This window comes from Loxodonta africana, chromosome 7 (genome assembly GCF_030014295.1).
Source record: "Loxodonta africana isolate mLoxAfr1 chromosome 7, mLoxAfr1.hap2, whole genome shotgun sequence".
In the NCBI taxonomy this organism is placed as follows: domain Eukaryota; kingdom Metazoa; phylum Chordata; class Mammalia; order Proboscidea; family Elephantidae; genus Loxodonta; species Loxodonta africana.
In genome coordinates this window covers 80,473,520-80,541,029 of record NC_087348.1, presented here as the reverse complement: position 1 = coordinate 80,541,029, position 67,510 = coordinate 80,473,520, and the positions used below count along the sequence as shown (strand labels likewise).

The 67,510-nt window shown below is 38.8% G+C and overlaps 2 protein-coding genes and 2 pseudogenes across 2 annotated transcripts; 2 read left to right on the top strand and 2 right to left on the bottom strand.

The window, feature by feature from the left end:
* Positions 1–12,449: 12,449 nt before the first annotated feature.
* Positions 12,450–14,035, top strand: LOC100665575 (olfactory receptor 52E4). The gene has a single exon (XM_003423398.3). The coding sequence runs from the start codon at positions 12,465–12,467 to the stop codon at positions 13,419–13,421; it is 957 nt and encodes a 318-aa protein (XP_003423446.2). The 5' UTR covers positions 12,450–12,464; the 3' UTR covers positions 13,422–14,035.
* Positions 14,036–25,713: 11,678 nt separating this feature from the next.
* On the bottom strand, positions 25,714–26,685 carry LOC100663297 (olfactory receptor 52N2-like; annotated as a pseudogene).
* Positions 26,686–41,389: 14,704 nt separating this feature from the next.
* LOC100663579 (olfactory receptor 52N2-like) lies at positions 41,390–42,541 on the bottom strand. The gene has a single exon (XM_003423394.3). The coding sequence runs from the start codon at positions 42,475–42,477 to the stop codon at positions 41,515–41,517; it is 963 nt and encodes a 320-aa protein (XP_003423442.2). The 5' UTR covers positions 42,478–42,541; the 3' UTR covers positions 41,390–41,514.
* A 16,671-nt stretch (positions 42,542–59,212) lies between these two features.
* On the top strand, positions 59,213–60,381 carry LOC100663863 (olfactory receptor 52N1-like; annotated as a pseudogene).
* Positions 60,382–67,510: the final 7,129 nt, after the last annotated feature.

The following is a 67,510-nucleotide window of genomic DNA, read 5'->3' as shown; positions in this document are numbered from 1 at the left end:
TGATGGAATACTTGGAGGTTGGAGTAAGTCAGAGTTGAGAGGCAACCGTAAGAGATAAATGAAGATTAGTACACACTGTTTTAAATCCACAAGTGCCTGGCAAAAAGAAAAAAAAAAAAAAAACTGAGCTGATTTGAAGCATATGAAAAAATAGAAGAAATGATAGATAATTTGGGAAATTTTCTCAGGGAGGATATACACATAGGACTTAGAATATATATATGAGTGCTGGTGGTGCAGAGGCTAAAGCACTTGGCTGTTAACCAAAAGGTGGGCTGTTCGAACCCACCAGCTGCGTTAGGGGAAAAAGACGTGGCTGTATGCTTCCATAAAGATTTACAGCCTTGGAAACATGATGGGGCAGTTCTACTCTATCCTATTGTGTTGCTATGAGTAGGAATCTATTGGACTATTTGAGGTCAAGGGGTTTTCTTTGGATATATATATATAAACTTCAGTTACTGGATTGTTACTGGGGCTTAGGAGGGGATAACTGAAGTTTTTAGTGATTTTTTAATTGTAAAAATACAGAGAACACATTTGCCAATTCAGCATTTTTTGTGTGTACAATTCATTAAAACCAATTACATCAATCATGTTGCTCAGTCAACTGCCAGAGATAAGGGTACAATTCTCCTATTTCTCTTTAGTAGAAAAACAATGGAAGTGGAGGGGTATCTGTCATAATGTTTTCCATCAAATGTTACTGAACTCTTCTATGTGCCAGTCTTGATGGGCAAAGGATATAAATTTGAATAAGATCCACCATGTACCCTCAAGAGGATTACTTGTAGTGAGGAAGATACATTCCAAAGATAAAATTTGAAAACTGGATTTCAAGCGTTATGGTCAGAGTATGCACAGAATGTTTTAGAGTTGGGTTAATAAAAATTACATGGAAGAGGTTAGGCTTATACAAAGACTATTTTAAATTACAAAAAAGAAGAAAAGAAATTTCATGCCACTTGGAGAGAATAACAAGGAAAAGAAAGCAAAATGACCAGTAAGAATATAAAAAAGGAATTTGTTGTCATTTCTATGATCTTGTCCAAAGATTCAGTAGATTAATGAGCAAACTCTTAAGGGCTCAAGGCCAAATCAGCCATAGGGGCCACATACAGCAGAGACTCAGGAAAAAAAAAAAAAAAAAGTACATATATATCCCAAAAAACTAAACTACTCACTTATCCCTGTGGAATTTCCAGGAAGGTTCTCAAAACTGATGCTTTCCTTCTCTCTGTGAAAACACTGTTTCAAAAGTCAATAATCTTTGCTCTTGCTTAATCATTACATAAATGTATACTGATATCTTATTTCAAAATATATCCATATACCATCCCATCTGTGCTGGGTTTGGCAATAAGACTGTCCTAGCTCCTCCCAGCCCCTAAAAAATAAATAAATAGATGATTAAAAAAAAAAAAAAACACCCAGAGGGCTTTTGGGGAAAATGAGACTAGAACATAACTCTGAAACACTTTGTCAGGAGGGATCAGTCCCTGGAGAAGGACATCATGCTTGGCAGAGTACAGGGTCAGCAGAAAAGAGGAAGACTCTCAATGAGGGGGATTGACACAGTGGCTGCAACAATGAGCTCAAGCATAACAACAATCGTAAGGACTGTGCAGGACTGGGAACTGTTTCATTCTGTTGTGCATAGGGTCACTATGAGTCGGAACTGACTCAATGGCACCTAACAACAACAACATATATGTATATATCACCTCTATACCTGGTACAATTCTAGAAATTAGGGAAACAATAGCCAAACATACAGGATATAGAGGTACCTCTCCATCATCAGTTCACTGTCCCTGTGGCTGTGTGTGTGAAACTTTGCAGAGGTATAAAACCCACCACCCACTGCCAGAGGTATATGCATATATAAAAAAACAAGAGTAGACTTGAGGGGTTATCATTAAAAGAATGTGCTTTCTTTCTTCATCATTTTTTCATATTTTCACTCATCTAATCCTCCATTTCTCCATGCTAGCTTGGCATAAACCCTTTCCTCATCTCTCTTGCTATTTTTCACAGCCCAACCATAAGATGACTTACCTTGATCACCAAATCTCTAAGAGCAGAACTTTGAACAAAACCCTTGACACCTCTCTGGGGCACCCAATTTCCAATGCTTAAGAGAAGTACCTATATACATTGTTATTGCAGCCCTAGTTCCCTTGGGATGGGAACTATAGTATCTTTGAGAACTGGACATTTAATTAAAGGCACTGGAGAATTCTCTTTGCAATCTCCTTCTCCCTACATTAAGCCTGTTAGTGTTGTTGTTACGTGCCTTTGAGTAGATTCTGACTACTAATGACCCTACAGGACAGAGTAGAACTGCCCCAAAGGATTTCCTAGGCTGTAATCATTATGGGAACAGATCTCCAGGTCTTTTTCCTCACAGACCCACTGCTGTGTTTGAATAGCTTTCAATTAACAGTCGAGGGCTATAACCATTGCATTGTGGTCCTAATACTAAGGCTTGTTGTTGTCGTTAGGTGCTGTGTTTTTTTTTTTTTTTTTTTTTTTCTGTACAACAGAAGGAAACACTGCCTGGTGCTGCACCATCCTCACGATCATTGATATTTTTGAGCTCATTGTTGCAGCCATTGTGTCTTTCTACCTAGTTGAAAGTATTCCTCCTTTTCCCTGACCCTCTAATTTACCTAGCTAAGACTAATTTTTTTTTCTAAGACTAAAAAGCAAAATTTTTCATTACTTCTTTACTTTTACCAAATAATCCATTCCTTTACCAACACTGATAGAATTTGTGATATGATTTCTCCTTTCAAGATTTAATTTTAAAGTTCTTGCTTTTTGGCCCTGGCTCTATCATATCCTCATTACCTTATCCATTAATTCTCTCTCTCTCATTTATCTGGAAACTCTTTTCCCTAATCATAATAAAATATTCAAGTTGCCTGGACTAAACCAAAAGCAAAGAAATTTCCAGAATAAACTGAATGCTTTGAAGGCCAGCTTGATATAAGAACTATATCCAAAATCAACTATATTTCTTTACGGCAAAAATAAACAAGAAAAACTCTTTAAATTATAAAATCTAAAATAACACAAAATATCACTTACTTTGGGCTAAATCTAGCAAACAATTTGCAATATTTCTATAATAAAATTATAAAAATTATTGAGCATAATTTTTTTAAAAATAAATGCATAAGACATACACTATGTACATGGTTTGCAAAAACAGATAATTTTTTTAATTATCCTCTATACTGAGCTATGTATTCAATGTACTAAATATTCTTGAGGGCTTGTTTGTCCATTTGTTTTCAAACTGTAATATATATTAAAAAGCAGTAGGTCTCATGGTCTCGGGGAACATCCATCTCAATTGGCATAACATAGTTCATAAAGAAAATGTTCTACATTCTACTTTGGTGAGTAGCATCTGGGGTCTCAAAAGCCTGTGAGCAGCCATCTAAGATACTCCACTGGTCTTGCCCCTTTGGGAGCAAGGGAGAAAGAAGAAAACTAAAGATAAAAGGGAAAGATTAGCCCAAAGGACTAATGGACCATGTCTACCACGGCCTCCACCAGACTGAGTACACTACAACTGGATGGTGCCCAGCTACCACCTCTGACTGCTCTGATGGGGCTCACAATAGAGGGTCATGGACAGAGCTGAAGAAAAACATAGAACAAAAATCTTGCTCACAAAAAAAAGATCAGAGAAACCCTGAGAGTATGGCCCTTGGACACCCTTTTAACTCAATAATGAAGTCACTCCCAAAGTTCACCCTTCAGCCAAAGATTCGACAGGCCCATAAAACAAAATGAGACTAAAGGGGCACACCAGCCCAGGGGCAAGGACTAGAAGGCTGGAGGGGAAAGAAAAGCTGGTAACAGGGAGCCCAAGGTCAAGAAGGGAGAGTGTTGACATGTCATGGGTTTGTTACACAACGTCATAAAACAATGTGTGTACTAACTGTTTAATGAGAAACTAGTTTGTTCTGTAAACTTTCATCTAAAGTACAATTAAAAAAAGAATTGAAACAAACAAAAAGTAATAGGTCACAAATTACCAGACAATCTTCACGAATTTAGCTTCATTAATTAAAATTGTTGGATATTGGTTCAAGAATAGGTAAATGGGCAGCACAATAGTCTAGAAACAGAACCACATATACATGAATGCATGATTTATCACAAAGATAGCACTGAAGAACAGTGAAGAAGGAATAGACTTTTAGACAAATGGGAAGAGTCAATTTAATAGCCAATATGAATCAATTGGATATTTAAACATAATAAAATTTGACCTCACTTCCTTCCATAAAGAAAATTTAATTCAAAATGGAATGTTGATAAAAAGATGAAATATATAGAAATAAAGTTTCTAGAATAAACCATAGAAGAATGTCTTTATGATCTCAGTGTAGGTGAATATTTCCTAATAGGTGTACAAGTTGTAAAAACGACCTTAAATTCTTGCTTCCCTGAGGAGTGCCCTTTCAATATGATGTTTAATATCCTCTCATCAAGAGATGGAGCCATTTTTCCTGCCTCTTTAGTTTGGTTGGGTATGTGATGTGTCCTTTGATATTAGTAAACACAGTGTAACTAGAACATTCTGGATAAGATCGTGAGGGAAGAAGGCCTGTTGGCTTTGGACTATACTGTCAGAGATTAGCACCCTCTTCCACACCCCTGGAAAACTTCCCTCCAAAATGGTGGTGGTTGAACAACTTGATGAACGTAATTCATGTCATCGAACTGTAAATGTGAAGACAGTTGAAGAGCCAAATGCTTTGTTACATTTATATTTACATCAATAAAAAAAATGTTTCCAGAAGACACAGTAGAAGAATTTTGAATAGCAGAAGTATAGAATATAGGATCAGATTAGAGAACATAATGACAGCCTAGCAGAAATGCAGTTTTCATGTCCCAAAATAATGTAATTTGGCAATGCCTGAGCACCTCCTACATTCAAGTCATTTTGCTTGGTGAGAATCAAAGGATAGAACTGAGTTAAACTTCATTATAATATCAGTCTATTAAGAGAATGGGAATGTATATGACAACTATTTGTAAAAAGACATGCATATAACCTGTTGTTGTCAATTCCAACTCATGGTGGCCCATGTGTTGCAGACTATAATAGAGCTCCATAGGGTATTCAAGGCAGTGACCTTTCAGAACAGATTAGCAGGCCTTTCTTCTGAGATGCCTCCAGGTGGGTTCGAATAGCCAACCTTTTATTTAGTGGTTAGGCACTTAACCATTTGTGCCATGCAAGACTTCCTCTCTGTATGTATATACACTGTTTCCATTTTTTTGGTTGTGTGTGTGTGTGTATATATATATATTTATATATATAGATATATATATATATACACACCCATGTTTGTCAAGTTGACTTCAACTCATAGCGACTTTATAGGACAGAGTAGAACTGCCCCATAGGGTTTCCAGGTAGTGGCTGGTGTACTCAAACTGCTGATCTTTTCATTTGTAGCCCAGATCTTAACCACTGTGCCCACAGGGATCTCTTTTCTATATGTACATATACACATGCGTATACGTACACACACACATGCACACTGATGTCCTATGTCCTAGCATTCACAACTTGTCTGTTAGATTAATGCAGAGCCTACTCCCTTGTCTCCAGTCTGTTCCTCATGGTACTCATCCTCCCCATTATCTCAAATTTATGTTCCCAAATCAAGTCTGATTCTATGCAATCTCTGCTTAAAAATCTTTCCAGAGACTCCCATTTTCTGCATTGTATACTGTATGTAGGCATTATATGATAAAAATACAAACACCAAAATAATCGAAGTCCTTCACTTATTGCCCAATCAACTTTTTAACCTTTACTTGCACTTCATGGCTCCTTAATCCATATCCTGGTCTTTGGTCACCAAGTGACCTCCATAAAAGTTATCACCTCTCATTTCGATTTGCCTTCAACTCTTCCCTCAATTACTGCTTTCTCCACGATAATTTTCCATGTGAACCAACCAGGTGTGATCTCTCTGTCATTTGTATCTTCATAAGAGTTGTTACCACTATTTTAACATTATAACAGTGTATGTGTGAATACAGACATATGTATATACACGCATATGAATATACACACACATACACACACACACACACATATATATATATATGGAAACCCTGATGGCTTAGTGGTTAAGTGCTATGGCTGCTAACCAAGAGGTTGGCAGTTCGAATCCACCAGACTCTCCTTGGAAACTCTATCAGGCAGTTCTACTCCATCTTACAGGGTCACTATGAGTCGGAATCGACTCAACGGCAGTGGGTTTGGTTTAGATATATATATATATAATACAAAACACAAAACAGAAAGATTTGCTAATGACAGTTTCTTAAGTCACACCATGAAGACTTCATGCCATAAATTTAATGCTTTAATGGCTCTTGAGGAAGACGCAATCAATATCATCCCCCATCCAGCCTTCAACTCCGTAAAGGGTAGTCCCCTTGCTAGCAGCTAACCTTACACTTTCTCATGAGCTAAAGAGTTATATTTGACTTGGTGTTTCTCTGCAGCCATATTTATCTCCAGAGGATTCTGAAGACTAAGCTCAGGGATTTTGGGGCATATCCACACTTAGGAACACCATCACTGGCTTTAAAGTTTTTCTCCATGTGACTGGATAGACACTTGGGGCCCAGCAACTTGGAAGTGTTCCCCATCACCATTTTTAAGCATCTGCTCCCATGCTCATGATTCAGCTTCAGGTGAGAACAAGGAATAGAAGTATTACAGGGGTAAATCTCTCTCTCTCTGTCACACACACACACACACACACATACAGGTTCACACACACACACACATGCACGTGTACACACATACTCACACAGCACACTGCTCACAACTAGACCATGACAAATACAGTCTCGTAGTAACATGAGTTTACTTGCTGTCACACAATAGTTTAGATTTTTCTGGCCAGCAAATTAATTGTTGGCAGGGAACCAGTTCCTTTAACTGGACTTCCTGTGGTTCATCTGAAGGAAAAGAATGTTTGATGCAGACCACTGTTGTATGTCTGTGTTTGGGGAGGGGAGTGGAGGTTTGACCAGTGTCAATATTCAAAGAAAATGATCTAGGTGTTATCCATGTGGTCTTCACTATTTTCTTCTTTCCTCTCTCTCACAACCTTAGTGAATTTAGAGATTGTCAATTGTGGCTTGGACCCTGAGTGCCCATATTGTTTTATGAAGACCTATCCAAGCCTTTTTATTGTAAGACCAATATACCTACTAGATCACACAGAACTCAGGGATTTTGGGTCATCCCTACATTTAGGAACACCATCTCTGGCTATAAAGTTTTCTCCATGTGACCGCTCGAGCAGACTTGGGCGCCAGCAAATTGAAAGTTCTGACTCTGCTTCATGGCCCAATCATGAAAGTACCTGAATGGAGGTTGTTATTTACTCCTACAATTGCCGCTGCAGCAGTATATTGACAGGGAACTGCCAGAAATTCAGGCAGGATTCAGAAGAGGACATGGAACCAGGAACATCATTGCTGATGTCAGATGGATCCTGGCTGAAAGCAGAGAATACCAGAAGGATGTTTACCTGTGTTTTATTGACTATGCAAGGGCTTTCGACTTTGTGTATCATAACAAATTATGGATAATATTGTGAAGGATGGGAATTCCAGAACACTTAATTGTGCTCATGAGGGACCTTTACATAGATCAAGAGGTAGTTGTTCGGACAGAATAAGGGGATACTGAGTCAGGAAAGATGTGCATCAGAGTTGAATCCTTTCACCATACCTATTCAATCTGTATGCTGAGCAAATATCTGAGAAGCTAGATTGTATGAAGAAGAATGGAGCATCAGGATTGGAGGAAGACTCATTAACAACCTGCATTATGCAGATGACACAACCTTGCTTGCTGAAAGTGAAGAGTGCTTGAAGCACTTACTAACGAATATCAAAGACCACAGCCTTCAGTATGGATTGCACCTCAACATAAAGAAAACACAAATCCTCACAACTGGACCAATAAGCAACATCATGAGAAACAGAGAAAAGATTAAAGTTGTCAAGGATTTCATTTTACTTGGATCCACAATCCACACCCATGGAAGCAGCAGTGAAGAAATCAAAAGATGCATTGCATTGGGCAAATCTGCTGCAGGGGGCCTCTTTACAGTGTTGAACAGCAAAGATGTCATCTTGAAGACTAAGGTGTGCCTGACCCAAGCCATGCAAAGCTGGACCAAAAAAGAATTGATGCCTTTGAATTGTGCTGTTGGTGAAGAATATTGAATATACCAGCTACTGCCAAAAGAATGAACAAATCTGTCTTAAAAGAAGTACAGCCAGAATGCTCTTTAGAAGCAAGGATTGTGAGACTGGGTCTTACATACTTTGGACATGTTGTCGGGAAGGATCAAGCCCTGCGTTGCTGATGCCTATGCCTTTAATTGAATAAGGTTCTTGCCTCTCACTGGTTAAGAATGAGCAGGTAAGGCTCTGAGAATTTTTCCACACAAGCAAAGCTTTATTAAAAGAGGCTTGCAAGCAGAGACAAGGAGGGCCTAGGCAATGCTTACCCCCGTCTCCCAGAACAAAGAGCTTACATGGATTTTTAAAGGTTTTTGAGGGGGAAAAGATTTATGTTTACTCATAAGTAAAGGCAGGGTTTTCCAGAAAGTGGCTTTTGTGGGCAGGGATATGTTAAGTATGGTGCTTGAGCAGCAGTTTTCTAGGATGGCTTCAAGATAGCTCCAGTCCTGGGGGCTTCTCGGATTCATAGCAGGACTTATTTTAGGGTGCTGGAGCTGAACAGTCTTTTGGTCCCAGAGTTCGATTCCGCGGATCTGACTGTAGCTCTCTGTTCCCCTGGTGGAAGGTCACATAGCGGTCAGAGGTGGATGTCCTATTCATGTCCCTGGGACTGGTTCCATCCGTTTGCTCCTGAAAAAAGAAAAAAATAGCTTTGAGGAAACCTGTGAGTGTTATCATTAGGTCTCCTTGACTCGTTCCAGGATGTGTTTGGTCTGTTGGTGATTGTCTGTCCCTTATCATCTATTTGCAACTCTGGTTACATACAAGGCTAGAGTCGACCTCAGGAGCCTCCAGATTCCCTGTCTTACCTGGAGAAGGACATCATGCTTGGTAAAGTACAGGGCCAGTGGAAAAGAGGAAGACCCTCAATGAGATGGATTGACACAGTGGCTGCAACAATGGGCTCAAGCAAAACAATGATTGTAAGGATGGTGCAGGACCATGCAGTGTTTCGTTCTGTTAGCCATGGGGTCGCTATGAGTTGGAACCAACTTGACAGCACCTAATGACAACAAGAATTGCTCTGGTCCCACCCAGCTTGAGAAACCTGTGAAGAAAGAAGGGAATAAATTGTTTCTTTTCAAACCAAGAAGCATTAGGTTATATATGTATTCTTAGAAATCTAGAGAAACATAGATCTGAGTGGCTGTGTGCTACTCCTTCACTCTGACTTCTTCTGTGCCATCGCTCCCTCTACACCTCCTTCTCCTCACTTTATGGTTCATTGAATATAAAGTGTGGACTCTTTGTAGTGAAGTGATATTTCATCCATTAGATGAATGAGTTTTAGCTAACTGCAGCTAAAATAAAAATAAAATATTGGAGAGCATTAATAATTTAAATAACTAGCTTTTATTGAGGCTATGCTATGAGCCAGTCTCTTTACATATATTGGTTTTATTTATGTTTAAAACGAAACACGTTAGTTAGCATTTATTATCCTAATTTTACAAGAGAAGAAACTGTGCAGTCAGTTAAGGACGTTTTCCAAGATCTCCATCTAGTAAATGGCATCACAAAATTTCAAGCCTTGTCTTACTTCCAAGTCCACATAAACCACCTGTAATACATTGCCATTAGAGTAAACAGGAAAAACGGTCAGAGGGTAAAAACAAATCGCAAGCTCATAGAATTGAGAGATGTTGGGCGCTAAAGGAGGAGGATCTCTGGCTGAAAGATCTTATGGCATATAATGTATATATATAACTAAAGCTATTATCAATTTAGCTTTGGAAATGAACTTTCAGGCTGGGCTCTGTCAGTGTAAACATCTAGGAAAGGGTGGCCTTATTACTTTGCCTGCCAGGAGTGATCTTTGGGCTTATTAGTCACACAGGGTCTGCCATTGTCTATGGCACACAGCCGTGGAGAGACATTCTTGTCAAAAATCTGAGAGGGTGGAAGTCTCGTTGGTTTTGAACTCTACTGTAACAGATTGGTCCCTCTGACACTAGTCTGAATACTTTTCTTGATGCGGGAAAGTGTCACATTGAGAAAAAGCAGCACTGAAGAAAGGACTGACTCTAGACTGTAAATCTCATGATGTGTCATCCTACATAATTTCTGAGGAAACATCTCTTCAAGTCAAGACCCAGAAAGCACTGCCCTCTGATTTCCCAGCCTAGAATTTTCCCCTTAGCACTGGCAAACTCGGTGCTCTGCTCTACACAGGGACAACTTTCTCTCCAGCTCCTCTAGAGAGATTCTGCTTTCCTTCTCATAGAAAACAGAATACTAACTCACTTGCCTTGGTATTTCTACTACTCAATCACTATCTGCAAATTTGCAGACCAACTTATATGGTTGGTCTGCAAATTTGCAGATAGTGATTGAGTAGTAGAAATACATACTAAAAAATATTCTCTCTCTTTCGTATTCTCTCTCACTCTCTCTCTCCAAACACACACACAGATACAAACACACAACACTTGATTCAATTCAACAGCTGAATACCGAAGAACTAGAAGCAAACACTCATATGGCTGTGTTGGGAACATTAAAATCAATCCCTCCTGGTTTTTTGCCCCTAGTAACACTGTTTTGTTGATAAAGATAAGGAAAATACATAATGAATATTATATAATAGTATACAATTCAGGTTACATTAGTTGCTACAGAGTTGTAGGGGCAAAAAGAGTTTTTATAAAAAAGTAATTTCATTTACAGGAATCTAAGATTCCTTAAAAACTTTTTACTTTCTGTATCACTAAAATTTGCTATATTTTTAATCTGCTTATAAACTATGTGCAAATTTAGGCTGGTATAATTTTGTATGTGATTATTTGTGTTAGAGGTTGTGAGGAAGTTTAACTTGATTTGGCTGACAAGCTGAAGGCAATCTATTGGAAGGACATCAGGCTCACAGAATGAACAGAAGGCTGGAGAAATGGGATTAGAAACTAAAGCAATTTCAGAAGATGGTTGTTGTTATTATTGTTGTTGTTGTGTGCCTTTGATTCACTTATGACTCATAGCAACCCTATAGAACAGAGTAGAACTATGCACAGGGTTTCCAAGGAGTGGCTGGTAGATTTGAACTGCCAACGTTTTGGTTAGCCTGAACAATTAACCACTTTGCGATCAGGCTCCAACAGGAGATTAGTAAGCATCAAAAACAACATTGGTCTCAGAAAGAGTCTGCTCAGAATAACAGAATTAGAATAAGAAAATGACTAAAGGAGACCATCTGAGTGAATTTCCTTATCCACTTCACTGTCTAAACATTAGCGAGGCAAATGGCTAGATCTACATCATATCAAAACATAGACAATGGTGTAAGGCAGCAGTGCCCATTTGGACTTAGTATTCTTTAATACTTCTACAAATTATTATAAAACTCAAAGAGCTTTAGTTCATTTGAACTATATCTATCAAAATATTTACCACATTGGAATGTAAAACTGAAAATTCAAAAACATTTTATGTATTATTTAAAAATAGCACTGATAAACCCATTATATAAACATAAATTACACTTTTTTCTTTTAAAGTAAATCTATTTTTAAGAATAGTGAGAAGAATGATATTGTTTTACATTTTTCAAATTGCCGTAAAGTCTGATTTAATAGAAGAGAGCTGGAATCTCTTTTTTACATCTGCATTTTGTCTATTATGATGTCACATTTCACATAGGCTCTGAAAATCTCCAGGGTGCGCTAATGACAGTATGATAGTAAAAAGGGAATATAATGTCTTATTATGAAATATAATGTCTTATTGTGAAAACAGCTTTGACCTTACAGACTCCTTGAAAGAGTTACCAAGACCGCACTTTGAGAACCACTGGGTAAGAAAATTTTCCAAAAGTACAAAGGGGTTATTTGCAAAAGGAATAAGAGAGTGCCGAAAAAAAAAGTAAACATCCACTTTTATATTCCTCTTGAATATTGCCAGTTCTTTCAAAGATATCAAATATTAAAATAAATAAAGCCTGGGGACAATATTTCCTATGATGGATCTTTAAAACAATAATGGGTGTTGAAGGCTTTGCTCAGTTATCTAAAAAAGAAGAAATCTCCAATGTTAGTAAGTTAACTATTTCTACCATTACCTCCAGCACACTGATTAGAGGTCTTCCCATCCCTCCAGGACCTTGACAACAGAAAATATTAAAGTAAGTGAGATCCTTCGTTCATAACAGGATTTCAATGACATTTGCTAGGAGAATGCCTTCAATCAATGACACCCAGTTCCATCCTCCCTCCTTTCTCCTACTGGGAATACCAGGCCTGGAAGCTGTGCATATCTGGATTTCTTTGCCAGTCTGTATTGTGTACCTGGTCACCCTTGTGGGGAACATCACCATCCTCTTTGTGATCAAGACAGAACACAGTCTCCACCAGCCCATGTTCTACTTTCTGGCCATGTTGTCTATGATTGATCTGGGTCTGTCCACATCCACGATACCCAAAATGCTGGGGATCCTCTGGTTCAATCTCCAGGAGATCAGCTTTGGGGGATGCCTTACTCAGATGTTCTTTATCCACATGTTTACAGGCATGGAGACTGTTCTACTGGTGGCCATGGCCTATGACCGCTTTGTTGCCATCTGCAAACCTCTCCAGTACACCATGATCCTCACCAATAAAGCCATCACCATTCTAGGCTCCGTTGTTGTTGGAAGGAATTTAGTTCTTGTGACCCCATTTGTGTTTCTCATCCTGAGGCTGCCCTTCTGTGGGCATCACATCATCCCTCACACTTACTGTGAGCACATGGGTCTTGCCCGATTGGCCTGTGCTCCCATCAAGGTCAACATCATCTATGGGCTCATGGTGATTTCTAATATTATTGTGGATGTGATCCTGATTGCCTCTTCCTATGTGCTCATCCTCCGAGCCGTTTTTCGCCTTCCCTCTCAGGATGCCCGACTAAAGGCTCTCAATACCTGTGGTTCCCATGTTTGTGTCATGCTGTGCTTCTACACACCAGCATTTTTTTCTTTTATGACCCATCGTTTTGGTCAGAACATTCCCTGCTATATCCACATTCTTTTGGCTAATCTATATGTTGTTGTCCCACCTGCTCTTAACCCAGTCATCTATGGAGTCAGGACCAGGCAGATCCGGGGACAGGTTGTAAAGACATTTGCACAGAAAAAATAGTTCTAAAGAGTGAAAACATATATGCATACCCTACCCAAAATAAATAATCTGAGCTGTCTTTTACATCTTCTCTAACACAGGGTAGTGCTGGCCAAACTTTTCATTTTGATTGGCAGTAGTTTAGGGTTGGCAGACAAAGGAAAGCTATTTTACTCCTTCTGTGTGTAACTGGGCAAAGGACAGAGAGTAATGGAGAAAACCGATGTCGTGAGAGCAGTGGTTTTGAAGTAGAACAACAGATGGAGAAGAGTGCAATGTCTTCATTTCTTCATATGTCTTCTCTTATACGTAAGATTAAAACTTGAAGGAACTCTCAACTAATAAACTAATTTTTATGCATAAAATAAGCTTATCCATCAGTTTGTGACAATGTCTGAATTAGAACATCTCCTGATCCACACCTTTACATTATTTATAGTATTCCTCAAATTTCTTCCCCCTTCTTTAGAATAATTGACGCATTTATATTTTTATATTCTCTAGTCGTGTTCTCATTGCCATTCTTGCTCTCTTTCCTCTTTTTTCTTTCCCTTCAATCTCTGTCCCTTTCCTTTATTCACTCTTTTTCCAATAAACTAGTTTTTGTGAATTGAGGAATATGAGAGACTAAGGTATGGGCATTAAGGAGACATGATATTGTTTCCTCACTCGAAGCAAAGTTGTTTTAGATGTAAGTAATTGTATGTGTGCCCAGGTCTAAGTCTAACTGACTTTTGTCTTACAATTTTCCTTCTCTTCTATACCATTTACACAGGACTTTAGAAAAATCATAAAATGAAATCATAGTTTCTTAGGTTCAAGCGTAAGTATCAGTGTGATACCAAAATCAGAATAATCTAAGTATATTTATTAATCCTGTAGATACTCAATATTTAGTTCCATTTCCAAACTGCAGATATACCTGGATAATAAGGTGTCCTTAAGTAAATTGAAAGAGGTATTCAGCTGAGATTTGTAACTGAGCAGAGCACTCTTGCTGAGAAATGAGAAGCCTCCATATTGTTCCGTGATTTAGCTCCACTCTTTAGACCTGCATGATGATAACAAGCAATTAGCAGCACACCACGGTAGGGTACTAAGAAATGGGGGCATATGCAGCCAAGTAGACAAGGATAGCAACATTATCTGTGCAATTTCTGTGAACCTGGTCAGGCCTTCATCTGAACTTCGATACTGGCTAAAGCACAATTCCAGCACTGAAAAGCACCTTGTGAGATTTTGTTATGTCTGTGAGCATGGGTTAAAATTTGTTTGTGTTTTTGTTTTTTCTTCTCTCTACCTCCTGCCCCTAAATTTTATCAGAACACAGAATATTAAAGATGGAAAAAATGTTGAGGCTCAACTGATCTATCCTCTTCATTCTACAAATGAGAAAACTGAGTTGCAAAGAAAGACAGGAACTTATTTTCACAAAATATATAAACTGCACCCATCCTTAATATCATTTTCAAGTAACAAGAGGTGGACAATCATGCAGATAAATTCTTTTGACCACACACTCATAACTATTTGGAGCAGAAAATATTTTATGTATGTATGTGAGGCTCCACCATTGGGCCCAGGTGGGGATATCTAGAAAAGCAGGAGATAAAGCAAGTAGCCTGGGCCCGGGGTTAGTAATGAGAAAATGGAAGTTACAAAAGTTCTGAGTGCAAGTGCAAGTAGGGTAGTACCAAAGAGTGGCAGAAATTGGTATAGCCTTCATTACTGCATTTGTAAGTGCTGAGTGGCAAGAAATGACCAATTCCCTGGTCTGCAACACATGTACCACACATAACATGCTAAATAAAGGCTATGTTTTTTCTACTGGCAATGATAAGAAGGGGTCTGTGGCATGTATAAAGCAATCTTCTGGTTAAATCTGTAACTGGGAGTAGGAAAAGATTCAATATAAACATAACAATGTGCACAATGTGGATTAGAGTGCACAATAATGGTGGCCATGAAGAAGTTCACAAATTGCAGTATCCTGCTTAGTCCTGGGTGAGCAGAGCCCCTGACCTGGACACCCATCTTAGGGATCCTCTGTGCTTTGGAGTAGATTACTCAAAAACAGTTAAGTCCCCTTCTGGTGCTTCACAGTAGCTGGTGTCATCAATGCCATCTGGGTGGGGTACCCGAAGCCCAGAATAAACATGCATAGGTCAGTCCCCATTTCTCCTCTTCTGAGAACTCTATAACTCTCTTTCCCCAATGTCTACTAGCTCATGGGGTTGATCATTTGTCTTAAGATGCTCTGCAACCCACATCTATAGGTTTTTCCAAGGGCTTTGTGTCTGGGACCTGATTTCAAGGGGGCGGCCTGGAGAGCAGAAAACTCCCTCTGGACACCATAGTTCTTTCATGAAATCTATATAAAATGGGACTGCCAGAATTGTGCTGACATGTTGATTTAGGGTGAGTCTCACTCGTGTCAAGGAGCCCTGGTGACGCAGTAGTAAAAGTGAACAACTGCTAACCAAAACGTCAGCACTTTGAAACCATCACTGGCTTCATGGTAGAAAGATGTGGCTGTCTGCTTCTGTGGAGATTTATAGCCTCAGAAACCCTATGGGGTTGCTATGAGTTGGAATCAGGTCCACAGCAGTGGGTTTGGTTTTCTTCATCCCACTCATGTCAGGCATAAGATGAGTTCAGGCCTCTGGGCAACCCATGATCCACTACTCATCTCTAGCCTTTAGCCATGAGCATAGAGCTGTATATTGGCTCTCACCTACCTGCATTCTGACTCTGGTGCTGTCTCCTATCTACAGCATCCAACAATAGCAGTTACAACAGCAGAGATTGTTTACCCTATCTCCTCACCACCACTTGGCTCTGGTTACCAGGGATCATCCATAGGCTCACGCCAACTCTTAGGCAGCCCTTCAGAAGTGGCTACTCCAAGGATTTTCAAGGCTATCACTCTGAAATGCCATCAAATACTTTCAATCTTTGAATTGATGTGGTAGCATCACGCTTTCCTGATCTTAAGTAATACTAGCTGCGGCAGGGGCATTCCTGTATGAATGGGAACAGTCCTTTCACCCTGCCCACAGACCCATTGCCTATACTTCATACTGATGGCACTGGGTGAAAGTAAACAGTCAGCCAGAATTGAAAGAGCTTACATTCTAGAAATGCAGTGATTAAAGACCTAAAGATTTCAGATGGTTGGAAGGTGTATTTTTGCTATAAAGTTTCAGGCAGTAAATTTACGTGAACAGGAAAAAAATTATCAGGGGGTAGAGCCAAATGGCACTACAGACAGAAGCATCACACTTTCCTTCCAAACAAACACCTCAGAAACTAAGTAAAACAGAGACAAGTGTCAATCCTGGAACCCTAAGTGTCAAATAAAGAAATAAAAAAACTCGACCAAACACCAAATGGAGTAAGAAACTGACAGAGAGCAGACAGCAGTGAGAGATAAGCAGTGGGGGTCACCTATGAGTTAACATGGCTCAGATTCACCATCTTGAACTCCTCAGCCACCAAGATTAGCAGACAGGGAGTATGGAAGGCAGTCCACAGAGCTCTCAGCAAGAGTCAGGGCACCCTGTACCCAGGGATACAGGCTTTCCCACCCATACCCTTCTTCCCGCTGCTCAACCTCCACTGCATCCCAGCAGGCAATGGTCACTCAGCTGGGGAGGCACCAGCTCTGTGCCTCTTGGATTCACTCTGCCCACACTGGCCCATTCTTTCAGTGCCGTTTTTTTTATGCTGTTGTTGCTTTGGAAACCCTGGTGGTGTAGTGATTAAGTGCTATGGCTGCTAACCAAAGGATCAACAGTTCGAATCTGTCAGTCACTCCTTGGAAACTCTATGGGGCAGTTCCACTCTGTCCTATAGGGTCACTATGAATAAGAATCGACTCGACAGCACTGGGTTTGGTTTTTATTTATTTTTTTCTTTTTTGGCTGTTGCTTTTTTTGGTTTCTTCTCTCTCTCACATTTTTCCCTTCCTTTCTCTAATACCTGGCTGGATGTGCCATCTCCACTTCTTCTTGACAGGCTGTGCAGCACTGCTTATCTGGGGAACTGCCTCCCAGTCCATGCTGCCAGTGGGATTCCTGGAAACATTTTCTTTTTCTCTTTCTTTTTTCCTTTTTGTTCTTCTTCATTTCTCAGTTTCTTTTCTCTTTCTACTTTCCTTCTTTTCCTATCTCCTGAACACCTGACACTGTGTGTCATCTCTGCCTCTTCTAGACAGGCAGGGTGTGCCTCATGGCTTGGGAGCCACTTTGAAGGTTCACTCCGCCATCCCAGAGGGGTCCTTGGGGGCATTTTTTTTCTTTTTATTTTTTTTGTTTCTCGGTTTCTCATCTCTCTTTCTACTTTCTTTCTTTTCCTGTCTCCTGAATACCTGGCACTGTGTGCCATCTCTGCCCCTTCTAGACAGGCTGTGCAGTGCCTAGTGACTTCTGAGCCACTTGCCCAGTTCATGCTGCCAAGCCAGTGGGATCCCTTGGGGTTTTTTTTCTTTTTCTTTTCTTTTCTCAATTTCTCATCTCTCTCTACCTTCCATCCTTACCATTCTCCTGAACAACTGGAGATGTGTGTCATCTCTGCTCCTTTTTTTTTTTTTTTATAAACTTTTATTAAGCTTCAAGTGAACGTTTACAAATCCAATCAGTCTGTCACATATAAGTTTACATACATCTTTCTCCGTACTCCCACTTGCTCTTCCCCTATTGAGTCAGCCCTTTCAGTCTCTCCTTTCGTGACAATTTTGCCAGCTTCCCTCTCTCTCTATCCTCCCATCCCCCCTCCAGACAAGAGTTGCCAACACAATCTCAAGTGTTTACCTGATATAATTAGCTCACTCTTCATCAGCATCTCTCTCCCACCCGCTGACCAGTCCCCTTCATGTCTGATGAGTTGTCTTCGGGGATGGTTCCTGTCCTGTGCCGACAGAAGGTCTGGGGAGGATGGCCACCGGGATTCCTCTAGTCTCAGTCAGACCATTAAGTATGGTCTTTTTATGAGAATTTGGGGTCTGCATCCCACTGATCTCCTGCTCCCTCAGGGGTTCTCTGTTGTGCTCCCTGTCAGGGCAGTCATCGATTGTGGCCGGGCACCAACTAGTTCTTCTGGTCTCAGGATGATGTAGGTCTCTGGTTCATGTGGCCCTTTCTGTCTCTTGGGCTCTTAGTTGTCGTGTGACCTTGGTGTTCTTCATTTTCCTTTGCTCCAGGTGGGTTGGGACCAATTGATGCATCTTAGATGGCCGCTTGTTAGCATTTAAGACCCCAGATGCCACATTTCAAAGTGGGATGCAGAATGTTTTCATAATAGAATTATTTTGCCAATTGACTTAGAAGTCCCCTCAAACCATGTTCCCCAGACCCCCGCCCCTGCTCCACTGACCTTTGAAGCATTCTTTTTATCCCGGAAACTTCTTTGCTTTTGGTCCAGTCCACTTGAGCTGACCTTCCATGTATTGAGTGTTGTCTTTCCCTTCACCTAAAGCAGTTCTTATCTACTGATTAATCAATAAAAAACCCTCTCCCTCCCTCCCTCCCCCCTTCGTAACCACAAAAGTATGTGTTCTTCTCAGTTTTTACTATTTCTCAAGATCTTATAATAGTGGTCTTATACAATATTTGTCCTTTTGCCTCTGACTAATTTCGCTCAGCATAATGCCTTCCAGGTTCCTCCATGTTATGAAATGTTTCACAGATTCGTCACTGTTCTTTATCGATACGTAGTATTCCATTGTGTGAATATACCACAATTTATTTACCCATTCATCCGTTGAAGGACACCTTGGTTGCTTCCAGCTTTTTGCTATTGTAAACAGAGCTGCAATAAACATGGGTGTGCATATATCTGTTTGTGTAAAGGCTCTTGTATCTCTAGGGTATATTCCCAGGAGTGGGATTTCTGGGTTGTATGGTGGTTCTATTTCTAACTGTTTAAGATAACGCCAGATAGATTTCCAAAGTGGTTGTACCATTTTACATTCCCACCAGCAGTGTATAAAAGTTCCAATCTCTCCGCAGCCTCTCCAACATTTATTATTTTGTGTTTTTTGGACTAATGCCAGCCTTCTTAGTGTGAGATGGAATCTAATCCTAGTTTTAATTTGCATTTCTCTAATGGCTAATGATCGAGAGCATTTTCTCATGTATCTGTCGGCTGCCCGAATATCTTCTTTAGTGAAATGTGTGTTCATATCCTTTGCCCACTTCTTGATTGGGTTGTTTGTCTTTTTGTGGTTGAGTTTTGACAGAATCATGTAGATTTTAGAGATCAGGTGCTGGTCTGAGATGTCATAGCTGAAAATGCTTTCCCAGTCTGTAGGTGGTCTTTTTACTCTTTTGGTGAAGTCTTTAGATGAGCATAGGTGTTTGATTTTTAGGAGCTCCCAGTTATCCGGTTTCTCTTCATCATTTTTGGTAATGTTTTGTATTCTGTTTATGCCTTGTATTAGGGCTCCTAGGGTTGTCCCTATTTTTTCTTCCATGATCTTTATCATTTTAGTCTTTATGTTTAGGTCTTTGATCCACTTGGAGTTAGTTTTTGTGCATGGTGTGAGGTATGGGTCCTGTTTCATTCTTTTGCAAATGGATATCCAGTTATGCCAGCACTATTGGTTAAAAAGACTATATTTTCCCCAATTAACTGACACTGGTCCTTTGTCAAATATCAGCTGCTCATACGTGGATGGATTTATATCTGGGTTCTCAATTCTGTTCCATTGGTCTATGTGCCTGTTGTTGTACCAGTACCAGGCTGTTTTGACTACTGTGGCTGTATAATAGCTTCTGAAACCAGGTGGAGTGAGGCCTCCCACTTTCTTCTTCTTTTTCAGTAATGCTTTGCTTATCCGAGGCTTCTTTCCCTTCCATATGAAATTGGTGATTTGTTTCTCTATCCCCTTAAAATATGACATTGGAATTTGGATCGGAAGTGCGTTATATGTATAGATGGCTTTTGGTAGAATAGACATTTTTACTATGTTAAGTCTTCCTATCCATGAGCAAGGTATGTTTTTCCACTTAAGTATGTCCTTTTGAATTTCTTGTAGTAGAGCTTTGTAGTTTTCTTTGTATAGGTCTTTTACATCCCTGGTAAGATTTATTCCTAAGTATTTTATCTCCTTGGGGGCTACTGTGAATGGTATTGATTTGGTTATTTCCTCTTCGGTGTTCTTTATGTTGATGTAGAGGAATCCAAGTGATTTTTGTATGTTTATTTTATAACCTGAGACTCTGCCAAAGTCTTCTATTAGTTTCAGTAGTTTTCTGGAGGATTCCTCAGGGTTTTCTGTGTATAAGATCACGTCATCTGCAAATAGTGATAACTTTACTTCCTCCTTGCCAATCCAGATGCCCTTTATTTCTTTGTCTAGCCTAATTGCCCTGGCTAGGGCTTCAAGTATGATGTTGAATAAGAGTGGTGATAAAGGGCATCTTTGTCTGGTTCCCGTTCTCAAGGGAAATGCTTTCAGGTTCTCTCCATTTAGAGTGATATTGGCTGTTGGCTTTGCATAGATGCCCTTTATTATGTTGAGGAATTTTCCTTCAATTCCTATTTTGGTAAGAGTTTTTATCATAAATGGGTGTTGAGCTTTGTCAAATGCCTTTTCTGCATCAATTGATAAGATCATGTGGTTTTTATCTTTTGTTTTATTTATGTGATGGATTACATTAATGGTTTTTCTGATATTAAACCAGCCTTGCATACCTGGTAAAAATCCCACTTGATCATGGTGAATTATTTTTTTGATGTGTTGTTGGATTCTATTGGCTAGAATTTTGTTGAGGATTTTTGCATCAATGTTCATGAGGGATATAGGTCTATAATTTTCTTTTTTTGTAATGTCTTTACCTGGTTTTGGTATCAGGGAGATGGTGGCTTCATAGAATGAGTTGGGTAGTATTCCATTATGTTCCACGCTTTGAAATATCTTCAGTAGTAGTGGTGTTAACTCTTCCCTGAAAGTTTGGTAGAACTCTGCAGTGAAGCCGTGCGGGCCAGGGCTTTTTTTTGTCAGAAGTTTTTTGATTACCGTTTCAATCTCTTTTTTTGTTATGGGTCTATTTAGTTGTTCTACTTCTGAATGTGTTAGTTTAGGTAGGTAGTGTTTTTCCAAGAATTCATCCATTTCTTTTGGTTTCCAAATTTGTTAGAGTACAATTTTTCGTAGTAATCTGAAATGATTCTTTTAATTTCATTTGGTTCTGTTGTGATGTGGTCCTTCTCGTTTCTTATTCAGGTTATTTGTTTCCTTTACTGTATTTCTTTAGTCAGTCTAGCCAATGGTTTATCAATTTTGTTAATTTTTTCAAAGAACCAGCTTTTGGCTTTGTTAATTCTTTCAATTGTTTTTCTGTTCTCTAATTCATTTAGTTCAGCTCTAATTTGTATTTTTTGTTTTCTTCTGGTGCCCGATGGACTCTTTTGTTGCTCACTTTCTATTTGTTCAAGTTGTAGGGACAGTTCTCTGAATTTGGCTCTTTCTTCTTTTTGTATGTGTGCATTTATCGATATAAATTGGCCTCTGAGCACTGCTTTTGCTGTGTCCCAGAGGTTTTGATAGGAAGTATTTTCATTCTCCTTGCATTCTATGAATTTCCTTATTCCCTCCTTGATGTCTTCTATAACCCAGTCTTTTTTCAGGAGGGTATTGTTCAGTTTCCAAGTATTTGATTTCTTTTCCCTAGTTTTTCTGTTATTGATTTCTAGTTTTATTGCCTTGTGGTCTGAGAAGATGCTTTGTAATATTTCGATGTTTTGGACTCTGCAAAGGTTTGTTTTATGACCTAATATGGGGTCTCTTCTAGAGAATGTTCCATGTGGGCTAGAAAAAAAAGTATCCTTTGCAGCAGTTAGGTGGAGAGTTCTGTATAAGTCAATGAGGTCAAGTTGGTTGATTGTTGTAATTAGGTCTTCCGTGTCTCTATTGAGCTTCTTACTGGATGTCCTGTCCTTCTCCAAAAGTGGTGTGTTGAAGTCTCCTACTATAATTGTGGAGGTGTCTATCTCACTTTTCGGTTCTGTTAAAATTTGATTTATGTATCTTGCAGCCCTGTCATTGGGTGCATAAATATTTAATATGGTTATGTCTTCCTGATCAATTGTCCCTTTTATCATTATATAGTGTCCTTCTTTATCCTTTGTGGTGGATTTAAGTCTAAAGTCTATTTTGTCAGAAATTAATATTGCTACTCCTCTTCTTTTTTGCTTATTGTTTGCTTGATATATTTTTTTCCATCCTTTGAGTTTTAGTTTGTTTGTGTCTCTAAGTCTACGGTGTGTCTCTTGTAGGCAGCATATAGATGGATCGTGTTTCTTTATCCAGTCCGAGACTCTCTGTCTCTTTATTGGTGCGTTTAGTCTATTTACATTCAGCATAATTATAGATAAAAAAGTTTTTAGTGCTGTCATTTTGATGCCTTTTCATGTGTGTTGTTGACAATTTCATTCTTCCACATACTTTTTTGTGCTGAGACGTTTTTCTTAGTAAATTGTGAGATCCTCATTTTCATAGTGTTTGACTTTATGTTAGTTGAGTCGTTACGTTTTTCTTGGCTTTTATCTTGAGTTATGGAGTTGTTATACCTTTTTGTGGTTACCTTATTATTTACCCCTATTTTTCTAAGTAAAAACCTAACTTGTATCGTTCTATATCGCCTTGTATCACTCTCCATATGGCAGTTCAATGCCTCCTGTATTTAGTCCCTCTTTTTGATTATTGTGATCTTTTACCTATTGACTTCCATGATTCCCTGTTATGTGTATTATTATTTTTTTTAATTAATCTTAATTTGTTTGTTTTTGTGATTTCCCTATTTGACTTGATATCAGGACGTTCTGTTTTGTGACCTTGTATTGTGCTGGTATCTGGTATTATTGGTTTTCTGACCAAACAATATCCTTTAGTATTTCTTGTAGCTTTGGTTTGGTTTTTGCAAATTCTCTAAACTTGTGTTTATCTGTAAATATCTTAATTTCGCCTTCATATTTCAGAGAGAGTTTTGCTGGATATATGATCCTTGGCTGGCAGTTTTTCTCCTTCAGTGTTCTGTATATATCGTCCCATTCCCTTCTTGCCTGCATGGTTTTGCTGAGTAGTCTGAACTTTTTCTTATTGATTCTCCCTTGAAGGAAACCTTTCTTTTCTCCCGGCTGCTTTTAAAATTTTCTCTTTATCTTTGGTTTTGGTGAGTTTGATGATAATATGTCTTGGTGTTTTTCTTTTTGGATCAATCTTAAATGGGGTTCGATGAGCATCTTGGATAGATATCCTTTCGTCTTTCATGATGTCAGGGAAGTTTTCTGTCAGGAGTTCTTCAACTATTTTCTCTGTGTTTTCTGTCCCCCCTCCCTGTTCTGGGACTCCAATCACCCGCAGGTTATCCTTCTTGATAGAGTCCCACATAATTCTTAGGGTTTCTTCATTTCTTTTAATTCTTTTATCTGATTTTTTTTCAGCTATGTTGGTGTTGATTCCCTGGTCCTCCAGATGTCCCAGTCTGCATTCTAATTGCTCGACTCTGCTCCTCTGACTTCCTATTGCATTGTCTAATTCTGTAATTTTATTGTTAATCTTTTGGATTTCTGCATGCTGTCTCTCTATGGATTCTTGCAACTTATTAATTTTTCCACTATGTTCTTGAATAATCTTTTTGGGTTCTTCAACCGTTTTATCAGTGTGTTCCTTGGCTTTTTCTGCAGTTTGCCTTATTTCATTTGTGATGTCTTGAAGCATTCTGTAAATTAGTTTTTTATATTCTGTATCTGATAATTCCAGGAGTGTATCTTCATTTGGGAAAGATTTGATTCTTTTTTGGGGGGGGTTGGAGAAGCTGTCATGGTCTGCTTCTTTTTGTGGTTTGATATGGTCTGCTGTCTCCGAGCCATCGCTGGGCAACTAGTTTTTCCAGAAAATCTCTAAAGGAAAAATGCTGTCAGATCTCTATCAGAGTTCTCCCTCTGGCTCAGGCTATTTGGATGTTAATGAAGCCGCCTGGGGAGGGTGGGGAGGGGATCAGAGAGATAGGAGAGTAGCACCTCAGAATATAGCCAGAGTTGCTTGTCTTGCTTGGAATGACTATTATATCTGAGATTTCCGCGGGGTGCGTCGCCTATGTGTGCTGGCTGTGTGGAGATTGCCCCCCGGGGGTCTGGTCCGCTGGAGTCATGGTCAGATCCTCCGCTGCCAGCCCCACGCCTAATGTCAAGGTTGCCCTACTGGGACGGTGCACTCCCGACTCCAAAATCAGTCGCTGCCTCCTGGGGACTGTCCTTCCCGCCAGTCGCATCGCCGCGCAGCCCCCGAAAACCGGCTTGGCCCCCCCGGGGTCAGCTCAGGTGAGTGGAGCATCTCCCCACGCCTGCGCCCTGACCGCGCATCCCGGCTGGGACACCGCTCTCCCCGCTCCAAGACCAGTCGCTGCCCCCGGGGGACCTCCCCCACCGGCCGCGTCGCCATGCCGCCCCTGCGAACCTGCTTGGCCCCCCCCGGGGCTAGTTCAGGGGGGTGAAGCAGCTCCCGCTTCTATGCCTTGCCTGCGCTCAGTCAAAATTCCGGCGGGACGGCTCCCCGGCTGGGACGCTGCTCTCCCCGCTCCAAGACCTGTCACTGCCTTCCGGGGACTTCTCCTACCGGCTGCGCCGCCACGCCAGCAGCGTGAACTGGCTGGACCCCCTCCTTGAATGAGTTCGGGGGTCAGGGCTGGGCCCCTTGTTTGTGCCGTCTGCCCCCCTAGGCTCTGCCCCAAATCGGGCGCCGAAGGTCACCTGAGTGGTGCGCTGGCTCCAGGCTCTGAAAACAATCGCTGTCTCCCCATATTTGTTCGTTCTCCATCTCTAAATCTGTGTTTGTTGTTCAGGGTTCGTAGATTGTTATGTATGTGATCGATTCACTTGTTTTTCCGAGTCTTTGTTGCAAGAGGGATCCGTGGTAGCATCCACCTAGTCCGCCATCTTGGTCCTGCCTCTTATCTGACATTCTTTATCCTTTCCTCTGTACTTACCCACAGGACCTAGACCAAAGGGCATTAATCACCAAGAGTTTCACTTGTTGACTATCCTAACTATTCCATCCTGTGTGTTTATTCCACAAATTCTCACTAAATTTTATTTTATGTGTGAAAAGTGTCCTTGTTTCTTCTCTATTTCATGTTTTCTCTATCAAATTTGAGGTTTTAGAATAAAATATCTGTGGTTGTTTATTGCATTAATGGCAGAAAATTCAGGTATTTTATTCTGTAGTGAGCTCATTTTTGTTGAATTTTGCATTTGCTTTCTTCATTTATAACTTTTTTCCTTATCTTTATACTAAATGCAGAATTCTATATCATATATTTATCTCACACCCAAAATCTCTCTCTCTAAAGGAAGATTTGATCACTTCTTCACGGATCTGCTTGGTCTTTACTCCATAGACAATTGGATTCAAGGCGAGAAGCAGCAATAGGGAGAGGTTGGCAATAAAGGTGTGGATATGGTGAGGTATGGTGCTTCCACCAAAGCGGTGAGTGAAGAAGTTAAAGAAAGCTGGAACATAGGTAATCACAATAGCACATTTGTGTGCTGTACAGGTGCTGAAGGCTTTGTGGTTAGCATCTGCAGATGACAGATTCAGTACAGCACGGATGATCATGATGTAAGACAGAGAGATACAGAACATGTCAAATCCCGCAATCAATATGGCAGCTATGAGACCATAAAGATAGCATTAATCTTAACATTGCCACAGGATAATTTGGCCACAGACATATATGGTCGCAATAAGTGTGTTGGATTAGGTTGCCCCTGCAGTAGGGAAGACACTTGATCAGGAAAGTGAATGGGATCAAGAGCAACACAGTTTGTATGAATGCAGCAAGCCCAACCTTGATAATTACAGTGTTGGTGAGGATGGTAGAATAGTGTAGAGGGCAGCAAATGGCCACATAGCCGTCCAGAGCCATGAGCATGAGCACCCCAGACCCCATGCCTGTCAGCATATGTATAAGAAACATCTGTACAAGCAAGCATTAAAGTCAATCTCCTTGAGGCTGAACCAAAAGATGCATAACATATTGGGGACAAATGAAGTACAGCCAATAACATCTGTAAAGGACAACAGGGCTAGAAAGTAATACATGGGCTGATGCAGCGGCTCCTCACGGCTGATGAGGTAGATGAGCCCACAGTTTCCCAATACAGCAATAATGTATATGAAGCAGAATGGCAGGGATATCCAGCTGTGTGCATCTTCCAGCCCAGGAATTCCTTTGAGGATGAAGTATCTTGGTGTCAGAGTGGAGGTGTTGGCTCCATGCATGGTGGTCAGCTGGAGGGCATGTTACTCTCTGCACTCTTCTGTAGAGGAAGAGAGCACTGTTGCTATTTTCAGCCAGAGGAAAAAGATGAACAAGTATTTTTCACAGTATAAATAAAGGATTTGAGAAAAAAAAAAATCATCTCTTTGTATCTAGACTATATTCTTTGATTCTACTGAGTGATCCTGATCCTGTTACTGAATCAACAGAATAAAAAAATCAATTACCATTCAGCCAATTCCAACTCATGCTGACCCCATGTGTTAGAGAATAGAATTGCTTCATAGTGTTTTCTTGGCTGTGGAAAGCAGATTTCCAGGCATTTCTTTGGTAGCATTGATGGGGGGATCTGAACCCCCAACTTCTGGGTTAGTAGATGAGCACAAACCGTTTGTGCCGCCCAAGGATCTAACAAAATGAAAGCATATTAACAAAGCCCTAGCCTGGCTTGATTTTACGCTGTAAACTCTATCTACATGTATGTCTAAAAAAAGACCAAAAAAATAAGCAAAAAAGAAGCCAACACCTAAAAACAAAAACGACAACAAAAAGCCAACAAGCCCGTCGCCGTGGAGTCCACCCTGACCCATGTGAGCGTGTGTTACGGAGTAGGACTGCTTCACGGGGCGTTCTTCGTTTTAATCTTGGGAGAAGCAGTTCACCAGGCCTTTCTTCCTCAGAGCCTCTGAGTGAGTTGGAACCACCAAACTTTAGGTTAATAGCTGATGACAAACCACTTGTGCCACCCGGGCTCTTTTGTGAATATGTGCCTGCTCTTATTCCCAGGCCAGCTACTAATACTTGCTTTTGTTCCATCAACAATTTCCAAATTGTCAACACTGTTTAAGTACTACTGATTCTCTTCCCCGCCCCACCCCACCACATAATTTCCCTTCCTCCAAGAAGTTTTTTGTATGTGCCCAATGGGTTATAGTCAATTAAGTATGTGAGCACCTACTTATTATAGAAATATTATGGGACTCAGCCGAATCTACCTACAAGTCTAAAACCTGTCAAGTCTAGGTTTTTTAAGTCAGAACTATCAAAAAACAGAAGACCAGACAGTTATATAATAAGTTACAATTTATAGAGTGTGGCCATCTGCATTTGCATTAAATCTCTAATTGTTTGTTGCTGGTAAATATCAAAAATTTTTGTAGCATTTATATTGAACCAATAACTTTGTTAAACTCTTAATTCTCCTAGTTTCTAATGATTCTCACCAAATTTTTATGTAGATTAGTGCAAAATTTATAATAAACATAATTTAGTGATTTGGTGTATTATTTCTAGCCCTGAAGTAACTGTGAAAAATTATATTGGGAAAGGTGCAATCCTTATTAATTTATTTGTTTTTTTATTTTTTGAGAACTGTTAGCTTTCCACCTTTTTTCTGTGTTTTGGAACATGCATCTAACTTGAAATCTTTCCTGATTAAAATCATAAGACTCTAGGGTCTTTTATTTATCTTTTGAGAAAATTCTTCTTTATATTTTTTTAACTTCTATCTTAGTTATTGCTGGTTTTAGACCATGAACTTGAGTTATCCATTTTCCCAAAGCACTGGACATTGTATTGCATTTTCACAAATTATTATATATCACTTTCTGTTATCTTTTAATATAACACCTACCCAGTCTGTACTGCAGTTTTCATTTTGGTACTTCTTTTTTGACAGGATTTAGCCTAGAGTTTTCTACAGGAGCTATATTTTAACCATTAGTTTTAATCATAAAAGATTTTTAAAATGACATCATATAAACATTCTCAATGTGTAAAAAAGATAAATTCAAATAGTTCTAATTGAAGCACAGAGAGATTCTGAAAAGTGCCAGCTTTGGCTCTGTTTGATAGCCAAAGGTTGGAAACCATTGACATGCATTTTACCTTGTGTTTTGCCCTTTTTCATTGCAAAAATTGCTTTAAAAAATCATCAGCTCTAGTCTTTTCCTGATTTCTGGTATTTAATAAAAGTTTTGCTGATGCAATTTTCTTTCTTCTCTCCATTATTTCTTCATTATTGTTTTGTAGAACACCTTGGTCTAAATAATTGACTTACTTTCATTTTAAAAGCATGACTATGATGGTAAATCTGTTTTATCTCTGAAAATAGCATTGCATCTATGCCATATCCAGTCTTGGTAATCTTATTTTTATGGTTTCTAAAATGCTAATTTTCTTTCTTTCTTTCTCTGTCTCCTTTGCTCTCTCTCTTTCTTTATTTCTCCCTCTTCCCCCCCCCCTTCAATTAGGAGCTGTTTATGATGATGAACTAACCAAATAGAACATGCTTGTGGGGTTCCACAGACCACAGACTTAAGTGGAATTTTGGGAAGGTCAGTCTCTCCCTCTCCTAAAATAGCCCTACTTCAGGGGAAAGGAAAATGGTGTAATTCTAGATACAGAAATTCTGAGCAGACAAAAATCTTTTCATCTCAACAGAGGAATAAAAATTAAGGTGCCTCTAGAAGTTGAATCTACTTGACAGAAATGGGTTTTTGTTTTTTCTTTGGAATGAAACACATCAAGGTTAAATTCTTGGTCACTTACCAGCCCTGTGAATGCAGTAACTCTAAACTTCAATTTGCTCACCTCTAAAATACTTTAACCATTGACTAGAGTAAACCTTGGAGATTTTCAGCGCAGCCTGGAATGTAATAATAAGTATAATACTATCACAATTAATTTTAGTAATTTTATTTTGCTTATAAAGTAAATGTAATTAAGATCATGTCTAGCCATTCCTCAAAACCTCCAGTGTTCTTTCATCTCACTTAGTGCAAAAACCAAAGTCCTTACTATTGTTGGCAAAACCCTACATGATTAGGACCCTTTTAAATCTCAGATTGTGCCTCCCACTACTCTAATGCTGACTCTCTTAGTCCATCCATACCTACCGGAGGTTTCTCAAACTCAACTAGCATGTGTACAACTTAGGGCCTTTGAACTTGCCTTTGCACTTCACTGTCTGATAAGTTCATCTCCAGGTATTACCATGATCGGTATTTTGATGATTTCAGGTCTCTCTACTCAGTGTCAACACAAAAGTGAAGCTTTTCTTTGCCTCCGAATTTTCAAGTGCACCACTCTCCCCAATATTGACATTACACATCTTACTTTCCAGTTTTTTTTTTTTCTCCACAGCAAGTAGTATTGTCTGTTGTTCCTTTTGAATGTAAAATTTATATGCATAGTGATTTTTGTCTTTTGTTCACTGTTGTATTTCTTGCACTTAAAATAGCTATTGGCACAATAAAAATGTGTGGAATGAATAAATAATTAAATGTGTGGAATGAATAAATGATTGACTGGATGAATAAATTTCAAACCATTTTTTTCTTTATTGTTGTTCTCTGGTTTGTACATAAATACTTTAATAAGTTAATGTACATATTAAACACTAAGAGTGCATCTAGAGTAAGGCAAACACAATTTTATGATACCTGGGAATTAAACATAATTTTAAGGAAATTGGAGATAATACAATTGGCTAGAGAATATGGGGAGCCCTGGTAACACAGTGGTTAAGTGCTTGGATACTAACGGAAGGGTCAGCCATTCCAACCCATCAGCAGCTTCTCAGGTGAAAAGATGCAGCAATCTGCTCCCATAAAGATTACAGTCCAGGAAACCTTATGGAACAGTTCTAATCTGTCATATACAGTAACTATGAGTCAGAATGGACTCAACAGCACACAACAACAGAGTATATGGAATAGATACAAGCACTTGCCTCTCCTGTCATTTCACATGCCCTAAGGGCAAGTGTATGATGCAGAGGAAAAGTTACAGAAGAACAGATTTGGTTTTGAGTAATATTGAACCTATACATGCAGTTAGAAATTCCTAATAAGGTAATGAGATTACTGTCACTAGATGTATCCAAGCAATGGGAGAATGGCATGTGTCGTGAGCTTTCTTGTCAGGAAGTAGGGCTACACTGGAGTTCCTTCCAACGCTTGCACTAATTCATTTTCAGCAATAGTGATCTTACCACTGTCTAAGGAAATCTTCTCCATCTATGGAGAGTAGAAACATTTATTCTATTACCGTACAGAAGTGTGCTTGCCTGTAAAATTATCTGTTAGGTCCCTGTTGTTACATTAGTATCACGGAGTCTCCGTCCTCCAGTGGCTAAAAGCCATTGCCATCAAGTCAATTCCAACTCATAGTAACCGTATAAGACAGAGTAGAACTGCCCCATAGGGTCTCCAAAGATGTACTCTTTATCAAAGCAGACTTCTGCATCTCTCCTCCACGGAGTGAACAGCCAACCTTTTGGTTAGCAGCCAAGCATTTAACCACTGGACCACCAAGGCTCCTTCCAGTGTCTAAACAATGTTTCATTTTTCCCACTTCTTTTTCTCTGTCCTAAAGACAATTTGAAAATCTCTTTGGTTTCAGAAGTCTAAAAAGTGAGATAATTCAGAGTATTCCTTATTCAAACATGTTCTGATTCAAATCCCTCCTATTTAGTAGCAAGATTGCTTGTTCATCTTGTTTTATTTTTCCTTTTGTATCAACCAAACTCACCGTGTCACCAGATGCTTTAAACCCCACGTTCATGACTGGTATTACTCAGAGAAAATTGCAACGCATTAGGAACCTTAAATAACAGCACATACCAGGTTATCTGGGGAGTTTCTACACAGAAGGACAAATAATTGTTTGGAGCTTCACAGATAGATTTCCCAAAGTCTCTGTTACCAGAGGAGTGAAATTTTAGTTTTGCTCAAACTGGATCTATATTTAGATTATATTTGAGCGGGAGGAAAATATATATATAAACTTCAAATTTTAACATATTTTCCATGGGGGGAAAAGACATCTACTGAATTATAAGCATGGGGTTATATCTAACTTCCCAGAGGACTTCAATTCTAGCTTTATAACTTTTGGCCTAGCTTTATCTACATGGCATGTATGGGTTTCAAAGCTTTCTCAAAAATATTAAGAATAAACACTTTCAGAATCTTCTATACTGGAGACTCATTAAAATATATTTTCTGGAGAGGCGGAGCCAAGATGGCGGACTAGGCAGACGTTACCTCGGATCCCTCTTACAACAAAGACACGGAAAAACAAGTGAATCGATCACATACATAACAATCTACGAACCCTGAACAACAAATACAGATTTAGAGACGGAGAACGAACTAATACAGGGAAGCAGCGATAGTTTCCAGAGCCTGGAGCCAGCGTACCAGTCAGGTACGGCACAAGCACAGAGACCTGCTCCACCCCCCTGAACTAACCCCGGGAGGGGGACCAGCCGGTTCCACGGGCGGCGTGGGACGCAGCCGGTAGGAGAAGTCCCCGGGAGGCAGTGACTGATCTTGGAGCAGAAAGAGCAGCATCCGAGCCGGGGAACCATCCCGCAGGGATTTGGACTGCTCGCAGGTACGCCATAAACACGGAGAGTTGCTCCACCCCCTGAACTAACCCCGGGAAGGGGACCAGCCGGGTCGCGCGGGCGGCGTGGGACGCAGCCGGTAGGAGAAGTCCCCGGGAGGCAGCGACTGGTATTGGAGTGGGGAGAACAGCATTCCAGCCGGGACACTTGGTCGCGGCACAAGCACGGGGAGCTACTCCACCCATCTGAACTAACCCCGGGAGGGGGCCCACCTGGTTCACGGGGGCGGCACGGCCACGCGGCTGGAGGGACGAGAAGTCCCTGGGAGGCAGCGACTGATTTTGGAGTTGAGAGTGTACCGTCCCAGTAGGGGAGCCTTGACGCTGGGCGTGGGGCTGGAAGCGGAGGATCTGACCGTGACTCCAGCGGGCCAGACCCCCTGGGGGCAATCTCCACACAGCCAGCACACAGGCGACGCGCCTGCGGGAATCTCAGATATAACAGTCATTCCAAGCAAGACAAGCAACTCTGGCTATATTCTGAGGTGCTACTCTCCTATCTCTCTGTTCCCTCCCCCACCCTCCCCAGGCGGCTTCATTAACATCTGAATAGCCTGAGCCAGAGGGAGAACTCTGATAGGGATCTGACTGCAGTTTTTTTTTAGCGGATTTTCTGGAAAAACTAGTTTCCCAGTGATGGCTCGGAGACAACAATCCATATCAAACCACTTAAAGAAGCAGACCATGACAGCTTCTCCAACCCCCCAAACAAAAGAATCAAAATCTTTCCCAAATGAAGATACAATTTTGGAATTATCAGATACAGAATATAAAAAACTAATTTACAGAATGCTTAATGATATCACAAATGAAATTAGGATATCTGCAGAAAAAGCCAAGGAACACACTGATAAAACTGTTGAAGAACTCAAAAAGATTATTCAAGAACATACTGGAAAAATGAATAAGTTGCAAGAATCCATAGAGAGACAACATGTAGAAATCCAAAAGATTAACAATAAAATAACAGAATTAGACAACACACTAGGAAGTCAGAGGAGCAGACTCGAGCAATTAGAATGCAGACTGGGACATCTGGAGGACCAGGGAATCAACACCAACATAGCTGAAAAAAAATCAGATAAAAGAATTAAAAAAAATGAAGAAACCCTAAGAATTATGTGGGACTCTATCAAGAAGGATAACCTGCGGATGATTGGAGTCCCAGAACAGGGAGGGGGGACAGAAAACACAGAGAAAATAGTTGAAGAACTCCTGACAGAAAACTTCCCTGACATCATGAAAGACGAAAGGATATCTATCCAAGATGCTCATCGAACCCCATTTAAGATTGATCCAAAAAGAAAAACACCAAGACATATTATCATCAAACTCACCAAAACCAAAGATAAACAGAAAATTTTAAAAGCAGCCAGGGAGAAAAGAAAGGTTTCCTTCAAGGGAGAATCAATAAGAATATGTTCTGACTACTCAGCAGAAACCATGCAGGCAAGAAGGGAATGGGACGACATATACAGAACACTGAAGGAGAAAAACTGCCAACCAAGGATCATATATCCAGCAAAACTCTCTCTGAAATATGAAGGCGAAATTAAGATATTTACAGACAAACACAAGTTTAGAGAATTTGCAAAAACCAAACCAAAGCTACAAGAAATACTAAAGAATATTGTTTGGTCACAAAACCAATAATATCAGATATCAGCACAACACAAGGTCACAAAACAGAACGTCCTGATATCAACTCAAATAGAGAAATCACAAAAACAAACAAATTAAGATTAATTAAAAAAAAAAAATACACATAACAGGGAATCATGGAAGTCAATAGGTAAAAGATCACAATAATCAAAAAGAGGGACTAAATACAGGAGGCATTGAACTGCCATATGGAGAGTGATACAAGGCGATATAGAACAATACAAGTTAGGTTTTTACTTAGAAAAATAGGGGTATATAATGAGGTAACCACAAAAAGGCATAACAACTCTATAACTCAAGACAAAAACCAAGAAAAACGTAACGACTCAACTAACATAAAGTCAAACACTATGAAAATGAGGATCTCACAATTTACTAAGAAAAACGCCTCAGCACAAAAAAGTGTGTGGAAAAATGAAATTGTCAACAACACACATAAAAAGGCATCAAAATGACAGCACTAAAAACTTATTTATCTATAATTACCCTGAATGTAAATGGACTAAATGCACCAATAAAGAGACAGAGAATCACAGACTGGATAAAGAAACACGATCCATCTATATGCTACCTACAAGAGACACACCTTAGACTTAGAGACACAAACAAACTAAAACTCAAAGGATGGAAAAAAGTATATCAAGCAAACAATAAGCAAAAAAGAAGAGGAGTAGCAATATTAATTTCTGACAAAATAGACTTTAGACTTAAATCCACCACAAAGGATAAAGAAGGACACTATATAATGATAAAAGGGACAATTGATCAGGAAGACATAACCATATTAAATATTTACGCACCCAATGACAGGGCTGCAAGATACATAAATCAAATTTTAACAGAACTGAAAAGCGAGATAGATACCTCCACAATTATAGTAGGAGACTTCAACACACCACTTTTGGAGAAGGACAGGACATCCAGTAAGAAGCTCAACAGAGACACGGAAGATCTAATTACAACAATCAACCAACTTGACCTCATTGACTTATACAGAACTCTCCACCCAACTGCTGCAAAATATACTTTTTTTTCCAGCGCACATGGAACATTCTCTAGAATAGACCACATATTAGGTCATAAAACAAACCTTTGCAGAGTCCAAAACATCGAAATATTACAAAGCATCTTCTCAGACCACAAGGCAATAAAACTAGAGATCAATAACAGAAAAACGAGGGAAAAGAAATCAAATACTTGGAAAATGAACAATACCCTCCTGAAAAAAGACTGGGTTATAGAAGACATCAAGGAGGGAATAAGGAAATTCATAGAAAGCAACGAGAATGAAAATACTTCCTATCAAAACCTCTGGGACACAGCAAAAGCAGTGCTCAGAGGCCAATTTATATCGATAAATGCACACATACAAAAAGAAGAAAGAGCCAAAATCAGAGAACTGTCCCTACAACTTGAACAAATAGAAACTGAGCAACAAAAGAATCCATCAGGCACCAGAAGAAAACAAATAATAAAAATTAGAGCTGAACTAAATGAATTAGAGAACAGAAAAACAATTAAAAGAATTAACAAAGCCAAAAGCTGGTTCTTTGAAAAAATTAACAAAATTGATAAACCATTGGCTAGACTGACTAAAGAAATACAGGAAAGGAAACAAATAACCCGAATAAGAAATGAGAAGGACCACATCACAACAGAACCAAATGAAATTAAAAGAATCATTTCAGGTTATTATGAAAAATTGTACTCTAACAAATTTGAAAACCTAGAAGAAATGGATGAATTCCTGGAAAAACACTACCTACCTAAACTAACACATTCAGAAGTAGAACAACTAAATAGACCCATAACAAAAAAAGAGATTGAAACGGTAATCAAAAAACTTCTGACAAAAAAAAGCCCTGGCCCGCACGGCTTCACTGCAGAGTTCTACCAAACTTTCAGGGAAGAGTTAACACCACTACTACTGAAGATATTTCAAAGCGTGGAACATAATGGAATACTACCCAACTCATTCTATGAAGCCACCATCTCCCTGATACCAAAACCAGGTAAAGACATTACAAAAAAAGAAAATTATAGACCTATATCCCTCATGAACATTGATGCAAAAATCCTCAACAAAATTCTAGCCAATAGAATCCAACGACACATCAAAAAAATAATTCACCCTGATCAAGTGGGATTTATACCAGGTATGCAAGGCTGGTTTAATATCAGAAAAACCATTAATGTAATCCATCACATAAATAAAACAAAAACAAAAACCACATGATCTTATCAATTGATGCAGAAAAGGCATTTGACAAAGTCCAACACCCATTCATGATAAAAACTCTTACCAAAATAGGAATTGAAGGAAAATTCCTCAACATAATAAAGGGCATCTATGCAAAGCCAACAGCCAATATCACTCTAAATGGAGAGAACCTGAAAGCATTTCCCTTGAGAACGGGAACCAGACAAGGATGCCCTTTATCACCGCTCTTATTCAACATCGTGTTGGAAGTCTTAGCCAGGGCAATCAGGCTAGACAAAGAAATAAAAGGTATCCGGATTGGCAAGGAAGAAGTAAAGTTATCACTATTTGCAGATGACATGATTATATACACAGAAAACCCTAAGGAATCCTCCAGAAAACTACTGAAACTAATAGAAGAGTTTGGCAGAGTCTCAGGTTATAAAATAAACATACAAAAATCACTTGGATTCCTCTACATCAACAAAAAGAACACCGAAGAGGAAATCACCAAATCAATACCATTCACAGTAGCCCCCAAGAAGATAAGATACTTAGGAATAAATCTTACCAAGGATGTAAAAGACCTATACAAAGAAAACTACAAAGCTCTACTACAAGAAATTCAAAAGGACATACTTAAGTGGAAAAACATACCTTGCTCATGGATAGGAAGACTTAACATAGTAAAAATGTCTATTCTACCAAAAGCCATCTATACATTTAACGCACTTCCGATCCAAATTCCAATGTCATATTTGAAGGGGATAGAGAAACAAATCACCAATTTCATATGGAAGGGAAAGAAGCCCCGGATAAGCAAAGCACTACTGAAAAAGAAGAAGAAAGTGGGAGGCCTCACCTTACCTGACTTCAGAACCTATTATACAGCCACAGTAGTCAAAACAGCCTGGTATTGGTACAACAACAGGCACATAGACCAATGGAACGGAATTGAGAACCCAGACATAGATCCATCCACGTATGAGCAGCTGATATTGGACAAAGGACCAGTGTCAATTAACTGGGGAAAAGACAGCCTTTTTAACAAATGGTGCTGGCATAACTGGATATCCATTTGCAAAAAAATGAAACAGGACCCATACCTCACACCATGCACAAAAACTAACTCCAAGTGGATCAAAGACCTAAACATAAAGACTAAAACGATAAAGATCATGGAAGAAAAAATTGGGACAACCCTAGGAGCCCTAATACAAGGTATAAACAGAATACAAAACATTACCAAAAATGATGAAGAGAAACCCGATAACTGGGAGCTCCTAAAAATCAAACACCTATGCTCATCTAAAGACTTCACCAAAAGAGTAAAAAGACCACCTACAGATTGGGAAAGAATTTTCAGCTATGACATCTCCGACCAGCGCCTGATCTCTAAAATCTACATGATTCTGTCAAAACTCAACCACAAAAAGACAAACAACCCAATCAAGAAGTGGGCAAAGGATATGAACACACATTTCTCTAAAGAAGATATTCAGGCAGCCAACAGATACGTGAGAAAATGCTCTCGATCATTAGCCATTAGAGAAATGCAAATTAAAACTACGATGAGATTCCATCTCACACCAGCAAGGCTGGCATTAATCCAAAAAACACAAAATAATAAATGTTGGAGAGGCTGCGGAGAGATTGGAACTCTCATACACTGCTGGTGGGAATGTAAAATGGTACAACCACTTTGGAAATCTATCTGGCGTTATCTTAAACAGTAAGAAATAGAACTACCATACAAGCCAGAAATCCCACTCCTAGGAATATACCCTAGAGATACAAGAGCCTTCATACAAACAGATATATGCACACCCATGTTTATTGCAGCTCTGTTTACAATAGCAAAAAGTTGGAAGCAACCAAGGTGTCCATCAACGGATGAATGGTTAAATAAATTGTGGTATATTCACACAATGGAATACTACGCATCGATAAAGAACAGTGACGAATCTCTGAAACATTTCATAACATGGAGGAACCTGGAAGGCATTATGCTGAGCGAAATTAGTCAGAGGCAAAAGGACAAATATTGTATAAGACCACTATTATAAGATCTTTAGAAATAGTAAACCTGAGAAGAACACATACTTTTGTGGTTACGAGGGGGGGAGGGAGGGAGGGTGGGAGAGGGTTTTTTTATTGATTAATCAGTAGATAAGAACTGCTTTAGGTGAAGGGAAAGACAACACTCAATACATGGAAGGTCAGCTCAATTGGACTGGACCAAAAGCAAAGAAGTTTCCGGGATAAAATGAATGCTTCAAAGGTCCGCGGAGCAAGCGCGGGGGTCTGGGGAGCATGGTTTGCGGGAACTTCTAAGTCAATTGGCAAAATAATTCTATTATGAAATCATTCTGCATCCCACTTTGAAATGTGGCGTCTGGGGTCTTAAATGCTAACAAGCAGCCATCTAAGATGCAGCAATTGGTCTCAACCCACCTGGAGCAAAGGAAAATGAAGAACACCAAGCCCACATGACAACTAAGAGCCCAAGAGACAGAAAGGGCCACATGAACCAGAGACCTACATCATCCTGAGACCAGAAGAACTAGTTGGTGCCCAGCCACAATTGATGACTGCCCTGACAGGGAGCACAGCAGAGGACCCCTGAGGGAGCAGGAGATCAGTGGGATGCAGACCCCAAATTCTCATAAAAAGACCAAACTTAATGGTCTGACTGAGACTGGAGGAATCCCGGCGGCCATGCTCCCCAGACCTTCAGTTGACACAGGACAGGAACCATCCCCGAAGACAACTCATCAGAAATGAAAGGGACTGGTCAGCGGGTGGGAGAGAGACGCTGATGAAGAGTGAGCTAATTATATCAGGTGGACACTTGAGATTGTGTTGGCAACTCTTGTCTGGAGGGGGGATGGGAGGATAGAGAGAGAGGGAAGCCGGCAAAATTCTCACGAAAGGAGAGACTGAAAGGGCTGACTCAAGAGGGGGAGAGCAAGTGGGAGTAGGGAGTGAGATGTATGTAAACTTATATGTGACAGACTGATTGGATTTGTAAACGTTCACTTGAAGCTTAATAAAAGTTATTATAAAAAAAAATATATATTTTCTGCAATAAAGTGGGGTTCTATTGATCATTTGAAATAATGCAGTATTAAATGCATTGTTTATCCCTTCCTGATCCCCCCTGTCTTAGAAGAAATCTAACATTCTTTACGTGATGTTACTTTATCTGCTCCTAATCAAATGTAAGGAAACGTTGTTGTTGTCAGGTGCTATGGAGTCAGTTCCGACTCACAGCGACACTGTACACAACAGAACAAAACACTGCCTGGTCCTGCAGCATCCTCACAATCGTTGCTATGTTTGAGCCCATTGTTGCAGCCTGTGTGTTGATCCATCTTGTTGAGGGTCTTCCTCTTTTTCACTGACCCCCTGCTTTACCAAGCATGACGTCCTTCTCCAGGGACTGGTCCCTGCTAATAACATGTCCAAAGTGCTTGAGACAAAATCTCTCCACCTCCCCTCCTAAGGAACATTCTGGCTGTACGTCTTCCAAAACAGATGTGTTGGTTCTTCCGGCAAGAAACAAAGAGGGCTGAAATGAAACCGTCCCAATGGTGAAAATATTTCTTGGAAGGAAATAGAAAACATTGTGACCAGAAATTAATATCACCCTCTAGTGTGTTGACTCATAGATTCTAGCTTGTTGGGCCTAATTCAGTTGTGTCTTAGTTTTCAAAGGTATGATTTGTCATGGTTATCCATAACTTTTTGTGTGTGTAATGGGGAAAATGATATAAAACGAATTGGAGGTTGTTAGGTTTCTCAAATCAAGTTTGCTTGTTGCATTTTATTTCTGCGGATTTTCAGTTTATGTTCTGGTTTTATTTTGTTGCTGTTGTTGCAGCTGCTGCCTCCAACTCCCACCCCACTGCGTATTGTTATTGTTATTTTTATTAATATTCCATCTTGATGTTTTGAGATATATCTAGCCTTGCTTTTTGTATAGTTCATATTCCTCATCTATAAAATGGAGATAATTAAGCCTATCCCATAGTTTTGATGTAAAAGTTTAATGGAATAAAATATATAAACCTTTATACTTCCTGACAAATTCGTCTGTTTAATAAATGACATTTTAGGAAAAGTACTTTCTTGATCAGTTTGATAGTGTTTTGGTATGGGTTCAGTGAAAACACTCTGATGAACAAAATTTCCAAAACCAAAAACATAATCCCAAGATATAATAAATTTATTAGTGATAAGCTACTCAACATCCTACAATTTATTTTAGGTGGGGTCACTTCTGTAATTTTAGTATTTTTTAAAATGTCAGGTCTTGCTGTCAAATGTGTGAAAATTGTATTGTAAAAATACATTTGATTAATATATTTCACAATCATTTTATCCTATACAGCATAATATTAAAATATATCATTTATATTGAGATAAAAGGAAATTAATTTTTACCAATATAATTAATCTCTCTAACTGCGTATCTATTTATATCCATTTCATGATCACATTCAATTTATTACTCCCATTATCTCTTGGGCTATGCTCTTTTTCTTTCTCTTTTTCCACTCAATCTTACTATTTCTGAATACCACACTAGTCCTTTCACCTCCCTTTTCTTATTCTTCAGCTAGTTCCAGAAATCTGAGTAAGGTACTCATTTCTCCATTGTCCCTGACCACTCAACTGTTTCCCCTCTACAAAAAAAATAATAAATAAATACAGGTAAAGCAGTGATACTTGGTAAATTACATAGATTTTCTTTAGTCTCCTTTGTCCTGCTTCTAAATACTGTCTTCAAACAGCTGGCAAATGGTACCCACTCTTTTTGAAAATTCTGCTGGATATTAATTCCAAGGAGTACTTCACAGCTCATGTTGAACTCCAGTGATGATACTTACTCCAGTTTCATTTCTGTACACACTGGTATAGTCCTATGAGTCTAAATGGGCCATAGGATATCAATGTGCAGACAAAGGGATTTTTTTTTGTAAAGTTATACAGTGTAACTATGAGTTGTAACTGACTCAATGACAATGGGGGTCAATGGGGATACAAACTGTGTATAAATATGGAATAAGAAAGATGATAGGACCCTGAAATTTAGCACAGTTGCTCTTGGGAAGAGTTTCATGCTTTCCTGCAGTGTCCCCTATGTCCCTTCCACAATTTTCTTGAGCCTTTCTAGGTAATCTGACATTCTTTATCCTTTCCTGTATTATTACAGGCAGTACCTAGACCAAGGTGCATTAATCACCAACAGTTTTAATTAAAGTTGAATATCGTAACTATACCAACCTGTGTGTATTTTCCACAAATTCTCACTAACATTTAGTTTATTTGTGAAAGGTATACTTCTTTCCTCTCTATCTCATTTTTTTTTTCCTATCATATTAGAGGTCTTGGATTAAAAATTTTGCTTTTGTTTAGTACCTTTTATGGCAAAAATCCACAGGCATTTTATCCTGTAATGAGCTCATTTTTGTTGAATTTTGCATTTGCTCTCTACATCAATAATTTTTCTTTCTTTATCTGTATGCTAAATGCAGAATTCTATATCATATATTTATCTCATAGTCAAAATACCTTTCTCTCTAGAGAACAATTTCATCACTTCTTCATGGATCTGCTTGGTCTTCAATCCATAGACAATTGGATTCAAAGTGGGAGGCAGCAATACATAGAGGTTGGCAATAAAGATGTGGATATGGTGAGGTATGGTGCTTCCACCAAAGCGGTGAGTGAAGAAGTTAAAGAAAGCTGGAACATAGGTAATCACAATAGCACATATGTGTGATATACAAGTGCTGAAGGCTTTGTGGCGAGCATCTGCAGATGACAGATTCAGTACAGCACGGATGATCATGATGTAAGACAGAGAGATACAGAACATATCAAATCCCCCAATCAATATGGCAGCTATGAGACCATAGATAGCATTAATCTTAACATTGCCACAGGATAATTTGGCCACAGACATATGGTCACAATAAGTGTGTTGGATAAGGTTGCCCCTGCAGTAGGGAAGGCGCTTGATCAGGAAAGTGAATGGGATTATGAGCAACACACTTCGCATGAAGGTGGCAAGCCCAACCTTGATAATTGCAGTGTTTGTGAGGATGGTGGAATAGTGTAGAGGGTAGCAAATGGCCACACAGTGGTCCACAGCCATGAGCATAAGCACCCCAGACTCCATGTCTGTCAGCATATGTATGAAAAACATCTGTGCAAGGCAAGCATTAAAGTCAATCTCTTTGAGACTGAACCAAAAGATGCATAACATATTGGGGACAAATGAAGTGCACTCACTAAAATCTGTAAAGGACAACAGGGCTAGAAAGTAATACATGGGCCGATGCAGGTTCTCCTCATGGCTGATGAGGTAGACGAGCCCACAGTTACCCACTACAGCAACAACATACATGAAGCAGAATGGCAGGGAGATCCAGATGTGTGCATCTTCCAGCCTGGGAATTCCACTGAGGATGAAGTACTTTGGTGTCAGACTGGAGGTGCTGGCTCCATGCATGGTGGTCAGCTGGACGGCATGTTACTGTCTGCACCGTTCTGCAGAAGACGAGAGCACCGTTGTGCCGAAGACATGGATTTAAGAAAAAAAAATCATCTCTTTGTATCCAGACTATAGTCTTTGATTCTACTGAGTGATCCTGATTCTGTTACTGAATCAACAGAATAAAAAAAAACAATTACCATTCAGCCAATTCCATCTCATGCTGACCCCACGTGTTACAGAGTAGAATTGCTTCATAGTTTTTTCTTGGTTGTAGTCTTTATGGAAGCAGATTCCCAGGCATTTTTTCAGTGGCACTGCTGGGTGGGTTTGAACCCTCAACCTCTGGGTCAGTAGATGAGCACAATCTGTTTGTGCCACTGAAGGATCTAAGAAAATGAAAGCATAGTAAGAAAACCTTAGCTTGGCTTGATTTTATACTGTAAACTCTGTCTACATGTGTGTCTAAAAAAGAACAAAAAACAAGCAAAAAAAAAAAAACCCAACATCTAAAAACAAACAAACAAAAGCCAACAAACCCATTGCCACTGAGGACATTCTGACTTATTTAACCATATATTACAGACTAGAACTGTTTCTTAGGGGTTTCTTGGCTTTAATATTTGGAGAAGCAGTTTGCAAGGACTTTCCTCCTCAGAGCTAATAAGTGAGTTGGAACCACCAACCTTTAGGTAAACAGCTGATGACAAACAGCATGCGCCACTCAGGCTCTTTTGTCTATATGCACCTGTTCTTATTCCCAGGCCAGCTTTTGTCACCTCAACAATTTCCAGGTTATCAAGCCTGTTTAAATACTACTGATTCTCTTCTCCCCCCACCCCACACACATAATTTTCCTTCCTCCAAGAAGTTTTTTATATGTCCCCAATGGGTTATAGTCAATTAAGTATGTAAGTACCTACTTATTACACAAACATATTATGGGACTCAGCCTAACCTACCTACAAGTCTAAAACCTGTCAAGTCTAGGTTTTTTAAGTCAGAATTATCAAAAACAGAAGACCAGACAGTTATATAATAAGTTACAACTTATAAAGTGTTGCTGTGTGCCTTTGCATTCTCTAATTGTTTGTTGCCGGTAAACATGAAAAGTTTTTGTAGTATTTACATTTAACCAATAATATTGTTAAACTCTTAATTAATTCTTATAGTTTCTAATGATTCTCATCAAATTTTTATGTAGGTTAGTGCAAGATCTATAATGATCATAATTTAATGTTTTCTTTTGGTGTATTATTTCCAGCCCCCAAATAAATATGAAAAACTGTATTGGAAAAGAGCCAATCCTTATTAATGTATTGGTTTGTTTTTTTGAGAACTGTTGGCTTTCCACCTTTTTTCTATGTTTTGGAACATGGATCTAACATGAAACCTTTCCTGATTAAAATCATAAGACTCTACGGTCTTTTATTTATCTTTTGAGAAAATTCTTCTTTATATTTTTTAAATTTCTTCCTTAGTTATTGCTGGTTTTAGACCATGAACTTGAGTTATCCATTTTCCCAAAGCACTGGACATTGTATTGCATTTTCACAAATTATTATATATCACCTTCTATTATCTTTTAATATAACACCTACCCAGTCTGTACTGCAGTTTTCATTTTGATACTTCTATTTTTTTTTCTTTTTTATTGCATAGGAGTTATGTTTTAACCATTAGTTGTAACCATAAAAGATTTTTTAAATGACATCATATAAACATTCTCAATGTAAAAAAGGATAAATTCATATAGTCCTAATTGAGGTACAGAGAGGCTCTGAAAAGTGCCAACTTTGGCTCTTCCTGAAAGCCAAAGGTTGAAAACCATTGACCTGCATTTTATCTTGAGTTTTGCCCTTTTTCATTGCAAAAATTGCTTTAAAAAATCATCAGCTCTAATCTTTTCCTGATTTCTGGTATTTAATAAAAATTTTGCTGACACAATTTTCTTTCTCCTCTCCATCATTTCTTCCTTACTGTTTTGTAGCACACCTTGGTGTAAATAATTGACTTATTTTCATTTTAAAAGCATGACTATGATTGTAAATCTATTTTAGCTCTAAAAATAGCATTGCATCTATGCCATACCCAGTCTTGGTAATCTTATTTTAATGGTTTCTAAAGTGAAGATTTTCTTCTTTCTTTCTTTGTTTCTCTCTTTCTCTCCCTCTCTCCCCCCGCCCCTTTTTTTCGTTCTCTTTCTCTCTTTCTTTCTTCCTTTCTCTGTCTCTTTCACTCTCTTTTTCTTTATTTCTCCCCCCAACCCCTTTAATGAGGAGCTCTTTATGGTGATACATGAACTAAATGGAACATGTTTGTGGGGTTCCACAGAGCACAGACTTATGTGGAATTTTGGGAAGGCCAGTCTCTTCCTCTCCTAAGATAGCTCTACCTCAGGGAGAAGGAAAATGTTTTAATTCTAGATACCGAAATTCTGAGAAGACAGCACTCTTTTCATCTGGAATAAGGAGTAAAAAGTAGGGTGTCTCTATAGGTTGGAATCTACTTGATGTCAATGGGTTTTTTTGTTTGTTTGTTTGGAATGAAACAGATTGATGTTAAATTCTTGGTCACTTACCAGCCCTGTGAATGCAGTAACTCTAAACTTCAATTTGCTCAGCTCTAAAATACTCTAACCATTGACTAGAGTAAACCATGGATATTTTCAGCACAGCCTGGAATGTAATAATATATATAATACTATCACAATTAATTTTAGTAATTTTATTTTGCTTATAAAAAAAAAAGTAAAATCATGCCTAGCCATTCCTCAAAACCTCCAGTGTTCTTTCATCTCACTTAGAGTAAAATCCAAAGTCCTTACTATTGTTGGCAAAACCGTACATGATTAGGAGCATTTTAAATCTCAGATTATGTCTCCCACTACTTTAACTCTGACTGTCTTAGTCCATCCATACCTACCGGAGTTTTTTAAACCAAACAAGCATGTGTACAACTTTAGACCTTTGAACTTGCCTTTGCACTTCACCGTCTGATTAGTTCATCCCCAGGTATTACCATGATGGGTACTTTGATGGTTTCAGGATTCTCTACTCAGTGTCAATACAAAAGTAAAGTTTTTCTTTGCCTCCGAATTTTAAAATGCACCTCTCTTGCCAATATTGACATTACACATCTTACCTTCCAGGTTTTTTTTTTTCTCCACAGCAATTAGTATTGTCTGTTGTTCCTTGTGAATGTGAAATTTATATGCACAGTGATTTTTGTCTCTTTTGTTTACTGTTTATGTCTTGCACTTAAAGTAGTTACTGGCATGATAAAAATGTGTGGAATGAATGATTAAATGGATAAATATATTTCAAATCTTTTTTTGTTCTATTCGTACATAAATACCTTAATAATTTAATATACATATTAAAAACTAAGGGTGCATCTAGAGGAAGGCAAACATGGTTTTATGATATCTGGGACTTAAATATATTTTTTAATGAAATTGGAGATATATAGAACTGGCTAGAGTGTATGGGGAGCCCTGGTAACACAGTGATTAATCACGTGGCTGCAGCCCAACAGCGGCTTCTCAGGAGAAAAGATGTGTCGATCTGCTCCCACAAAGATTACAGCCTAGGAAACCTTATGGAACAGTTCTACTCTGTCATATATAGTCACTATGAGTCAGAATTGACTCAATAGCACACAACAACAGAGTATATGCAGTAGTTCAAGCAATTGCCTCGTGTGTCATTTTGCACGTCCTAAGAGCCAGTACATGATAAAGAGGAAAAGTTACAGAAAAATAGATTTGGTTTCCAGTAATATTGAACTTATTCATGCAGTTAGAAATTCCTAGTAAGGTAACGAGATTACTGTCATCACATGTATCCAAGCAATGGGAGAATGGCACGTGTTGTGAGTTTTCTCATTGGGATGTAAAGCTACACTGAAATTCCTTCCAACTCTTGCACTAATTCATTTTCAGTAATAGAGATCTTACCACTGTCTAAGGAAACCTTCTACATTTATGGAGAGTAGAAACATTTATTTTATTATTGTACAAAAATGTCCTTGCCTGTAAAGTTATCTCTTTGGTCTCTGTTATCGTATGAGCATCATGGAGTCTCCTTCCTCCAGTGGCTAAAACCCATTGCCATCAAGTCAATTCCAACTCATAGTAACCCTATAAGACAGGGTAGAACTGCCCCATAGTGTCTCCAAGGATGTAATTTTTACTGAAGCAGACTGCTACATCTTTCTCCCATGGGGTGAATGGCGGGTTTAATGACTGTGCCACCAACGGTCCTTCCAGTGTCTAAACAATGTTTAATTTTTGCACTTATTTTTCTCTCTCCTAAAGACAGTTTGGATACCCTGGTGTCGTAGTGGTTAAGTGCTACAGCTGCTAACCAAGAGGTTGGCAGTTCAAATCTACCGGGCGCTCCTTGGAAACTCTACTGGGCAGTTCTACTCAGTCCTATAGGTTCCCTATGAATTAGAAACGACTCGATGGCAGTGGGTTTGGTTTTTTTATTTTAAAGACAGTTTGAAAATCTCTTTGGTTTCAGAAGTCTAAAAAGTGAGATAATTCAGAGTGTTTCTTATAGAACCATGTTCTGATTCAAATCCCTCCTATTTAGTAGCAAGATTGCTTGTTCTTCTTATAAAATTGTTTTGCTTCTCCTTCTGTATTATCCAAACTCACCGTGTCACCAGATATCGCCACGTTCATGACTGATATTACTCAGAGACAATTGCAATGCATTAGAAACCTTAAATAACAACACTTGCCAGGATCTCTGGGGAGTTTTCAAGCAAAAGCACAAAAAATTTTGGGGGGCTTCACAGATAGATGTCCCATAGGTTTCTGTTAGGAGAGGATTTAAATTTTAGTTTTGCTCGAACTAGACCTATATTTAGATTATATTTGAGCAGGAGGAAAAAAATATATAAACCTTAAGATTTAGCATATTTTCCCTGTGGGGAAAAGACACCTACTGAATTATAAACATGGGGTTATACCGAACTTCCCAGTGGACTTCAATTCCAGCTTTATAACTTCTGGCCTAGCTTTATCCACATGGCATGTATGGGTTTCAAAGCTTTCTCAAAAATATTAAGAATAAACACTTTCAGAATCTTCTATGATGGAGACTCATTAAAATAAATTTTCTGCAATAAAGTGGGGTTCTATTGTTCATTTGAAATAATGCAGTATTAAATGCATTGTTTATCCCTTCCTGCTCCCCTCTGTCTCAGAAGAAATCTAATATTCTCTACGTGATGTTTTTTTACTAGCTCTTTTTTTTTTTTTTTTAATCAAATGTAAGGAAACGTTGTTGTTGTCAGGTGCCATCGAGTATGTTCGGACTCATAGCGACACTATGAACAACACAGCAAAACACTGCCTGGTCCTGCAGCATCGTCACAGTCATTACTATGTTTGAGCCTGTTGCTGCAGCCACTGTGTCAATCCATCTTGTTGAGGGACTTCCTCTTTTTCTGTGACACTCCACTTTGCCAAGTATGATGTCTTTCTCCAGGGACTGGTCCCTCCTGATAACATGTCCAAAGTACTTGAGACAAAATCTCTTCATATTACTATCTAATCTGTACATCTTCCAAATCAGATTTGTTTATTCTGACACGAAACATGGAAGGCTGAAATGAAACTGTCCCAATGGTGAAAAGATTTCCAGGGAGGAGATAGAAAACATTGTGAACAGAATTTAATATCACGCCCCAGTTGTCGACTCATGGTGACCCCATATACTTCAGAGAAATGTGCTTCAAAGGGTTTTCAAGATTGTGACCTTTCAGGAGCAAATCTAAGGGTCTTTCTTTTGAGACATCTCTCATTGTGTTTGAACTACCAAACTTCCAGTTAGTAGCCAAGCATTTAACCATATGCGCCACCCAAGGACTCCTCCATGATATTTAGGGGTTGCCATGAAGAGGAATGACTCTGCTACAACTGTTAGTAGTAGGTAGTTGGTCAAAGTGAGTGCAGTCTATGGGAAGGCAAAAACAGTAAGGAGAAATCTGGTGCAATTGTCCATCTTCCTCTTTGAACAGGCAGCTACAGTGAGCAGGAACCCAGAAAATCTGCATTTTCTCTGGCAGTGAACCAAGCTAGCCCAAGCACACAACACAAAACAAAACAAGCCGTACACCACAGGAAGAGTGAGAGTCACCAATAATCAGAAATCTCATCGAGAGCAGACAGCTACATACATAAATGAAAAAAACAGAAGGCAAACCTGCCACTTGAAATATGCTGAATTTCAGTATTAATAGCATTGTGTAAAGTAATATTTAAATAAAATAAATAGTAAACTAGCAAGGGAAGATATGCTCCAAGTCCTAGGCTCTGCTAGAAAGTTTCCCAAGTTATGAAAACTTTGAATAGCAATATACTTGCCTGAAGTCCTTTTTGTATCTTTGTGTTTCTAGTTAAAAACTGTATCAAGCAAATAAAAGGAGATCTACATAAATGGAAAAACATGCCATGATCATGGATAAGTAGACTTAACTTTGTGAAAATGTCAATTCTACCCAGAGCAATCTACAAACGCAAAGCAATTTCAATCCAAATAACAACAGCATTCTTTAAGGAGATAGAAAAACTACTCATTAATTTTTTATGAAAGGAAAAAGGCCCTGGATAAATAAAAAAAGCATTCTTGAAGAAGAATGGCTTCTCGATACCTGACCTATACAGCTATAATAGTCAAAACAGCCTAGTGCTGATACAATGACAGATATGTTGACCAATGGAACAGGATTGAGAACCCAGATGTAAATCCATCTACCTACGACCACCTGATCTTTAACAAAGGCCCAAAGTCCATTAAATGGGGAAAAGACAGTCTTTTTAAGAAATGCTGCTGGAAAAACCAGATCTTCATTTTTGAAAAAAATGAGACAGGGCCCACACCTCACGTCACACACAAAAACTAATTCCCAATGGATCAAAGGGCTAAATATAAAACCAAAAACTATGAAAATCATGGGATAAAAAAAATTAGGTCTGCACTAAAAAAAATTTTTTTTAAGAGCCCTTATATATGGCATAAACAAGATATAAATTATACTTGATAATATACAAACACCAGATAATAAGCAGGATAAATGGGGTTGTCTAAAAATTAAACACACTCATCAAAGGCTTCACCAAAAGAGTAAAAAGAGAACCCACAGATGAGGAAAAAAATTTTGGCTACGACATGCCTGACAAAGGTCTTATCTCTAAAATCTATATGAAAATCCAACACCTCTACAACAAAAAAGACAAATAATCCAAATAAAAATGGACAAAGGACATGAATAGGCACTTTACCAAAGAAGACATTAAGGCAGCTACGAGACCCATAAGGAAGCGCTTGTGATCACTAGCCATTAGAGAAATGCAAATCAAAACTATAATGAGATGCCATCTCACCATGACAAAGCTGGCATGAATGAAACAGAAAATAACAAATGTCACAGAGCTTGCAGGAAGTTTAGAACTCTTACACACTCCTAGTGGGAATGCAAAATGGTAAAAACAATTTTGGAAAACAATATGAAGCTTCTCTAAAAAATTAAAAATAGAAATACCATATGATCCATCAATCAGACTCCTAGGAATATATCCTAGAGAAATAAGAGCCATCGCATGAATAGAAATATACACACCCATGTTTGTTGCAACATTATTCACAATAGCAAAAAGATGGAAACAACCTAAGTGCCCATCAACAGATGAATGGATAAACAAACTATGGTATATACACAGATGGAATATTAGGCAGTGATAAAGAACAATGATGAATCTGTGAAACATCTCACAACATGGATGAATCTGGAAAGCATCATGCTGAGTGAAGTAAGTCAATCACAAAAGGAAAAATACTGTGTAAGACCACTGTTATAAAAAACACATGAAAATGTTTCCACACAGAAAGAAACAATTATTGATGGTTAGGAGGGTGGGGTAGGGAGAGAAAAATACTCGCTAGGTAGTGAATAAGTGGTAACTTTGGTAAAGGGTAAGGCAGTACACAATACAGGGAAGTCAGCACAACTTGACCAGGGCAAAGTCACAGAAGCTTCTCAGACACATTTAAATTTCCTGAGGTATGGAGCTACTGGGTTGAGAACTGAGAACCATGGTTTCGGGGGACATCTAGCTCAACTGGCATAACACTGTCCATAAAGAAAATGTTCTACATCCAACCATGGTAAGTATCATCTGGGGTCTTAAACGCCTGTGAGTGGTCATCTAAAATACATCTACTAGTCCCATCCTGGCTGGAGCAAAGGAGAATGAAGAAAACCAAAGACACAAGGGAAAAAGGACTAATGAGCCACAACTACCACAATCTCCACTGGACTGAGCCCAGAACAACTAGATAGTGCCTGATTCCCACCATTGACTGCTCTGGCAGGGATCACAGTACAGGGTCCTGTACAGAGCAGGAGAAAAATGTAGAACAAAATTCAAATTCACACACACACACACACACAAAGCCAGGCTTTGTGGGTCTGACAGACTGGAGAAACCCTGAGAGTATGGTCCCAGACACCCTTTTAACTCAGTACTGAAGTCACTCTTGAGGTTCACCCTTCAGCCAAAGATTAGGCTGATCTATAGTGCCAAACTTGACGGTATTGGGTTTCTGGGATAGTGCCAAAAATAACACACATGAGGAACTTGCTTCATAGTTCAACCACGTATATGAGATTAATGGGCAGACAAGCCCAAAGTTGAAGATAAGAAGGCAGGAAGGGACAGGAAAACTGGAGGAATGGAAACAAGGAACTCGAGAAGAAGAAGGGGAGAGTGTTGATACATTGTGGGGTTGGCAACCAATGTCAAAAACAATTTATGTATCAACTATTCTGTAAACTTTCTCCTAAAGTACCAAAAAAAGACTATATTAATCAAGGACAGCTGCTTCTAAGATTGCTGTTGTTAATCTGCTGTCCAGTCCTACTCATGTGTGCAGAGTACAACATTTCCATAGGTTTTTCAAGGCTATGATCTTTCAGAAGATCACCAGGCCTGTATTTCGAGGATCCTCTGAGTAGGTTGGAGCCCTGGTGGAGCAGTGGTTAAGAGCTTAGCTGCTAACCAAAAAAAAAAAAAAAGTAAACAGACTCCTGGGGTCACATACCTAGTAGCAGCTCTAACCACCTGGTGACAGGACGTTAGAGCTTCAAGGATGCTAATAATCAAAGTAGCTCACATGACCAGCCTATTTGGGCATATCAAAACAAACCAAAACAAGAAGCTAGGACACAGTAAGCAAATGTAAAATAAATAAATATAATAAATTATTGATGGCTTGGAGACAACAGTCAATATCAAATCACAGAAAGAGGCAGACCAGGATGGCTCCACCAAGCAACCAGAACAAAGAACCAGGAAACCTCCTGGAGGAAGGTAAGTTCTTAGAATCACTGGAGATAAAATTCAGAAAAGGTTAATATACAGAGCTCTTGAACAGTCCAGGAAGGAGATCAGGCAAAACACAGACTAAGCCAAGGAACACACAGGTAAGGCAACAGAGGAATTTAAAAAGGTTATATGGAGCAAAATCACAAATTACAAAAAAAAAAAAAAAATTACCAGGCTGTAAGAATCCATAGAAAGATAGCAAATAGAAATCCAAAAGATTAACAATAAAATTTCAGAATTACACAACACAAAGAAAGTCATAGGAGCAGAATTGAAGCAATGTAATTCAGAATTAGTGAGGTGGAAGGTAAAGCACTTGACACCAGTTTATTTGAGGAAAACCAGATAAAAGAATTAAAAAAAAATGAAGAAACCCTAAGAATTATATGGGACTCTGTTAAGAGGACTAACCAGTAAGTGATTGGAGTACCAGAACAGGGCAGGTGGGGGGATAACAGAAAATATCATGGCTTGCGCCATCAAAGTGACACCTTTTTATTTATTTATTTTTAACACTTTAAAGAGGCCTTTTGCAGCAGATTTGCCCAATGCAATATGCCGTTTGATTTCCTGACTCCTGCTTCCATGAGTTTTGAACGTGGATCCAAGTAAAATTAAATCCTTGACAACTCCAATCCTTTCTCTGTTTATCATAATGTTACCTATCGGTCCTGTTGTGAGGATTTTTGGTTTCTTAGGAGACTAATAAATAAGCAGGAATTCCAACTGATAGGAGGGAATTAGAAAGTTCTCTGTTTATCCCGTTATATGAATGGCAACAGTTCCAGTATTATATAGATGGGATATAATGAATATATAAGGGCTCAGGAATTTGTTAATATTGCTTTCTTTGAGAAAGCCTCTCTGAGTCAAATTTGGCCTAAATTGTTCCCTGATTACTTTGTCTGAGATACGTCGACTACCCAAGAGATTCTCATAAAATTATGTAAGACAAAAACACCCTGAAATATGACTCCTGAGCCATGGTTTGTAGGATTGATGGTGTGTGTTCAGTATTAGTTATAACACATTTGGCTGCAGCAGGCAGAAAGTTGGTGTGTAAAAGCCATGCGTTGCAGGTGTGTATAACACAGTGTTTGGCAAAAGATAGATCTGAATTTTAATTGTTTTATTCTACTCAAATGTTCTAGGGTAGCACAAATGGTTTGCACTCAACTACTAATGTAAAGTTTGGTGGTTCGAACCCATCCAGAAGCACCACAAAAGAAAGGCTGGGCAATAAGCTTCCGTAAAGATTGTAACCAATTTTGTGTAAAGATCACCCGGTAGAGAACTTCTACTATAACGTGGGATCACCGTAAATCATAAGGGCTCAATGACAATGAGTCTTTTAAATTCTACTCAACGTCTGTATGGGCTCTGTTAGGTTTCTTATCATCTGCAGTGTTCAATAGTATGATCCATTTTAATCTCTGTAAGATTATAATAATGATATCAATCTCAAAATAAAAGCAAAGGTGTCACCTTGAAGAGTAAGGTGCACCTGACTGAAGCCATGTTGTTTTCATTTGCCTCATATGCATGCAGAAGCTGGACGATGAATAAGGAAGACTCAAGAAGAAATGACACTTTTGAATTGTGGTGTTGGCAAAGTATACTGAATATATGGACTGCCAAAAGAACAAAGAAATCTGTCTTGGAAGAAGTACATCCAGAACGCTCCTTAGAGGCAAGGATGGCGAGACTGTCTCACATACTTTGGACATATTATCAGGAGGGATCAATTTCTGGAGAAGGATGTCAGGTTTGGTAAAGTAGAGGGCCAGAGAAAATAGGAAGACCTTCAACAAGACGTACTGACACAATGGCTGCAACAACGGGCTCAAGCATAACAACAATTGTGAGGATGGCACAGGTCCGGGCAGTCTTTTGTTCTGTTCTGCACAGCGTCATCATAAGTAGGAACCAACTTGATGGCACCTAACAACAACGGTATCTCAAAGTTGTGTTTCAAGTTTTGAAGGATATAATGCATCTAAAGATATATATATGGCTTTCTTCTTTTCTCCTCTTAATATTAAGAAAAACATCAATTGATATGTTAATATTAACCCATCCTTGTATTTCTGGAATAAACCCCAAATGGTTATGAGGAATTATCCTTTTAATATATTAAAAACTAATTAAAATATTGCTAGGTTTAATTTTTAATAGTAACACTTTGGAATTTTTTTGTATCTGTATTTAAAAAATATTTTGGCCTGTAGATTTTCTTTCTTGTAGTATCTTTGTAAGGTTTTATTTAGAAGTCTTATGGCCTAATTAAACAAGATAGCAAGTGTTTCATCTTTCTCTAGTCTCTGAAATTGTTAATTCTTCTTTAAATATTTGTAAGCATTCATCATTAATGTCAACTGGGTCTGGAGATTTCTTTATGGAAAGAATTTAATTACAGATTTTATTTCTTTAATACATACAGGCTTCTTTAGATATTTCCTATCTTCTTTCAGTGTTTGGTATTTAATATTGCAAATTTTTTTTATCTACCTTATCAAAATTGTTGGACTCTTCTAGTTAATTTATAAAAGTTATATCCTGAAAAACTTAAATGCAAGGGGTGGAACAAAAGCGACTCTGATAATTGAGAGCCAGAGAAACACCTCTGATAAAAATTCTCTTTTTAAAATAAAAACAAGCAATTCCAACCTTTTAATTCACAATGTAAATAAAGCGCAAATATGTAGAGTAGTTAAAATAATAAAATATTCAATTTATTTCTAGCAAGATAATAACAGATGCAAGTAGCCTTCGAAAAATGTCTTTTCCTAAACAAGATATACTATTTTCAGTCAATTTCTTGAATGTAGAGTCACATGAACTTAAAAAATGGGTCTTTTTTCCTTCTTTTTATTTGTCGTAAACACACAGCCCTGCCTTTTAAATAAGAAATAATCAAAGCATGAGTTTTGTCACATGGAGAAATGACTTTCAACTGTGTTTGTTTTGTTAGAGAAGAACTAACTCCCTGGTGGTTTGTACAATGTTAATTTGGCTAAGATGGAACTACATTTCCTGGAATCTTCTTCTTGTATGCTGGTGCTTAGAGCTGATCAACAGAAGAATTTGAATGAGATTTGGAAGGCAGAAGTGCAGCAGCTTCTGTTACTCTTTTATGGTTATCATGGACATATGTGGTGAAAAACAGGCACAGAGGTGAAGGCTGGCTCCAGCTGGTCCTTGCACTACCCTACTCTACATCTGGTTCTTCTCCCAACCACCACCCCTGCTGACCGAAAACAGCCCCGAAGTCACCAGCAGACTACTTGCTCTGCAGAGCCAATCAACTTATTTTTAGACTTTTCTACTTTCTCACCTTTTTGTTTCCACTCCAGCACCCGAGCACAGCTAACTTCCCAGATTCCCTTCCATGGCTTTTCTCTAATAATTTAGCTACTCTTTCAGGCTTTTATCTTTCTAGCTTCTTCCAGATTCATTACATACACCTTGCTCACCCATCCCCTAAATATGTCAACCAGGAAAGACCAGAGGACAATTTCATCACCAAATCGATATCAGATATTTTGTTGATGAGAACATGGGTTTTCTTGAAGAGTTCTGGCATGGTTTTACTCAAAAGAAGATGAGTAGCAGTGAGAAAATATACCATATAATTGTTCTCACTGAATTCAATGGGCATGATCGGATCTTGGGGTATCATGGGCTAAGTGGCAGCACTTAATTGCTAGACACAGATGAGAATGGTTACTCCAACGGACAGTAACAGATCCTAAGTAGTAACCAGAATGGTTCAACTTGCAGAAATCTTTGGTGTTGCCAAATTTATCATGGTATACCTATAACCAAAAGAGATAGGCAGCACACTGTGGTCTTTCTTAAATTATATAAGCAGAAAAGGTCTAGATCTGGCAATAGAAGTGTTATCTAAATCACCACAATGAAGGTTTATGGTCCCTCAACCAATTCTAAGTCCTTTGAGTAAATGGGAAAGTCACAGTCCTTTGAAGGAAGACACTGTTAAATAGCCAAGAAATTCCACTGTAGAATTTTCTTCCAGTATTTCCAATAAGGAGCCCTGGTTGGCAGTTCAAATCCACCAGCCATTCCTTGGAAACCCTATGGGACATTTCTACTCTATCCGATAGGGTCACTGAGTCAGAATCGACTATGAGTCAGAATTGACTGGATAGCAACAGGTTTGGTTTTGGTTCCTCCTAAGGACCTGCAACCATTTACCAGGTGAGTGTACTTTGGGCAAAGAGAAATGAGGGGTTTGGGAGATTTCTGGATATCGGTTATGAATTGATACTTCCTGGAGATCAAATATACCATTGCCATCTAATGGTTAGATAATCCAAAATAATCTATAGAAAAATTGTTATAATCTATAAGAAAGTTTATCAAGTTTGCTGAGCATAAGATCACATATAAAACTCAATTGTTTTTATATCAGTATAATTTAGTTTTTCTCTAAAAATATATATTTTTCCATACCCATTTTGCATATGACCTTGTGCTGAGCTTTGAAAAAGGTAGAAAATAGGTCTGTGTTCCAAAAGGATCTCATTCTGAAATTCCAAAATGGTTTCAGGCCCACACCTTCTCTGTTGTACCTATAAAATATTATGTCCCAGAATGTGGGACTAGATTATGTCTTTCCTAGGTAAGAATCCTAAACTATGATGTTTTAGCTCCTAAGGCAATTCCCAGTAGCACAGCCAAAGATCTTATGGCACAGATACACTTGATTCCCAAGTCTGTCTCTTTTTTTCATATTATAAAAAAATAACACTTGGGGAATATTTCTCCTTCGAGACTATAGTAGATGAGACAGTAACAACTAAGCTTCCCTTACTTCACTTCAGAATATATACTCATTTACACACAAATATCACAGGCACACACACATAGTAGAAACGTCCCCTCTTCCACCTTCCCCCTGTGCTCTCAATATAGGTCTTAAATCTCTCCTTCAGGACCAAGAGCATTCCACAGATGGGAATATGACTTAACTTGTGAATACAGCTTTATAGTTTCTGTAGGAACGCCAGTAGCTTTCAGGGTGAGCACATTTCTAAATTAACATTGCATTCTTAATATAAAGGAATGAGTGCAGATTTTAATAGCTGAGGGAGTGGTGGAAAATGAATATGAGAGTTGTCAGATAGAGTTATTCTCTAAACTTTTGAAAAGGTGCAATGTACCATACTATATGGCTGCTTAAAATGCTGGCTTCTTTGATCCATTTTCGATTTGGATAAAACATTCATGTTTCAACTACTGTAACATACTCTTGTGGGTGTGTTCTTATGAGAAGTAGTCAGTTCCACTGGCTGTGAAAGCTAAAAACAGGATTTTAGAGAAAAAGGAATTTCTCCTCCTTAATTTCTGTTACTTGTCTATTATTCCTACTATCGCCTGCATTTTGCTTCATAGCTATGATACTTGAATTAGTTTTCAATTCATATGACCCTACATGTCATCTACTCAGTTCACACCCTTAAAATAAATAAAGAGATAAAATTTTATTTAAAATCATGAGAAGAAAGGAGAAACAACTCCACCCCACCTTTAATTTCCAACAGGAGACACTTCTGAAGCAATAGGCAGCCCACCTCCCATGTGCCCAGGAAGCACTATCAAATTTGATATTTTGTATTTAAAGAGCCTATTTATCTTCCCTCCAATAGCCCCCTCCACAGGGCTGCACTCCTTGTCATTCTTCTTGTACATTTTTTTTTATAAAGCAGCACATGCCAGCACAACATAGGCTGCTTCTTCAGATTTGTGCATCATAGGTGCTTCCATCCTTCGGTCACCACTTTGTCCTTATTTCTTCACAACATACCATCACACCAATCTTCTCTGCCTCACTGCTTGTAAGTGTTTTGTCCTTCTTTATTCTCCCAGATCCTCTTTTTCTATGGACTTAAAAAAATGTATTGAGTATTTCTTTCTTTTTTTTTTTTTTGCTAGAATGAATTGTTTGGCTATTATGTAGCCAGAGAACCATTTGACTCTATGGCTCTCTGGATTTTTGATATGAGTAAAAAATACAGACCATGTTCTAAATGGAATTTCAATCAATTTAGTTTAAAATGATAAATATTATCCTTATTGGATTACATATTTGTCTCTAACTTTAGAAAAACATTAGCATCTCATGATTTATTGCATTTCCAATGATTCTTCGCCATCTATTTAATGTGATGTTGATTTAAATATCAAAGGGGTTAATAGATAACCTTTCTTTGCATGTGTTTTAAATTTGTTTTATTTTTTCTTGTTGTTGAGAATATATATACAAGAAACCATACACCAATTCAACAGTTTCTACACATGCAATTCAGTGACATTGATTGCATTCTTCTAGGTGTGCAATCGTTCTCACCTTCCTTTTCTGAGTTGATTCTCTCCATTAACATAAACTCACTGCTCCCTGAGGTTCTTCTCTAATCTTTTGAGTTGCTCTTGTCAATTTAATCCAATATAGGTAGTTCTTAGAAACGTGTAGCTCTCAACAAGTTCTTTACCAGTTACGCTAAACTATTGTTTGGTTGTTATTCTTCAATGAAAGTGCTTGTTGTTGTTGTTGTTGTTAGGTCCTGCTCAGTGGATTCTGATTCATAGTGACCCCATTCAACAGAGCAGAACTGCCCCAAAAGGTCCCCCAGGCTGCAATGCCCATTAGAGCAGAGTGGCATGTAGGCTCAAATCACTAACCCCTCAGCCAGCAGCAGAACACTCAACCATTGTGCCACTGGGGCTCCTTAAAAAGTATTTACCTAACTAATAAGGATAACTTAGCCTGTGAGTCACACCTGCCTCCAGTGCTGAAGTTCAGCTGTGGTGCAAGGCCACCAAGAGATGGCCTTTTGATGATACTGGGAAGGGATAATTTTTTCACATTTAGGATAATTCTATGATTCAGCTTAAAGAAAGCTGTTGGTACAAAGTAACTAATTCGTAATTTTTTGCATGCCAGCAGGTGGATGTTTCGGCTAAAATGTCATAGTCAGCTTGTCTACAACATAAGACTGATCAAATGTGAAAGGCATACAATGAAGAATGTCAGCATTTCAGAAAAAAATAGACATCTCTATGGTGGTGAGCACCTAGAAGACAGTAAATATTTAATCAACCCTTGGTCATCCAGTTGTTCAAGTGGTGGCCAACTTCAGCCTGGGGAATGAACTACATTATAAGAAAAGGCCCTATCCAGGCACATCGGCTAGGCTCAAGTTAATTCATCTGGTGAAAATCTAATGCTTAAGACATGGAGCCAAACAGAGTATATACCACATATTCAACATAGGAGAGCATATATGGTTATTGATCTATAAGAAAGTTAAGTTAGGTATCATGGGGAAAATCTTGGTTGTCAGTTACTCTGATCTATTTTATTTTATTTTCTGCTTACAGATGGAATTCTGTAACTTTTGTACTATGAACTTCCAACAGTTGTTATGTCATTTCTAAATGATACCAGCCTAATCCCAGCTTCATTCATCCTCAAAGGCATCCCTGGGCTGGAAGAAGTGCATTTGTGGATCTCCTTTCCCCTGTGTACCATGTACAGCATTGCCATTACAGGGAATTTTGGCCTTATGTACCTCATCTACTCTGAAAAGGCCTTACACAGACCTATGTACATCTTCCTAGCCCTTCTGTCCTTCACAGATGTGCTCATGTGCACCAGCACACCCCCCCACACCCTCTGCATTTCAATTGCAAGGAGATTGATTTTTAATGCCTGCTTGTCCCAGATGTTCTTTGTCCACATGCTTACCGGGATGGAGTCTGGGGTGCTCATACTCATGGCCCTGGACCGCTATGTGGCCATCTACTACTCCCTGAGCTATGTCACTATTCTTACTAATTCAGTCATTGCCGAGGCTGGGCTCAACATTTTTCTTAGAGGTGTAATGCTTGCCATGCCTTTCACTTTCCTCACTAAACGCCTACCATACTGCTGAGGCAATGTCATACCCCAGACCTACTGTGACCACATGTCTGTGGCGAAGATATCCTGTGGTAATGTCAAGGTCAATGCTGTCTATGGTCTGATGGCTGCCCTTCTGATTGGGGGTTTTGATATCTTGTGCATCACAATTTCCTACGCCATGATTCTTCGAGCAGTGGTGAGTCTGTGATCAGCAGATGCTCAACGGAAGGCCTTTAGCACCTGCGCTGCCCACATTTGTGCCATCGTCATCACCTATGTTCCAGCCTTCTTCACCCTCTTTACACACCGTTTTGGGGGGCATACCATTCCACCCCACATACACATTATCATGGCTAACCTCTATCTACTCATGCCCCCCACAATGAACCCTATTGTGTACAGAGTGAAAACCAAGCAGATACGAGAAAGAGTCATTAGGTTCCTGTTTAAGAGAAAGGACATTTCTTCTCATAACATTTAAAGAACCTTCTGTGAGATTTCTTAGCCAGATTGAGATCAGCAAGTCAATAAGGGACCAAGCAAAGGAAACGAGATATTTAGTCACACAAAATATTTTTACATGACTCAAGTATTTCAACTTTTTTTGAAAGGGTACCACCATGCTCATGTAGGCAAAGATCCACTCTTCTGAAATTTCATGTTCTCCAAAGTCTCTTTACTTGTAGGGGACTTCAAAGTTCATTGTATTTAATTATCAAGGAGAGAGAACACTACCTTGAATGACAACTTGTATGAGTTTGCAGCCCAGTGGCTGGATCACTAGGACTGGAGCTGAACTTTTTTTTTTTTTTAATTCCCTAGCAAAATATGAGCCATTTTCATCTATGTCTGTGCTAATTTATTTCAGGAATCTCCTTCTAAGACCATTTGGAGTTCATTCATATTTCTGAAGTTCTGATCTGCTTTCTATATCAGTCTCACCGGCTATATATCCAGTAGTAAATCATACACGTGATCATCAAAAAGTCTTGTAAAACTTGTTAATAGCAGAATATTCAGAACATCTAGAACACAGAAATGACCCAAATGTTCATCAGCAACAGAGTGTGTAAAATAATTGTAGTGTATTCAAATATAATATTGAGTGAAATATATATGCTATATGATTCCAGTTGTATAAAGTTCAAAATCAGGCATAACTAACAACCAAACCAAAAAAAAAAACCCAAACCCAGTGCCGCGGAGTCAATTCTGACTCATAGTGACCTTATAGGACAGAGTAGAACTGCCCCACAGAGTTTCCAAGGAGTGTCTGGCGGATTTGAGCTGCTGACCCTTTGGTTAGCAGCCGTAGCACTTAACCACTACACCACCAGGGTTTCCATAACTAACATACGGTGTTGAAAATTAGAATAATGTATACCTTTGAGAATAAGAGAAAAGGTAGTGATTGGACAGAATATGAGATGTGCCTCTGCGGGTCTGCCAATGGTTTAGTCCTTCACCTGTATGGCAGCTCAGGGTGTGTCCAGTTGGTGATATTTCGTGAAGCTGTGGTTGTATGGCTTGCTGTGTTTTCTGCATGCATACTACCCTCCAATAAAATACTTCTTTAAAAGAATATGTCTGGAGCACATACTCAGACCTCTCTAAATTGTAAAACATGATTCTTCCCTGCCTCCTATACTGCCTGTCTCTGGTTTACAAAATATGTGTAGTTTGGTTTCTGTGAGAAGCAAATAATTTAGTGTAAATAATATGTGAATATTTGTACACATTATCATAACACAATACAACTGTATATTTAAAAAAAAAAGCCTCCCTCTTTAAAATGTTTCCATCTATCTCCTTTTGAGAGACAGACTCTTAAATTGTTGGATGTGTGTGCGTGTGTGTTGATGCTGTTCTTCTGGTGACTACTCCTTTTACTTCAAGCCATGCCTGAGCTTCAATTAGCTTACCTACCCTCTGTTTTAGACAGTAAGGATTTAACTTAATTACATTATCTGTCAATTACTTATGCCTACAAAATATTATATAAAGTTCCCTTTACCTAAAACTTCTAACCTATAATATTGGTTGTTAAGATTATACCCAAGAACAAAGGATAATTGCAGGAGGTCAAATTAATTCGGATTACCCTAAAATGAGAAAAGTACTGAAACAAAGTGAATAGTTTACTCAAACAATTATAATATTTCCTAGAACTAAATTCAGATTTTTTAATTGAAGTAGCCCACAAAATAACCAGATAAATTCTTTAAAAAAGACTGAAACCTGGACCTACCACTATGAAATTGAAGTACATAAACATAATACAAAGGCTCAAAAACTTTGAAGTGTAAGTTCAAGCATGAAAAAAGCAAGTCACATTTAAGCGTATGAAAAAGGATATCTACCAAAAAAAAAAAACGAATGCTGGAATACAAAGGAGCAGTGTTTTTTACTTAGGAAAATAAACATCATTAGACCAAAATTCTGTACCCAACTTGATAATCAATCAACTGTGAAAGCAGTAAAGATATTCAGATGTGAAAAAATGAAGAAAATTGACATGCATAGCAACTTTTCTTAGTAAGCTATGTGAGGACGTACTCAGGAGAAATTAGAGAATAAACCAAAGTAGACTGAAATATGGGATTAGTGGCATCAGTCTAGGAAAAGAAAGAAAGAACCCCTACAGCTCTGCAGGTGCTGCAAGAGTACAATAGGCCTGATCACAGAAGGTTAAGAACAGGAAAAAAGAGAACCACCACCTGTCAATTTGTCATACTGTGGTGGTTTGCATGTTGCTTGGAACCCTGGTGGTACAGTGGTTAAGGCCTCAGCTGCTAACCAAAAGGATCTGCAGTTTGAATCCATCGGCTGTTCCTTGGAAACCCTGTGGGGCAGTTCTATATTGTCCTATAGGGTCGCTATGAGTAGGAATCCACTCAATAGCGAGTTTTTTATGATGCTGAAAACTATGCCACTAGTATTTCAGATACCCACAGGGTCACCCATGGTGGACAGGCTTTAGTGGAATTTTGAGACTAAGAGAGGCTGGGAAGAAAGGCCTAGTGATCTACTTCCAAAAATTAGCCAATGGAAAAATCTATATATCACAATAGAATATTGTCCAATATAGTGGCTGGAAGACAAACCCCATAGATTGAAAGGAACTCAAAATACACTGTGGTTGAAACAATGAACTCAAGGATACCAATGATCGTGAGAATTGTGCAGGACCGTGTAAGGTTTTGTTCTGTTGTACATGTTACCATGAGTTGGAGCCAACTCAATGGCAACTAACAATAATAATTGGGTAAAAAGGATTTTTAGGACATTTTAAAATAACATGAAATCAATGTGCAAGAAAAATGCTCCCAGAGGCAAAGGAGACCAGTTACGCTTAGGAAACCTCCCTGAAAGAGGTGAAATATATAATTGCCATTGTTCAGGGGTATGGAGTAGAGAGTTTTGGTGTAACCTTTCTGGGGGAAAATATGGCAATATAAATCCTTTAAAATTAGTTAATTTTTGTTGCAACATTTCCTTATCTATGGATTTTCCTATGGAATTAATTATGAATATGTTGATATTTATTACAATATTATTGTTAAAAAAACATGTTGAAAATGAACTCAAAGTCCTAAATTAGAGGACTAAATGTTTAAAGGAAAGGTTATAACCATCAGTAGAATATTATGCTAACTTTGGAATTCATGTTGAAGAAGAGTTATTGATGAAACCTTCATGACGTATTTTTAGTGGAAGCAAACAGTTGTAAAATAGTCTGTAAATTATGATCCTGATTTTTTTTTAATTGTTATAACAAAGACAATAAAGTCCTAATAGCAGGTATTTCTGAGTGTAAAGTAGTACATGTCATTTTAATCAATGACCATTTACTATTTCAGAAGTCAGAATAATAAGCAACTACTCTTTTTTTTTTTACACTCCCACACATTTATGCATCTTTGCTTTATTTTTAATTGCACAAGGACAAATTTCCAACTTCTACTCCAAATGGCTATCTGGCATAGGAGTTCCTTTCTGGGTTGTCATCTTTTGGGGCCCAACTATGGTAGAGGCAGCTTCCCCCACCCTCCCCAAATATGTGAAACTTAGCATCCTGCTTTCTCCTAGGGCCATGTGTTCTCTGGGAGCGCCTAAGCTCTGTTCACACTGAGAAAACTCAGGACTCCTGAGGATTTCAGAGGTTATGCATATTTCCTGTGGGAAGACAGCTGGGCTAAACACTTCTAATCCAAGGTCTATAAGCTGGCATAGCATGCATTCTGGGCCCTTACTCTGACATGACCACTCTTCACATTCTTTCTTCTTTGAAGCTGCACTGTGGGTAAGGAACACTTTCTACCTTCCTGACAATTAATGTATGACAAAGTCTAGAATTGTCCGAAAACCCAAAACCAAACCCACTGCTGTCAAGTCATTTCTGACTCATAGAAACCCTATAGGACAGAGTATAACTGCCCCTTAGGGTTTCCCAGGAGCAGCTGGTGGATTTGAACTGCTGACATTTTATTGGCAGCAACAGCTTGCCGTAGTTCTTAATCATTGCACGACAAGGGCTCCTAGAATTGCCCCAGTCTGTCTGTATTATCACAGAGATCAGGAGAACTGCTCTACAGAGAATTTTGCACTTCATGTCTCACAGGTCTCTGTGTGTGAACAATTAAGAAAATCACGATCATTTCACATTAAAAGCAAAGATAGGACTGGCAACAGATGTGTGCTCTTGTGGGCAAGGGACAAGTCAAGAGCATAGAGAATTCTTCTTTTCCTGTTTATTCATTGTTTTTCAAAAACAGGGTGCACTGCCAGAGACAGAGAATTAGGTAGCAAAATTTCTGAGTACACCCAAATCAAGGAAAGATGTACATACATCTTCTTTCCTCTAAGTCACTAGCCCACCCTTCCCCATACCCATTTCCTTCTTCAATTTAGTCACAGTTTGCACTCAGCCAATCTGACTCCACCTTACTGAATATGCTTTTTTGTTTGTTTGTTTTGTTTTTTATTCAGGTACTTCCCTCATTCATGGAGCAAAACAGGAGAAAGATTTTTTGACCCATACGCTAAAACAGTTTGTTGTTGTTGTTGTTGTTAGGTGCCGTTGATTCATTTCCAGCCCATAGTGACTCTATGCACAACAGAAAGAAACACTATCTGGTCCTGAGCCACCCTTACAATCGTTGTTATGCTTGAGCTCATTTTTGCAGCCATTGTGTCAATCAACAACGTCGAGGGTCTTCCTCTTTTCCGCTGACCCTGTACTCTGCCAAGCATGATGTCCTTCTCTAGGGACTGATCCCTCCTGACAAAATGCGCAAAGTAAGTATGTAAGACGCAGTCTTGCCATCCTTGCCTCTAAGGAACATTCTGGTTGTACTTCTAAGAAAGATTTGTTAGTTCTTTTGGCAGTCCATGGTATATTTAATATTCTTCGCCAACACCACAATTCAAAGATGTCAATTCTTCTTCGGCCTTCCTTATGCATTGTCCAGCTTTCACATGCATATGATGCAATTGAAAATACCATGGCTTCGGTCTGGCACACCTTAGTCTTCAAGGTGACATCTTTGCTCTTCAACACTTGCAAGAGGTCCTTTGCAGAGGATTTACCCAATGCAATGCACCTTTTGATTTCTTGACTGCTGCTTCCATGGCTGTTGATTGTGGATCCAAGTAAAATGAAATCCTTGACAACTTCAATCTTTTCTCCACTAATCATGATGTTGCTCATTGGTCCAGTTGTAAGGATTTTTGTTTTCTTTATGTTGCGGTACAATCCATACTGAAGGCTGTGGTCTTTGATCTTCATTAGAAGTGCTTCAAGTCCTCTTCACTTTCAGCAAGTAAGGTTGTGTCATCTGCATAACGCAGGTTGTTAATGAGTCTTCCTCCAATCTTGATGCCCCGTTCTTCTTCATATAGTCCAGCTTCTCGTATTATTTGCTCAGCATACAGATTGAATAGGTATGGTGAAAGGATACAACCCTGAGGCACACCTTTCCTGACTTTAAACTACCCAGGATCCTCTTGTTCTGTCTGAACAACTGCCTCTTGATCTATGTAAAGGTTTCTCAAGAGCACAATGAAGTGTTCTGGAATTCCCATTCTTTGCAATGTTGTCCATAATTTGTTATGAGCCACACAGTCGAATGCCTTTGCATAGTCAATAAAACACAGGTAAACATCCTTCTGGTATTCACTGCTTTCAGCCAGGATCCATCTGACATCAGCAATGATATCCCTGCTTCCACATCCTCTTCTGAAACCAGCCCGAGTTTCTCACAGTTTGGTGTCGACATACTGCTGCAGCCATTTTTGAATGATCTTCAGCAAAATTTTGCTTGTGTGTGATATTAATGATATTGTTCTATAATTTCCACATTTGGTTGGATCATCTTTCTTGGGAATAGGCATAAGTATGGATCTCTTCCAGTCAGTTGGCCAGGAAGCTGTCTTCCATATTTCTTGGCAAAGACAAGTGAGCACCTCCAGTGCTGCCTCTGTTTGTTGAAACATCTCAATTGATATTCCATCAATACCTGGAGCCTTGTTTTTCGCCAATGCCTTCAAAGCAGCTTGGACTTCTTCCTTCAGTACCATCGGTGCCTGATCATATGCCACCTCTTGAAATGGTTGAACGTCGACTAATTCTTTTTGGTATAATGACTCTGTGTATTCCTTCCATCTTCTTTTGATGCTTCCTGCTTCGTTTAATATTTTCCCCATAGAATCCTTCACTATTGCAACTTGAGGCTTGAACTTTTTCTTCAGTTCTTTCAGCTTGAGAAACGCCAAACATATTCTTCCCTTTTGGTTTTCCATCTCCAGTTCATGGCACGTGTCATTATAATACTTTACTTTGTCTTCTCGACATGCCCTTTGAAATCTTCTGTTCAGTTCTTTTACTTCATCAATTCTTCCTTTTGCTTTAGCTCCTCAACGCTCAAGAGCAAATTTTAGAGTTTCCTCTGACATTCATCTTGGTCTTTTCTTTCTTTCCTCTCTTTTCAATGGCCTCTTGCTTTCTTCATGTATGATGTCCTTGATGTCATTCCACTACTCGTCTGTTCTTCAGTCACTAGTGTTCAATGCATCAAATCTATTCTTGAGATGGTCTCTAAATTCAGGTGGGATATACTTAAGTTCATATTTTGGCTCTCGTGGACTTGCTCTGATTTTCTTCAGTTTCATCTCGAACTTACATATGAGCACTTGATGATCTTGTGCACAGTCAGCCCCTGTCCTTGTGCTGACTGATAATATTGAGCTTTTCCATCGTCTCTTTCCACAGATGTAGTCAATTTGATTTCTGTGTGTTCCATCTGTTGAGGTCCATGTTTATAGTCGCCATTTATGTTGGTGAAAGAAGGTTTGTGCAATGAAGAAGTCCTTGGTCTTGCAAAATTCTATTAGTCGATCTCTGGCATTGTTTCTATCACCAAGGTCATATTTTCCAACTACTGAGCTTTCTTCTTTGTTTCCAACTTTTGCATTCCAATTGCCAATAATTTTCAATACATCTTGATTGCATGTTCGATCAATTTCAGACTGCAGCAGCTGATAAAAATCTTCTGGCCCTAGTGTTTGGTGCATAAGTTCGAATTACAGTATTATTAACTGGTCTTCCTTGTAGGTGTATGGATATTTTCCTATCACTGACAGCATTATACTTCAGGATAGATCTTGAAAAGTTCTTTTTGACGATGAATACAACACCATTCCCCTTTGAGTTGTCATTCCCAGCATAG

Coding starts and splice junctions, on each gene's coding strand:
- LOC100663579 (XM_003423394.3), bottom strand. CDS start 42,477: ATGCATGGAGCCAGCACCTCCAGTCTGACACCAAAGTACTTCATCCTC.
- LOC100665575 (XM_003423398.3), top strand. CDS start 12,465: ATGACATTTGCTAGGAGAATGCCTTCAATCAATGACACCCAGTTCCAT.